Source organism: Thamnophis sirtalis, unplaced genomic scaffold, assembly GCF_051295495.1.
Source record: "Thamnophis sirtalis isolate CommonGarterSnake01/CBP01778 unplaced genomic scaffold, rThaSir2_p1.2 scaffold_7, whole genome shotgun sequence".
NCBI classification, from domain to species: domain Eukaryota; kingdom Metazoa; phylum Chordata; class Lepidosauria; order Squamata; family Natricidae; genus Thamnophis; species Thamnophis sirtalis.
The window spans coordinates 50,633,555-50,694,992 of NW_028261387.1; the positions used below are offsets into that span (position 1 = coordinate 50,633,555).

The window sequence follows — 61,438 nt, forward strand, 5'->3', positions numbered from 1 at the left end:
AAGTCAAGAGGCAAACATGAACACTGAGGACAGAAACTAGAACCAAATGGTAATCAAGTAAAAAAACACATTGGAATTCAATAAGATTTTGCTGCTCCAACAAAAAACACTGGATTAGTTAAAGTGGGAGACTATGATACTTAGAGATCGTGACCTACAGATTCCTGACTAAAATCCCAGTAATTCTGTGTTGATCTTTCATTTATCTAAGAGGCTCAATTCTCTCCATTCCATTCTAACTCTTCACCAAACGATGCCTGCTGATTTTGCATGTGCATAAGCAAAACAATTGGTTGAATCCTCTGGCTTTGCTGACCTCCTTTTTTTTTGCTAATCATTAATTTTATTAATCAATAATATTAGCCCATTAGCTGAATGGGACAGGCCTGACGTCAAGATTTTCTGTCCAATCTCTTGACTGTTTCTTGTTTCTGTCCTACATTGCAAGCTATCAATAAATGAACTAAATATTACAAAAAGAAAAGAGATTTGAATTTGAAGGAAACTGAGCCATAAGTAGCATTTTTACTTAGGGTTTATCTTTATTTTTTATATAGGCAACATATATTGGCTTCACAGTCAGGGAAGGGAAGTTGATTCACTGTTTGCTATTTTAGCTTTAATAAGTAGCAGAGAATTCAATCATCTACACAACTATCAGCTGAGCATTCTAACACAATATGCTAATAGACTACTGACACACTTGCCCAATTCTTTGGTTAAGCTGCAGAATGATGGCAATTGAAGTTGTCCAGTGATTAGAGGGCAGAGGATAGACTTTCCAGAGCCTGATAGACCTACTGTGATATCATCCATTGATGGTCACCTGACTTCACATCCAGTTTAATAGGTGACAAATGTAACAAATTATATGTATATACCTTGTAGCTTTGGTTGCATGGGATCAGCTTAAATGACTAATGCAATTAAGGGTCACTTATGGAGGGATAGGAAGTAGGCGGCAATGAAGGTAACATCATAGAGAGGTGGGAGATGTGTCAGGCACATATGTACTATGATTAGTCACAAGTGGAGAAAGTCCTGGAATTACAGTCCTCTTACCAACCTCCAAAAATCATCCATAAGGCTGGTGAAGCAGTCTCAGCTGAACAACGTGTTCTGAAGGTAGCTTAAAATGATTTTGACTAAGTTGAGCAAGAAAACAATAATGTTATTTTCTTCCCTCCCCAGTTTGCTCAGCTCATTATTGACAGAATGTCTAGTCATTTCTCAGAAAGGATATTAACAGAGCTGAAAGAAAAAAGGTGCAGAAATATGTAACACAGTTACTGGAGGACAACTTCTGTGGAAATAAAGATCTTAACAGTTTTATATTTTCCAAAAGATGAAATAAGGATGATTTGGTAATATTTTTCTTCTCCTTCCTAGCATTTTCCCACATGGGCAGGGTCTGCTTTTTTTTTTTAATCAACTGAATGTGGTTGTGACAGGAATTGACTGGCTGATTGTGTCTGATGCTATGTGGGCTATGAGAGAATGTCTGACCCAAAGTCACCCAGTTGGTTTTCATGCCTAAAGTGGGACTAGAACTCACAGTTTCTAGTTTTTAGTCTGGAGCTTAAACCACTAAACCAAACTAGCTCTTCTATTTCTGGAAACAACATCTTAGAAGCACAAGGAAAAAGCTACTATATATTATACATGTCCCTGCATACCAAACTTTTGTAACCTTGTACCTCTAAAAGGAAATCCCAGAATTCCCAGCCACCTGGTTTATTAGTCACTCAAACAGGGAATTCTAGAAGTTATAATCATTTGGACGATTCTAAGTTGGGATGATTGCCACAGAGAAAATAGATAAGGAGTTTTTACTTACCATGTTAGAATTTAAGGCCATGGAATGAAGCTGTATATGACAAGGGAATCAGAAGAGAGAAAAAGAAATTCACACAATACATCATGAAACTATGGAATTTGCTACCATAAGATGTAACAAAGCACAAAGGCTAAGTATTGGTCATCAGGCATTATATATTTCTCTGTGTTTGTAAAGGCAAAATAAAGTGTAACCAACATTCAACGTTTAAAGAGATTATAGAGAAGCTATTTCAAATATAGAATGCTACTTTGCAAGAGAAGAGTTCGTTTTCTAAACAAGTACCAGTTTTTAAGCTATCATGTTTTTGAACAGAACATCTAACCCTGTCGCTTGCTGGCAAGCTAGCGTTGCTTACATGAAACTGGTTCTTCGTCTGGGCTTCCAGCTGCCAAGTTCATAAAGCACTCTAAAAAACAGAGCTTTTGTGTTTTATTGTTGGTATTTCCCCTGGGAGGTTGTAGCTGTGATCACCGCTGGGCATTCTTTGTAGGAGGAGGTGGAAATACATGGTTAAGCGCTATTCCTTGATAAATTGCAGATTTAATATTGACCCAAAATCCACTTATTATTTGATTAAACAGGTCTGTTGGGTCCACAACAATTAAGCACTTCCTTAGCTGGAGGAATTTGGTTGTTAAGCTTTATATTTGTGAACAAATAGTTGTTTCAGGTTTTTTTTTCTTTAAAAAGAAGTATGTTGTGTTCATAGATAATGAAAACCAGATTGGTTTTCTTGAAGTTTACTCTGTTGCTGGATCACTTTTCTTCCATAAAATGCACTCTACAAAATTCTGTAATTTTCAACACAACTATGAGTGGGCAGCATTTTCTAATAACAAAAATGTTGCAAATAAATAAACATACAAAAGCAAGATTTGTTTTGGATTTGGATTTCCATTGCTTTAGTGCAATGTACATATCAACAATCCAAACATAAATTCTGCTACTAGAATATTCTCCATATGCACTCAGCAGTATTTTCCTCCCCATCAGCAGTTTCTACCTGGAAAAGATGATCCTAAAGGTAACAAGAGCTACTTACCACCCATAAAGCCCTTCATGGTAGTGGATCTGCGTACTTGAGAGACCGCCTCCTGCCAATTACCTCCCTGCGACCTATTAGATCGCACAGATTAGGCCTTCTCCGAGTCCCATCCACCAGTCAGTGTCGACTGGCAACTACACGGAGGAGAGCCTTTTCAGTAGTAGCTCTGACCCTCTGGAACGATCTCCCCATGGAGATTCGTACCCTCACCACCGTCCAGACCTTCCGCACAGCCCTCAAGACCTGGCTATCCCGTCAGGCCTGGGGATAAAGATCGTAATCCGTCCCCACCCGAATGATGAATGTTGTGTACTATTTTTACTTATGTATTGTTTTATGTCTTATTGTCTTGTATTCCCCTCCCTATATATTGTAAGCCGCCCTGAGTCCCCTCAAGGCAAAGGGCGGCCTATAAATAATAAAACTAAAAACTAAAACTAAAACTAAACCTATATGGCTAACAAACAGTGCTTTGAGAACTGGACGTTTAAACCTATTCACAATTATGCAGCTCCTGCACAATAGGGTGTTATTCTGCTGAACTGATTTATACCAATCAGCAAGTAGGCAGCTGTGTTTTTGTGCTAGCAGTAACTTTCTGGTTGATTTCAATGGCAGCCCCATGTAAGTGAATTTCATCTTGGGATATGACAAGATCATGAATCATTGTATTCAATGTTTCCTAGTCCATGAATGGCTACTGTACAACTGGTGAGCCTGCTATTGCTGGACAAAGGCTTTTCACTTCTACTAATAGAAGTCTAGAAAAACCCCTACATTGACATCAACAATTTCAAGTGCAACCCCATCTAGAGCAACACATGGTACTATGGTAGAGGATCTCAGTACTAATGCTAATTCTGGATTCTGCCTCAGTCTGTATTTCCCTACAGGCCTCTCCTGATCAGCAAGGTGTAGAGATATAAAGTCAGATGTCATCACCACATTGGTAATGACAAACCCTAAGCAAATTGCTTCAATTGCTTCATGTAAATGTTAAACAAGATGGGGGAAAGGGCCGGAGCCCTGAGCATCCCACACTGGAGTGGTCAGATTTGAACTCCTTTACCCCATAACCTCTAATTGGAACCACTGAGGAAGGAAGAACTAGGTCCATTGTAGAACAGTATCTTCAATTGCCATGGACAGTCTGAAAGGATACTGTGATGCTTCTAAGCAATTTGATACAAATTAAAGGTACATCAGCTTTTCATACCATATAATTCATAAAGATCAGCAATTAATGCAGTACCAGTTACTGTGACCAGGTCTGAAACTTGACTAAAAGGGATTCAGTGTATGGAAAAGCTGAACATTTTGTAAGAAAACAGGAAAGGGCAAAAAGCATTCCTGGAGGATTAGATAGTTGGTCTAAAGGAACTTTCAACTCATCAAAACAGGATGAATAAAAATTGCATTATTAATAATAATAATAGGTGCCAAAATAATGGGTGCCAGAAGGAAGGGTCCAGTAAAATAAAATGATTTTTCTTTTAGAAGAAGGAAATTCAAAGCTTCATTCAAATAATTACTTCCAGTCCAGGGCACCAATGCAGCCTGTTCTCTGAAACCCTATTGTGCAGAGAGAAAAGAGCTGATCATAAAGACTGGAATAGCCCTGTGCACATCAACTAACATTGTTTTAGCTTAGCACCAAAACATTGGCTTCATACATAGGCAATGAAATGGCAGTATGGACTTTTCTGTCAGCTTCAATCTGTTTGACATCTGTCCTGGCACCAGGTGGGACCCAGTAAGCATTTGGCTATTCATGGTAATCAAAGAGATTTGGATAAAATCTGTGGAAATACATCAGTTTCATAAATATACTATGCGTAATGGTTATTATATTTTAGCATGCATCCACATGACTTTGGAATATTTTTTTGAAAATTATAGAGGTTATTATGTGATTGTAAACAAAAGAAAAGTCTGCTTCTACACCCATATGTGTTGCCAAATGTTGTTTTAAAATAGTAATTTAAAACTAGATGAAACTCAGAAGATAAATTTGGTAATAGTTTTATGTTATTTGCATAGAGTTGCTTAGCTTCATATTATTAAAATATTACAATTCACTAACATATTACTGGCATAGCTTTCAGCTATTTAACTTAGGCCTAACAAATAGGGCTTGGATGACCATGCCTTAAACTCTATAGCAAGGGTGTCAAACTGGTGACCTACGAGCTGGATGCATCATGTGCAGGCCACACCCATCCCAACCCTGAAAAGGCAAAAAAAGTCATGATGCATCATGTGACATCACGTGATACCATTGAGTTTGACACCCATGCTCTATAGCAACTCTGGAAGGATCTTCAGGTTTAAATTCATGGTTGATTCACATGTGGTTAGTTGGCTTGTTAAAGATGTGAAAGGGTGGGGAGTGAAAATCCCGAGGTGCCTGGCACCTTGCCTAACCATCTGGTTATCTACAACTGCCATCGTGTATCAAATTCAATTTCCAACACACCAGAATGTCATTTATTGTTAGCTTTTGCAATTGCATGCTCACATAATGAGTATTAAGAGATTCTTAGTGCTATGGCAAGGAGAATATCTAGCTTTTTGAATATGATTGAGTTACCTCTCTCAGCATTTCAGCCAATATTTTTATTTTATTTATTAAATTTTTCTGCTGCCCTTCTTCCCTATAAGGTGATTCTGGGTGGTAAATAAAGTGAATATGGACAAGGGTGAAGCTAGAACTGTAATTCAACCTCTAATTCAACATCCAGAAAGCTATAGAGTCCCCTCACTGAGTTAGCTTATAAAATGATGTTAATAGGTTATTAATTAATCCATCTACAGTAATTTAGAATTCTCATTTAGTTTGATTTAATTAATATATAAATCATGACAAATGAAAATGCACATTCAAGTTTTTATTAAACTTAATTTTATATCCAGTTTGTACTAATTAACAAGAAAAGAGAATAATAGTAGATAGATTAAAGAAGAGAAACATCAATTTAATTTGGTGACAGTGAAAGGTAAGGGCAAACTCCGTGCTAAGAACCGAAAACAAAAAGGCCAATAATATTTTAAAATAAATCTATAGAATGTGGTATTTAGAATATGTTGTATTATTTAGATAATTCTGTTTAGGGGGGAAATGGACTTTTCCAATAGAAAAGTCTCTTCTCTCTTTGGAGAGGCTTACCAAGTGCCTTCTTTCATCATTGAGGATTGGGAATGATAAGGATTGTACACCAATTCCTTTCCTTTAGTAAATTTATTCCTAATCTTGTCTTGCTCTTCTTTCCATTCTGGGGAATCAGATTTTATTCAACAAAAGTTTGTAGAAAATGGAGATGACATTTTTATGGCCCACCAAATGTATGAAAGTCCTGTGTTCAGCCATTCACTCATCATCAATAATAGTTTTAAAACAACACTCATACTATTTATATTAATTTGTATAAATTTGTATACAAATAAAACTCCTGGAATTTTGACTTTTAACTACAAAAGGTTCCTCACTACAGTACAATGAGTAAGTGAAAGTCATAATGGAGGACAAAAATCTTTCCTATTTGGTGGGAGCACAAAAGTAGCAGTTGATATGAATCAAAGAACTTACATCTCTTCCAGCTAATATCCAACTAATATTGCCATTATTAGTTGTGAAATGATATATTTCACACATTGATTTTCTGGTGTTTAGCATTTCTACAAAACTCCTGGATGCAATGACTTCCCTGAACAGAGTGTTCATTTTAAAAATGTGATCTTTAGATTGTCAGTGAACATTCCTCTGCTGGAATCTGCAACATTTATTTTGCACAGAACTCCCTGTTCTTTTTTAATCCACTGCACAAACTACTGGCATGAATGTGAGACACATTTCCAGCAAGTGGAAAGTCAGCTATAATATCTTTTCCTTTAACGTTCTCTTCCCATAGTACTTTCTTCACTAATTTTTCTTGCCCTTCTATAACCCATTATTTGTATTTGTTTTTTTAAATCAGTGTTTTTGTTAAAATTAAGAACTTTAACAATACACTCAAAGTTTCTACTACATATCTTTAATCAACTCTTCTTGGTTGGTAAGCCCCAAATGCAAAGTAAGAGAATCCTTAGTGTTTATTTTCTTAACCCTTTGAAAAAAGAAACTTCTTGCCAATAGAACTCATTGCCTCGCATTGCAATGAACAATGACATACATTCAATTTAGCAGCTACTAAGATTGTTGGCTAAGCAGGGACAAAAATAGCTAGGGGAATTACTAAAGCCTAGAAAACAGACCGTTCATCATTCAACAGAAGTGCTGATTTAATACCATCTTATGAGGTACTTAGCAGCTGAGGACAAGGAAAAAACAACCAATAATTTAATAGCCAGCCATCAACGCCCCAATTGACAACTAAAAGCCACACACAGCCAGGCACCACATAAATAGTATACACAGAACAGCCCAATGGACACATTCTGGAGAGAAAAAAGTTTGCTGAGAATGTGCTCCAGCAAGAGTCCAAAAGCTTGGAAAACTAAATCTCTGGTTCCAGTAACCGGCACACTTTGAATCATACAACATTATCCTGGGATATGTATATTTCCCTTCATTCATGAAAAATCATGAGTTTTCTGTTTTTGTGTGCTAGGTAGAATTAATATTTCAACAAATGTCTGAATACCAGACATTTCTTCCCATCATGACTCCTCCTCCTTCTTGCTTTCCTCCTCTAATTGGTTTAATAATCTGTAGCAGGCTATTAAGATATCTCTTCAACTGACTTGATTTTATAATTAATTCTAATGCTGTCAACACTTGTATTGCCATCCATCCAATGAATATCTATATAGATAATTGTTACCATTGTTAGAGCAGAAGGTGCTGACAAGAGTCACTCATGGATGGTCTACTGTAATATGCCAATATATAATGTGTTGTAAAAACTTGCCTTTTTCAAAAAGCAAGTTGGGACTGAGGTTTGAGGAATCAAAGATACCTGTACATCTGTTGGGAATCTGATAACACACACACACACACACACACACACACACACACACACTACATTTCAGCTACATGAACATATTCAAACTCACCATTATCTTAGGAGCATATTGAGTGATTGAGGCCAGGTTACTATTTCTCAGCCCAAATTACCTCTGTCTGATTGGTTATGGGGAAAATAATGAAGGAGGATGTCCTGTTCACACCATTATGGGAAAAATGGGATCTAAATCTAAGAAATAAATTAAATTAATATTGTCAAATATGCTGTTTATCTTGGTTTATATACTCAGCACATTAGATGAACGAGATTATTCAAACAATCTTGAGTTTTGATACAATTATTTATTTCATTTAAATATGCTTGTGGAAAACAAATATTCATTTTTAACTTATTTTTTACTAAAACAATCTTACCTGGCCAAGCTAATGTCTCTATATGAAAACTCATCACAAGACATATATCACCATCTTAATTATAAGCCTACATTTCCCTACTAGTAGCAATAGAAGGATTGGACTGTCACTGAACTGCTGATGGGAATGAGTTTTCCCATCAGCAAATAATGCTAACGTCACTGTTCTCCATTTTCCACCTTTGTCCACCTATGTCCATCCTGATTATTTCTGTGCTAGCGAGAAAATCTTTTCACAATGAAATATTCAAAGCAAAGCCTGGAAATCTCTTTCTAAAGGGTATCCCAGAAGCTTCATGTATTTGATATATAGACTAAAATATCTGAACCCAACTCATCAGTAACTTAAATTATAATAACTATTTAAGAAAACATTTATTGGCTTTATTTATTGAAAAATATTTATTTTTCATCAGTTTTTCCAGCAAGAGGGGAACTAAAACCTTACTTTTTAAAAGAAGGACTTGTGTATGTTTGTAGATATTATCTTATTGCATTTATCTGCAAGTTTTAAGTGTGGTCAAATTGTTCAGAGCATCATCATTGTATTTCACTCTGAGAAGAGCTAACTGGATAACTGGAATAAAAGAAAGATCTTTTTTCTATGGCCTCTTGTCTCCTAAATAATGATCCCACTCCAAAAGACAAAGAAATACCTTCAAATGAAAAGAAGTGAGAATGAACTAAGGAAAAACATTACTTGTTTTATTTTGGCTCTTAAGCTCAGATCTGTCAGAGCTTATTTCAGTCCTAGACTCCATAAAACACTGTGCTGAGATTTTCTCTCCTTTTTCTCAGTGCACTTTATTGGAGACATCTTCCAATTTATCTTCCTCTTATACTGTCCTCCTCTCAAATAGGCTCCTTCCTGATAAGAGGGAAAAAGCTGCACCTCATCTTTGATGAGCTCTGAGTACTGACCCATCAAATTTCTGCCAGCAGCTAGTTGAAAAACACTGATCTGACTGATTAGGAGGTTATGTTTTCTGTGCAAACAGCCTACTAAGGACATGGATTGCATCAGATTTTGTTTTGATTGAAGACGTAAGCAAAATTCCACAGATTAAAAGAAGTCAATATTAACCGTATTTAGAAAAAAGTGGTGAAATATTTGATTTTGAAAGAGCCTGTAATGCTGTAATGTGATCTGTACCCATTGGGTTTTAATATTTGGGACAGATGCTTATGTCATTAAAATACATCACACTTTTGTTTTTATTAGCTTGATGCTTAGCACCTTCTGTTTGGACTCAGTTCTCCAATTCCCACCACCCTCAATAGGATCCTAGTAATAAAGCAATATCCAAGAATATTTCTTAGTCTATAAATGAATGTTGTTTATATGTGTGTTCCATATGTATTAATACACTTCCATATGTATTAATTCCTCGCAGATTGAAGGGCTGAAAAGAGTTAACAACAATTGGATAAGTGGGGAGCCAGCATGTATATGTAGAATGAAAAAGTGACTTTTTAAACTAAGGGATGTCATGATTGTGACATGGGGATGGATTTATAAGCTTAACTTTAGATGAATATCTGGATGTTCCAACCATGGAGAAATGTGAAACCTCATGAAATCCTTACTCCCCACCCCCCTGCTTAAGCTCACAACAGAAAAAGCATGTGTTTGGATGGAGGGGTTTCTTTCAGCTTCCATAATAAATGACATTATACACTTGTCCAGGCCACCCAAGTAGACTCTGCAATTCCACCAGAGGGGGAATAGCTTAAGCAGAAATTGCCTAAAGGAAGGAAAGTATAAAGGAGCTCAGTTCATGGGAGAATTTCCAAAGCATTGAAACTGAACGCCTTAGTTTAGGTCATGGATGGCAGGATGGCATTTTGTACGGTGGCCCTCCCTGCCAAAGGATCTCTCTTTTCTTTATCATCTTGTTCAAACAAAGACCTTGCCAGAATAGAATGTTACTCTACATGTGATGTAAACATCTAGCGAAAGCTTGAGAGCTGATCTTCCTTGCCAGATACATGGAAGAAGATAGCAAGCCTTCTCAGTAGAAGACCCCACTGTGTAGAGTACTCCCCCTTCCCTCCAGTTAGATGTATCTTTCTTCCATATTGAAAGCAAGTGAAATATACTCTACTGCGAAGCACCTGCTGTCTGGGAATGCCACAGTGGGTTTTTTAAAAATGTTTTTAATGAGCTATTGTTTTAATTTTAAGCATTTTGTTTACTTAATTCTACTTTAACTGCACACTGCCTAAACTCCTTTGGGAGTGAGGTGGCTTAGAAATACTGTAAGTAAATAAGTAAATAAAACAAGTCAATAAAATCTGCAAGCTTCCAAATCCACAAAAACAAAACAAAATCCAAATGTGTCTTCAAGTAATTTCCTTGGATCATATTCTCCAGCTTTTGACATGAAGTGATAAAATCCAGGGTGTAAGGTCTTCAAAGTGTAAATGTAAAAAGTGTACATATATTCACAATAAAGTTCAAATATGTAAAACTTTTGGGTGGACTCCTGTGTGAATAACATTGTAGAAATTGCAGGATTATTTATGCATCACATTTTTTTTGCCTTACCTTTTTCCTCCTCCTTTTGATTTTTCAGCTGCCAGATCTTCAAGGCAGATGACAGAAAAATTACTAAACCAAGTTGAGAAGAATGAGTTGAAGACTGTGTGCAAGCCTGGGTGTACCTAATCACATTTTCCCCCTTCGTTTAATTTCTATGCTTTTGGTTTCCTAACTCTCCTGGAAGAAATTTGTCTATGGATTTAATGAGCAAATTATTGTGTTCCTCTGTGTTCCTCTGTGTGGCTTTTGAAACCTGGCTGAAATCAAGAGGATAAGTAGAACTCTAGTGCTGTGATTTCACTTTCTCCAGTTCCTCAAGCAACACCATCCTCATCATCTTTGAAGGGAGATGAATTACTTTTAATAAATGCAAGCTGTTCTGACCAAAGTATTTTCTGATGAACAAGATATGAATGACAAATTCTACATTTGAGTGAGGTGGGCAGGATTAGGGGCAAATTCACATGTCCTTAAAACTGTTCTATCACACTCTCTACTTAGGCACCGATGCTCAAAAGGTAGAATTTCATGCCAGTGTAAATAATTTAAAAACAACACAAGCGCTTGACCACTAATTATGTGAATAAAACAATTTGCTAGCACAGTTCTTCACTTGAAACCTACACTGGGAAGGTCCTACAGTAATAACTCACCATTGTTTCATATATTCAAGACTGCCAAAATGATTTCCATGGAGCTATTGCTTAAGAGGGGAGTTGGGAGATGCATTTTTTTTAAAAAAAATTTTGCAAGTGGGATCTTCCCATCTCAATGTCCTGTATCCAAACAGGAAGATGGAATATTGTTAACATTTAGACAAGTGAGAAAATATTATACTCCCTTTCCTCCTGGGCCAATCATAATAAAAGTAGGAAACTCCTTTACTGGAAAAGAAATATATAACTGCTATTACTTTAATGCAAAATGTAGATTGTATTTAACTTCATAGAACGAACAGAGAATAAATAATAGATTAAACTAGCTTAGTCTTATCTTGGATAGTTGGATAGTTCTGAACACGCTAAGGAACATACTAACCATTATGGCCAGGATGCATAGCAATTTACTCTATTTCAATGGAGCTTCAGTTTATTTAGCTATAAAAACTGAATATTTTCCATGCATCTTATGCAAATTTGTTGCCATATCAGGAATCTGAAAAACTGGGGGAGAGTATTCCCAGAGTTCCATAAGAGCAGAATAACCTAAACTTAAATTAGTAAATTAGATTAGTAAATTAAAAAGTACTTTTGTGGATAATGCTGGAGAAAATTTACCCACATTTATATACTTGAGTCTATGTAAATTTCATCCAGCTCATCACATAGTAATTGCTGAGACCAAATGGAAGCAATATATTAAGAAAAAGAAATGCTTTGTACAATGAGTTAGTGCCCCAAATTCTTCTGCAAAAGAGTGACATTATATTGCTTATGCAATTAAGCAATTACTTCTGTGACATACATATTTATGTTTTTTTCTCTGGGCCTGACATTCTCTCTTAAAAAAACCAACAATTTTCAGCTTTTCTTGTACAAATTACGAAAGCAGAAAAGCTGGAGGGAATGACAAATACTACATTAATAGAGGGTGTTGATCGCAGAAAGCTGCAATGGGATTTATAAATTACCTAGGTACACAATATTGGGGCTGCAAAACTTTGGATGACTACTAAGCAAAGGATTTAAGTATTTGTTATCTGCTACAATCTAGGGATGCCCAAGTTTGTGAAGCTCAGATATGATAAGTCTAGTAAAGAGAGAAAGAGATTGAAAACACATTCAGATAACCAGTTTATGTGCTTAAGCTCTAAACTGTCTGGGTAACAAGACATGGGAGTAGTGCTCTCATTATAGCTTTAACGTATGAAAAGGTGAGGACAGAAAATGATGGATTTCCTACTGTCATGAGGAAGAGGTACTAACTATTGTTTCTAACATAGGCTGGGACTGAAGGCAGAGGTGGCTTTTGACAGAAGTCTTAGTCATCTATCAGAAACTTACAGCGTGTGCAGGATGCATGAAGGCTTTCTCTTGCTTCAGTTTTACTGGGAAATCCCTTGGGGTGGGTTCCGGCACTCACTACTGCCGGTTCACTCATGACTGCGCCATGCATGTATGTGCTTGATGCATGCGCAGAAGCAAAAAACAAGATGGTGGTGCATATGGCGCCACTGGGAGAACCGGTTCAGAGACGTGGCAGGCCTGGGTCAACCCAGGCCGCCAAATCACTACCAGTTCGGCTGAACTGGTCCAAACCAGTAGGAACCCACCACTAGAAACCCCACTTTCCCTGTGGATCTGACTCTTTCTTTCTCCCATATTCTATGACTGTTTTGCTTGTTTGTCTTTCTCATTATCTCTGTTTCATGCACTATTTCTTATTCACTTGCTCATTCCCCATACCTTGCTTACTGTCAGTCTAAAAACAACTGATAGGGAGGATTAGATACTGGAAGGTGAACACTACTTCATACAGCTGCATAAACTGCCTGACAGTTGGGGCCTTTCCCCCATCTTTATATAGGTCTAGCAATTGCACAAAAGACTAGTAGGCCCGACAAGAAAGCCACATTATTTATGCCTGGTACTATACAAAAAACTGATCAGACACTGCATATTAGATGCTGGTACTTGGTCTGTCCAGCTGTCCAAGCCAAAATGGCCAGGGAAGGCAGTCACTGACAAGGTAGCCTGCCACAGCAGCCCAAAGTGGCCATTAGACAATTACCTCACTGCCAAAGGCATCATAAATATTCTATTTAACAAGAATTGTAGTGGGAGAAGATAGAAAATGGCATTGTAACATCAGATCAAATGAATACAGAATTTGGGGGCTTTAGTTATGCATTGGGGATAATGAAGCCTGTATCATCAGGATATCTTAAAAAATAGTTGCCAAGGCTTCTTTGAGCTGTTTGGGAAGCACATGGAAGAACTGGGGAAAAGAATACATCTCTTCCCATATGTATCCTTCTCTATATTTTTAGATTTAGATTTTAGATTACCAGATTATGGCTAGAAAAATCTGGATGACCAGGAAAAAAAATCTATAACTTTTTCTGCCATCTGCTGGTCACCTGGATTTTTGCAATCCAGATAAAATACCACTACCAGCTTGGGGGCTCAAAGTGGTTAGTTATTATTAGAACTCAGGAAGTGAAGGGTAAATAAAATAAATAAAATGAATAGTAAATTGTTGTATACTGACAAACAGTATGGTTATTTCCACTAAGGTCCTCTGTTCCAGCGGGAACAGTATTCAAATCAGATTGGTTGAAAGGTCTGACAGCTCCCGATAAAAGGGCTACTGCCAGACAGAGTCTTTGCTGGATTGTACATAGTTGTCACTTAATAGAGAGCTGTTTTTTGCTGAAGCCTGAGTCTGCCTCATCCATTCACCCCTAACATAAATGAACTATCTAACACTGGCAATGAAGGTGGGATTGGAAGGCAACTAGGCACCAAAAAGAGTAAATACAATCCAGTGAGTCAATCCAGCCTGGAGCAAAGCGCGGCATCGAGCAGCCAGTTTAAAGTGACTAATTCAAATCTGCTTGCCGAGACAAGATGACTATGCATGCCCCACCAGCTCCCTACGACCCAGCCACTGAGCACTAGGACTCACATATGATAAGGTTCGAATACTTCCTTGAAGCCAACAACTTCCTGGGCCTGTCTGAAGGCCAGAAGAAAGCAATGATCCTGAACTACTGTGGACCAGACGTGTTTGAGATGGTTAAAGACTTGGCCGAACCAACGCCAATCCAGTCGGTCACTTGGTTGGTCCTACAACAGACTCTGCAACACACTATGTTCCCAGACCACCTTAATACATGTGGAGGCACGACTTCAACCTCCGCAACCAGAAGGACGGCGAAACGATCAATCAGTATGTTGCCGCAATTCGGAAGGCTGCAGCCTACTGAGAGTTCAGGGACTTAGATGAACTCTTGCTGGACAGAATTATTTGTGGTGTTCTAGATATTAGTTTACAGAGGAGGTTGCTCACCAAAATGAACCTCACCCTACAAATCACCCTGGATGAAGCCAGGGCTACCGAGTCTTCGACCAAGTCGATGGAGACGCTGCAGAGGCAGAGCAGCCCAAAGAGTGCACGCAAAACTGCAGAGGTGCATCACGAGACTACAGAGCCAGAAGCTTCAGACAGTGAGGATGACATCTACTGCATGCGCACTGACCACAAAGAATCGGCACGGAAATTTTAAATTCATTTCCTGCCTTGCACCGGCTGTGGAGGCAGCCACCAGAGATCAGCTTGCCGTTTCTGGGACACCATCTGCCAGCGCTGCGAATGAAAGGGGCACATTGCCAGGGTCTTCAGAAGTGAGTTCCCTGCAGCACCAAAGCAACCAAAGGGCCAACCTGCATGCCCGAAACCGCCAAGAAGAAACTCATGGCAACCACGGCCAAGATAGCATGGGGTAGAATCCGGTGCAACTTTCCAGAGCACCACCGGTCAAACACACACGCCACGGGCTAAAAAGCTGAGAGATCCCTCCTTGAGGGATCCCATCACTGACCATTATGTCCTGGACTATGCTTAAGAAGGCTGTCCCCAGCTTGAGGAGGCACAAGCTGAAGGTTCCAGACCTATGCCTGAGCAGCTACCAGGGGAACCGAATCCCAGTTCTGGACCAAGGCACTTTCTGAGTGCAATTCAAGTCCTTCAAAAGACTGCTTCCTGTGACGGTAGTTGGTGGAGCCCTGCAGAGCCTCCTAGGCTTAGACTGGTTCGAATCCCTGGGCTTCGAGGTGACTGGAATCAACGCCATTCGTGACGAGAGCACTGAAGAACTCCTTAAAGAGTTCGAGGATGTCTTTGGCACCAGTCTAGGTAAATATATGGGTACTCCACTCTCTTTTAATTTGGACCCCAACATAGCCCCTATTAGGCTCAAACCCAGGGGAGTCCCTTTCACTCTCCGCCCAAAAATTGATCTTGAATTGGACAAGTTAATTGGCCAGGGAATCCTAGAGCCTATATATCATGCATGCTGGGAGACCCCTATAGTGACCACAGTCAAGCCTGTCGGGTCAGTCTGCATCTACGTGGATTACAAGTGCACCATAAATAAAGCTTTGCAATAAAGCACTTATCCTGTACCCATTGTACAGCATTTACTACATTCACTAGGCCCTGGAAAAGTGTTCACTAAATTGGACATTGTGCAGGCATACCAACAGTTTCCTGTAGATGGTGCCACGGCGGAGGCCCAAACTATTGTGATGCATAGGGGTGCCTTTAAATGCACCCGGATGCAATTCGGTGTTAGTATTGCCCCTGGACTGTTTCAAATCATCATGGAATGGCTTTTGCAGGGGATACCAGGAGTCGTCCCCTATTTTGGTATAGGGGTAGACATATTAGTATCGGCTGCAAATAAGGAGCAACTTTTCAAATGACTGAGGGCTGTGTTGGCCAGAATTAGCGAAAAAGGTCTCCGCCTTAAAAAAGAAAAATGCCAAATTAATGTGCCAAGGGTTGAATTCCTAGGATTGACAGCTCTGGGATTCACCGCACAAACAAAAAAATTAAAGCAATCCAGGATGCCCTACACCTCACAATCAGACCAAGCTCCAGGTGTTCCTCGGACTCCTTAACTTCTACAGTGCCTTTTTTAAAAAGAAGGCCACGGTTGCTGAGCCTTTGTATTGGCTCCTTAGCAAGAAGGCGAAATGGAGTCATTCTCTGTCAGCTGGGGCAGAGCTGAAGCTGCTGCCTTTGCCATGGTGAAAAGACTGCTGTCAGCGGACATGTTCCTGGTCCAGAACAACCAGACTCTGCCACTTGTGTTGACTTGTGATGCTTCCCTGTTCGGCGTCGGGGCCATCCTCAGCCACCGCATGCCCAAAGGAACCGAGGCACCCATTGCCTACTATTCAACAACCCTGTCAGCTGCCGAGCGGAACTACAGCCAATTGGACCATGAGGCTCTGGCTGCAGTAGCTGGCATAAAACGGTTCCATGAGTATTTGTGTGGCCATGATTTTGAAATCATCATGGACCATAAACCACTTCTGGGCCTGCTGGCTGGGGACCGGCCTACCCTGTCATCGCTGTCATCGCAAATGACTCGTTGGACTATTTTCCTCGCTGCCTACAGGTGCCACTTCATCGATCGACCTGGCACCACATTGGGGCATGCTGACGCCCTCAGCCGGTGCCCTCTACCAGAACTGCTTGCTGATCTGACTCCTGAGACACCAGTCCTACTCATAGACTGCCTTGAGGCTGGTCCTGTCTCCTCCAGTGAAGTTGCCCACTACTCAGCTAAAGACCAGACTCTGAAGCAGGTTTTGAACTAGGTGTGGAGGGGCTGGCCCAAGGCGCTGGTTGGACCAGAGTTTAAAATGTTTTTTGCTAAAAGGGATGAACTGTCTGTGGTCAATGGTTGTTTCCTGTGGGGGGACTGGGTCATTGTTCCAAGCAAACTGCGAGTTGCAGTACTAGAGACCTTGCACGTAGGGCATCTGGGACTTGTTCAGATGAAAACTTTGGCCAGGAGTTACGTGTGGTGGCCTAATATGGATAGGGAGATTGAGGAATGGGTGGCTACCTGCACACTGTACTAGGAGTCCAGACCAGCTCCTCCAGAGGCACCCGCTAAAGAATGGGAGCGACCTCAGTCACCCTGGTCTAGGGTGCACATTGACTTTGCTGGCCCAGTTCACAGCCAAATATTCATGGTAGTTGTGGACAGCTACTTGAAATGGTTAATCTTCATGGCCACTACAATGGCAAAAGTGGTCATCAAAGCACTACGGAAACTTTTCTCCACTCATGGATTGCCCAATGTCTTAGTCTCTGACAATGGACCCCAATTTATGGCCATGCAATTCGAGACTTACTTAGCTTCACAAGGAATCAGGCGAGAATGGTGCGATCCGCTAAAGAAGCCCTATCTAGAATGGGGCCCGGAGATTGGCAAACATGGGTTGATCAATTCCTCCTCATTCAGCATATCACCAAAGTGCTACCACTGGGAGAAGCCCCTCTGAGCTTCTAATGGGTCACCGGCTAAGATCGCCCTTAGACCGGTTACACCCAAACTACTCTGCCACGATGCTGTCAGATTCGACTGGCAAAATTAGACACTTTAGCATAGGGGATCGAGTTTACGCCCAGAGAGAGCCCTCTGGACTCATACCAATTGGAGCTCAAGGACAGTAGAACTTGAGGCGGCACATTGACCAACTCTGTGGCTGCTTCCCCCAATCCATCCTTAGGCAACTAGAGGCAATTCCTGCATGAGTTAGCCAAAGCCCTACCCCAAAGGAGCACAAATTTACTCCTTCCACAGACTTCTCAAGCCCAAAGGTACCGGGGTACTTATCTGGTGAAGTTGCTGGGCCACAGCGAGTTCCGAGCAAACCGGCTCCAGAAACTCCAGCCATGCCCTATGGAAAGTTCCAGGAGCTTCCACCAGGCGAAGCCAGAGAGACAACAGGTCCATCCGACCTGACTGAAGATCCAGTGCCGACTGAACTGCGCAGGTCTGGGCGAGTCACCAGAAAGCCTATCTATCTACATGAATATGTTACAAGCTGGACGATCCCAATTAAGAGGAGAGGTGTGTTACATACTGGCAAACAGTATGGTAGTTTCCACCAAGGTCCTCTGTTCCAGCAGGAACAGTATTCAAATCTGATTGGTTGAAAGGTCTGACAGCTCCCTATAAAAGGGCTGCTGCCAGACAGAGTCTTTGTTGGATTGTACATAGTTGTCACTTAATAAAGAGCTGTTTGTTGCTGAAGCCTGCATCTGCCTCATCCATTCACCCTAACATAAATGAACTAATTATTTTATTTTAAATAAAGCCTTTCTGCGGTTAGATTTGTAACTATGTTAAGAAGGGAAGCAGGAAGAAAATGAACATTTAATATTTTAAATCATATGCAGCATTATAGATATCATTACAGTCAAGGAAAAAAGCTTACTAAATACAAGAGAGGATAGTATGTCCCTGTTCTTATGCCAGCTTCTCTACTCTCTGGTTTTCAAATTTAAGAGTGATAGCTAATGAATTAAAGCATCTTGAATTTTAATATGAACTGTCCATTTTAATGGGAACTTTTCCATTTGATAATAAACCTCCTTCCCATGCAGTTTCAAGTCATTACAGTACTGCCAATCCAACTGAATGGGAGTCCGCAGTTTAGTGTTGCCTGTTTTATTCCCATGCAGCTCAAAGGCTCTGTGTAATTAAAAGGACTAAGTATGTCTTGAAACAATTTGCTTTGCTTTAAAATGTGACTTGCTTTAAATGTTAAGAAGATTAGCATCAGCCTTTGCAAGGATAAACTTCCAGGTTCCAAAACCAGAGCTTTTAATCTGTTGACATGAGGAAGCAGGGGAGAGATTTTTTGATGCCTATGGTTGACATCACAGGTATTAATCCATCTATCAGTTTTGCTGACTCAGCCAAAGGATATGCAGCTGTTATAAGTGGCAGTATTCCTCCATTTCAGATTTGTTCTCCCAACAAAAAAAAGTCTTTTTGCAGAAGTTTTATTCCTCTTGGGGCCTTGAGAAAGCTAGATAAACATTTCAAGAACATAACTATTATTTAGCTCTCTCTTCTTGCCCAGGCTTTCTTGGCCATTTAGACAGACACCATATCAACAAAAGGAGCAGAGTAACTTTCAGAAAGTCTCATAGCAGTTTATGTGTATGATGACTCATTGGAAATATTGAGCACCAACAACTTGATACTTTCCATCTGTGTATCTGTTGTGTGCATGCACATGTACAAATTGGAATGTCTCTACTTCATAGATCAGATCTATGAAGGGATCCAGAGACTAACCGGTTATTTGATTAAACAAATCTTTGGCTCAGTAATATTATTTCAAGAACCAAGGGAACACAGCTGTTTAGAATCCATCAGAAATGATACAGAAGACAAAAGAAAGTCAACCAAAGTGCCAATCTCTTAACACCCACACCCGCTGACACACATTGGGTGTTCTTTGCTTGCTTAACTTCAGTCCTCCTGCCAGCTGATTCCTTTCCAGGTGGAAATTACTGGCCAATCCACCTGCCTTGAATCCAGACTTCAAGCAGGTCCACCAGCAGGATAGGGAGGAAGACTTCATGTATTCCTCCTTTGCTTCTTGCTCATAAATAATCCATCTCACTTTTTCCTAACAGGAATGCTTTGTTCCTTATTTCCCTTTTGTCATCTTAAGCTGCCTGACTCATAAGTAACCTTTCTTTCAGTTTATACCTTCACTTTCCCCCATTTCTCTTGAGTAATCTTGCTGTCTTACATGAAAACTCTGACTCCAGTATATTTCCTCAGGTTGTTTCTCTCTGCTCATCACCTACTTTTCTGTTTGGAGCCATTTTCTTTCTGAAGTTCATCTGCATCAGTCAATTTCTAGATCTATGTTTGGTCTTAGGTTGGTGTTTCTTTTGCTATGTCTGTTCTTGTATCACAAGCCCATATCTTGTATACCTTGCCCCAAACTCTTAAGTTTCATTTCTTTTTATTGGTTATGCCACGGGTGTCAAACTTGCCATGTCACATTGCTGTCATATGATGCATTGTGATGTTTTTCCCTTGCGTGAAATTGGGCTGGGCGTGGCCTGCATGTGATGCATTTGGCCCGCGGTCACCAGTTTGACACCCCTGGTTATGCCCTCTTTCCCTCTTCAAAAAGTCTCCAATTCTGTGTTTTCCTTACGGGCCTCACTCCTTCTAAGAAGGCTCTCATTCCATATTCATCCTCATCTTATTTCCCACTGTTTAACTTCATATTCAAGATCTCTTTCCTCTCTACTTTGATTTCTAAAGCTGGGTGCTTTAGGTCCAATTTATCTCTTTGCTTCCCAGGGCAAACTTGTACTGCTGTGTAGCAACTCATTTCCAAGCCAAATTACCTTTTTGCTTCCATCAGAGAAAGTCAGTTATTTACCCCATCAGTGTAATTAGTGTAATTGGAACCCTTGTAAATATTTACAAGCATATGATGACAGGAATGAAGGCAGAGCACAATTTAAGTTACATTTTTTGTCATTCTCGTCACAACAGTATTGTATCTATTGGCAGCAGCAATGTCTTCTCCACCATTTTAAAATAATGGGGAAAATCTCAATGAATATAGAAAGCTTCTTGGTGTGGCAATCTTCTTCCGTATGCAGAAGAAAACAAGAATGAACCAAGAAAGCTGACAAAAATAATACAATACTTTTAGACATGACTAGACATGGCTTTAGATTGCAATCAAACTTCTTTTATCAGTATACATTAATGAATATAATAAACCTAATGATAGATAAGAATTTTAATCCAGCTAACAACTACACACATTTTATTATGAGTAGCCAAACATTATCTGCTTTTGAATCTGTTCCCAAAGTATAAAAGCTGCCATGTGCCTCTCATACGTTGTTTTTCTTTGTCAATCAAGTCAGGTGCATTTGCAGAATTGTTTGTTTATTTAAAGAATTTATAAGGCCACCCATATCAACCTAGACAGCTAACAACACATAAAAAGTAAATTAGAACAGATTAAAACAAAAACATTAGATGTAATTGTGGGAATCTTTTTGACAATCTTTTGACAGTTTCTGCATTCCTGGTCTATCATCCAGCATCTTATTGACAGAAAGCTGTGAATTAGCTAAATGCATTTTATTCCAAGAATGAACATACCATTTTAGTCAGGCATTTATGTTGTGTAAAATGTCTTATGGATACTGGAAAAAGAACATCCTAGTCAAGGCCAGTCCAAGCAAACAAAACTATTATGTGTGTGATAAAGTTTAATAATAATTGTTAAAATTGTTTAATTCCTTATTATATACTCTATTGTGGGTTTTCTAGATATTTTTATACATAGATCCAATTTTGTTATTGCTCATTTAATATTTTTAGTCCACTGGGTATATAAATGCAGATGCACTAATTAAGTTTGCAAGGCCCAAGTCATAGAAAATTCAATGGATTTTGAATTGGGCATTGAAGCTGTTTGTTGTTATTTTGGACTGAGTGAAACATTCAGGAAAAGAGAAACAATTGAAACTAATTGCTGTGTTGATTCTCAGCTTGCAACTCCATTGAAAGTTGCTGTGCTACTGCAGAGTTATGATTTGAGAGGTAGTGGCTTGGTAAAAAAAAACAACTGGAATGGACATCTTTATCCTCAAGGAATCCTGCTTCAGCATTTTCTCAGCATTTTCTTCAGGGTGGGGAGGGAAACATGACTCAGCCCAACCCTCTCATTCCTGTCACTTCAAATTCTGAATGTTGAGAAGAGGATCTGAAAAGTGAAATACTGAACTTGAAAAAATGAACCTGCTTTTGATCTGCCAAATAGCTGGGAAGTTCTATTGAAAATACCAAGAGATGAATACACACAGAATCTCGCCCAGAATTTCCTGCCTAGGCAACAATGAAATGCAGTTGAAACCAAATTGAGACAAAATCTTTTGTCAACAGGACATCTGGATCCTTGACTGGATCCAATCAAGATTCAGACCTGAGCATGGAATTGCAACTAAATTGCTCACACTTTTGGATGATTTCTGGGATGGGTGATGTCCATTCTTGCCTTAATTTGCTTTCAATACCATCAACCATAGTATCCTTCTGTGACCATGACCAGAGCCTCCTAATGGAGCTGGCATATATCATGTCATTGTGCAAAAGCCTTCCTGGACATTGTCTTTATGTGTTATTCATGGAAAAGTCTTAGCCTTGCATTGGAATATGTCCCTTATATGTTTACAATTTGTTTAAGTTAAGAATCATGAAAGATTATATAAGCAGTGGTAATGCCTGGTTTCCTGCAGAATAAACAAACAAACAAACATGACAGCAAAACCCATGTAAAAGAACTCATATATCTTATGTCTGTGTGTGCATATATATTCTTTGTTATATATTTGTTACACACACACACACACACACACACACATATGAAAGATAAAATATCAATTTAACAAGGCATCTGTTTATTATCAAGATAAAACATTTCTTTTAATTATAAATAAGGAGGCATCTGCTTTAAGTCTAAGATAAAGACACATTTAGTTGTAATAAGCTAATAAATTCCATTCCATTGATAGTGATTGGTTAAATTTTTAAACTAAAACCTATAAAAAGGAAGATGGAGAAGCAGCCCTTTGCGGTCACTCATGCACAGTTATTTGACAACTTTGGGTTGCATAAATATATTTTATTTGACCTTCACTGAACGTCTGGTTTGTTTTATTGGAATTTCTGGCCTGGAAATAAACCAGGAAAAAAGGAGTTTGATCTTTCCAACACTACAACCGAGTTCCATTCAGGGGTACACAACCATGTCTAAATGGACTGTTTCTAGATCTTAGCAGATTACACATCCTGAAATAGGACCTCCGCTACATCTCCTATATGGAGATGTAGATATATACCAGTATATAAATATCACCCATATATTGATGAAGAGCCGAGGTGCCGCAGTGGTTAAATGCAGCACTGCAGGCTACTTCAGCTGACTGCTAGATCAGCAGTTCAGCGGTTCAAATCTCACCGGCTCAGGGTTGACTCAGCCTTCCATCCTTCCGAGGTGGGTAAAATGTGGACCCGGATTGTTGTTGGGGGCAATATGCTGACTCTGTAAACCGCTTAGAGAGGGCTGAAAGCCCTATGAAGCGGTATATAAGTCTAACTGCTATTGCTATTGCTATTGTGCTGCCAGATATCATCTGCTAGAAGTTTAATGTAGATATTAAACAACATGGAAAGTTTAAGCCCTGTAATATTCCACCTATGCTATTTAAAGGATTAATGTTCCACACACAAACTGAGCCAACCATTTAGGAAAAAGGATCCATTGCAAAACTGTGTGCCCATCGCAGACAGCCTAGAAGGATCAACCCCGGGGGTATCAAAACCCACTGCAACAACGTGTAGAGCATGGAGGGTTGATCTTCTGCTCTACCAATGCTATCAAAGATACATTTTTCGTCTGTTCCCCAATTCCAATCCTTTCTGATAAAGGTCCAGACAATCTGCTCCATATAGAATTTTTATATTTGCAGGCCTTCTCAACAACCTGCCTTTGGCGATGATATTATAGTCTAAAATAGCTTGGCTGAGCAGTAAGTTCTTGAGGAGGGACACACTACTACCTCTTTCAGAGTAGGAGACAGGCAACCCTCATTCAAGAATGTATGCACTGAAAACTGAATCCCAGCCTCCTGTCACCTCCCTGGAAGCTTTAACCAGCAAACAATACCAACAGGAATCCAAACCCCAACTGGCCAGGCTAACATAGAAAAAAATGACCACTTCCTCAGGGACCCACAAGTTAAAGTTGATTCCAGATAACCACACCGAAGGAGGTGTTTGCTATATCAACTGGTGTCCATATTTCAAGCAAATCTGAGCATTATTTTTCTAGAAACTGAGCAAATTCCTTGTAATTGGGAGCCACAGTGGTTAGAGTACAGTACTGCAGGCTACTTCAGCTGACTGCTAGCTGCAGTTTGGCAGTTCAAATCTCACCAGGCTCAAGGTTGACTCAGCCTTCCATCCTTCCAAGGTGGGTAAAATGAGAACGCATATTGTTGAGGGCAATATACTGACTCTGTAAACCACTTAGAGAGGGCTGTAAAAAGCACTATGAAGCAGTATATAAGTCTAAGTAATATTGCTAATGAACGAGCAGGGGTTTGTTTTTTTCCAAAAGGATGGAATGACTTAAACAGTTCAATAGGGGACGTGTTCATGGATGCAAGGAGCAGTGAATTAGGGCCTCTTTGCTGCTCTTGCTGCCACTGAAGAAGCTGGAGGACTGGAAAAGAGAATTGGCTTAAGATTTTGGAGGCAGAAAAATGAAATATTTATAGATAAAACTTCCATGATTTTTCAACTGTCTCTGAAAGAATACTGATAAATGTAACTGATTTCTGAGAAAAGAAATGAGTTGGATTTGCTCCGGGCAGAGAGGACACAGACCTGGCTTGTGACTTTTACTTACGAAATAATAATTGTTTGTTTGTTGCCTGATATGCTTTGTTGTTCCTAAGGAAAACATTTTGAAAAGCTACATGAGAACAAGTCATGTGCGTTTGCAACATGCTGTATTTTCTTTTCTAATGGGAGCTTGTTCCAAGACTTGGTGCATGTTCTTCTATGTCTCTAATATTAAAAGAATAAAAAAATTAGGAAAGACACATTGCTTTGAGCTGACCAGTTCTGTACTTAGAAAACCAAAGAACTTACAGGAGTATTTTGAACTGAGCCTTGTTGGACCAAGTAGTTGGTTAGCTGACAAAGAAATGTATCCTGAAGATTGTCCTGGCTGGCCTCAGCAGGGTGCTGAAAAATCAACCTCAAATGAGAAAGCAAAGGATGCCAAGGGAAAGAAATTCTGTCGGGGTGAAAAAAAAAGCATCAAAGTCAATGTACATAAAGCTGCTGGAACATTACCACAGGAATGTTGTGCAGTTTCTTCGAAACAATGTGCCAAAAAGCTCATTAGGGGGCAGGGAAAAAGAGAAGCGTCTCATTGAAACAGCTGCCACCTCACATGGAATCAGCTGCTCTGCACCACCAGCCAGGCCATGTTCTCCGAGGGCATTTAAGCACAGAAAATAACACCATAACAGATGGGGAGCAGAAGAGAAATCCTGAGATCAGTTTCTTAGCTTTCCTGCTTCATATTTCTTCTTCTTCTTCTTCTTCTTCTTCTTCTTCTTCTTCTTCTTCTTCTTCTTCTTCTTCTTCTTCTTCTTCTTCTTCTTCTTCTTCTTCTTCTTCTCCTTCTCCTTCTCCTTCTCCTTCTCCTTCTCCTTCCCCTTCCCCTTCCCCTTCCCCTTCCCCTTCTTCTTCTTCTTCCTCCTCCTCCTCCTCCTCCTCCTCCTCCTCCTCCAGTGAAATAGTGCACTTTGAACAGTGGTGGGTTTCAATTTTTTTAGAACCTATTCTGTAGGTGTGGCCTGTTTTGTGGGAGTGGCTCGGTCATGTGACTGGATGGGAGTGGCTTGACAGTCATATGACTGGGTGGGAGTGGCTTGGCAGTCATGTGACTGGATGGGAGTGGCTTGGCAGTCATGTGGGCATGACTTGGTAGGTAAGGTCATGTGATTGGGTGGGCCAACTAGATGTCACTCACATGGCGGGGCACCTGGCCTGGCTTCTCCTTGCCTCTCCCCGCCTAGCCAGTCCTTGCCTCATCTTGCATGTTATAGTGGGAGATGAAGCATTTTCAAAGTCATCTCCCCCTTGATACTAGCCAATAAGATGCGATTTTACTGTCAGAAGACTGCCTGCTGTACATTTCCAAATATTGTTTATCACCATTCTCTTGGTAAGACTGAGTGGAGAGATTTATAAAGAATAACAGAGTTGGAAGGGACCTTGGTGGTTTTCTAGTCCAACCCCTGCGGAAGCATGAGATGAGACCCTATACTATTATGGACAAATTTCTTCTTAAAAACCTCCAGTGATGGTATACCCACAATTTTTGAAGGCATCCCATTTGTCTAATTGTTCTCTCAAGAAATTTCTCATTCCTATGTTGAATCTGTTTGATAAGTTTCCATCTCACAGATCTGTCTCATAGTTACTTCCATTTTTGTGGCTTCCCAGAGCGCCAAGAACCTTCGCGCTCTTCTCCGCACTATCCTCGGCTCCTCATGACTGCAATAGACATCCAGAAGTGGTGGGGCTGTCGGGCTGGAAACCCAAGCCTCATTAGCCCCAAAAGCCGCTGCGTCCGGAAAGAGCTTACTTACCGCCTCGGCAGGCAGCAATAGAGAGCCAACGGCTCTCTATAGGACTCTTAGAGGCATGGTGCGGATAGGCGGCCAACCGAGTGGACCAGCGCTAACCAAATGGGCAGGGCCCAGGGGTGAGCGAGCAAGGGGGCATTCCACCACTGGAACCAATTCTAAATGGCACACTAGATTTGTGGAACCTCTTCTAGCGAACTGGTTAGAACCGGCAGGAACCCACCCCTGGCTTTGGAAATGACAAAAATACATTTTTCAGCTGAGTCTGAACTATTGTCCTTTTTATATAGGAGGGATCCAGAAAATTAAATACTGTACTATATAGTTAAATCTTATAGCTCGGTATGTCATAATTCATATTTTTTTTAATATAAAGAATTTTTTTAAAAAACAGACTTACACAAACAAAACATAAAACATAAAAGCATCTTGCAATTACATCCAGCATGTCGATTGGGTACAAAACTTTTGTGCATCCTCTCCATAGTCTTCACTTACAATTTATATAAAATCTCATATTATTTTATATATATATATATATATATATATATATATATATATATATATATATATATGTATGTATGTATGTATGTATGTATGTATGTATGTATGTATGTATGTATGTATGTATGTATATAGATATATAGATATATAGATATATAGATATATAGATATATATAGATATATATGTATGTATGTATGTATGTATGTGTGTATATATATATATATATATATATATATATATATATATATATATATATATACACACACACATACATATATATATATATATGAGATTTTATATAAATTGTAAGTGAATATATATATATATATATATATATATATATATATATATATATATATATATATATATATATATATATATATATATATATATATATATATATTTAAAGTCACAACCCCTGGTATGCCCAAATATGGGAGGAAGGTCACACTTCCATTCTCTGTCCTTCGGCTCATCACAAGAGACCATCCAGACAGAAACCCAATATTTTTTATTGTTGCCTTTTTGTTACATTTTGTTACATATATATAATCATTATTAATCATTTATTTGACTATAACTATTATTCCTTCATTTTATACGAGATATTCTAAGTTTTGAATTAATTTATATTATAACAATTCATTACATCCTCTTAAATCCATCCAATATTAGTACATCTTTATATTATATTCTGTCATTCCATTGTCCTTGTATTGTAAAATTTTCAGTCATATTTCATTTCCATATTTTTTTATCTAACCATTGCTAAAATAAATCCCATATCTTATAAAATTGTTTATATTCTTGTTCTTTAATTTCAAACTGTACTGTATAGTTAAATCTTATAGCTCGGTGTTTCATAATTCATCTTCTATTACTTTAAATTGTATAGATTTAGATACAACTCTTTGAAGTCTATCAGGCTGAAGCAAACATTTTCATAAATCTGACATCAACCTGAAATCTTTGCAAAACTGCAAGAGACTTTTGAGAAAGAAAGAAAAATCATTTGACCATTTGTGTTTTAGGCACATGCCCATATCCCAAGCTGCCATTTCTTTTTCAGTTGGATGAAATAAATGAATGAATGAAATATAAGTATTATAAAATAAAAATACCTTGTTGAAAATATCTTATAAGTAACAATTAAATAGTTTAAAATATAATAAATTGTTTACGGACTATGGTATGGAATATGTTAACATTTAATATAAGCTTACAATTTGTTTTTTGTTAACTTTTATCTTTACTGTACAATCCTAAATGCGTTTAGGTAGAAGTTAGGTTCTATGTCAATAGATGCATTCCCACATAAACATTACTAGGATTAAACTCAATGGAACTTACTTTCAAGAATAGGACAAAGTTATGATGAAATGATGCAAAATACTTGTGTCCATGATTGTGTTTTCTTTTTCTGGACTAATTTCCCTTTTGATCATAACAGGTATTGATTTGAATTCAAGATCTTGAAAATAAACGAGTAATTTGGTGAGAAAATTTCATTTATTCCAGTTTAGAGAGCTTTAAAGAAAAGCAATACATACATTGCATTATGCTTTCTGTCTCTTTTATCAAGAAGTATTGGCAGCCACTATACTTAGACTGTAGGGTACACATATTTATTCTTAAACTGCCCCCAAAAAATTGGGGGGAAGTTATGGGTGGCTTTAAATGACTGAGTTGGCACTAGCATCATAGCATAAAAGAAGAACAGGGTAATAAAGCAATTGCATTTAGAAAAATAAGAACCTTTCTACCTGCTACCATTCATGTCCAAATCCACAAATCTTGCCAAGTAAGTTGGGTTCATATGTCCTTCAGTCTATTTTATACCATATATTGTTTTACTGTAAAGTCAGGAGAGGTTACCCTGCTAATAAGAAATGTAAAGTGCAAAGTAAATATATAAGTGTGGGTATGTATGTACAGATGTGCATGGGCACATATGCTTTGCTTAATGCTAGTGGGGAGCCCTCTTGCCTGAGCAGAAGGAACCGTTTTTTTCCATATGATTCTCTCCACAGGCAAGCAGGAGGACACACATGTAGTTTAAACGCTGAGGAGTTTGGCTGCCAAAGAAAGACGTTATTGTTATGATTTTCTCCTCCTTCCCTCGCTCCCACCCGCCCTCCCTAAGAGAATCTCCGAGGAACAAAACGAGAGAAAACACACACAGCTTGGAAGAGGCTCACATTTGTATCAGGACCGATCAGAGTGAGGAGGAGGAAGAAGGAGGAGGAGGAGAAAAGTGGGGGGGAGGAAGAGCCTGGAAATTAAAACACGCAAAGGCAGCAGGAGGGCAGGTGTCAACAGGTAAGCCTGGACCAAGTGTCTTCTTTGGGAATAACCTCATCTTAGCAAGCACTCTTTCTTTCACCACCAGTCAAATGGGATGCTTCTCTCTCTACTTTGCAGGGTCTCATGTCTGATTCTTTGAAAGGCTGATTTTCTGACTCATAAAACTTCTGACAACCAGAAAGTCTTGCATGTGAAGTTTGTGATTAAAAAGCTGAAACTGTATCCATGGGATTTAAGGATTCCCCCCTCCCCTTGTTTTGTTTTTGTGTGTATGTCAGTCTTATGCTTATGAACCCCACGCAAAAACAAGATTTATTTGCTTGATACTGATTCATAATAATAACTTCAATAGATGGGAGAAGGAGAGCTAGACTTCAAGTCTATAAGTTTTACATTCTTAAGAAAGAAATGTCTAAGTGGTACTGATTAATTCTATTTGCATGACATTTAAAGTTGTTGTATCAATGCTATATATCTTGTTTGAAAGAAGAAAGAGTTTCAGAGTTCCTTTGAATAGCCAGTGATGAAGTTTTGTTTCTCTATAAAACAATGATATTTGGAAAAAAATCTTGTGATGTTTGCTTTCTCTCCAAGCAAAAGAATACCCAGGCTTTTCATTTCTTAAACTTTGTAGTTTCCTTTGTAACAAGAAACTGAAGTTCAGAAGGGAGGAACTAAACAAACATTTAAATACTTATAAACTAGGATCTTAGTTTCCAATACCCCCAATTTTTTCTAAACCTAAAGGTGATTTTAAAGGATTTAAGTAACTGCAATCTGTACTTTACCTGGAAGTTCTCTTAATTTAGAATTATTTACTCCTGAGTTAGTATGTGCAGACTGTTCTGCAGAGCTGTCTAGCAATATGTATTAATGTATTTCCTTGGAAGCAAGTCCTACTGTTTGTTGTATTTGTTGTCCTTAAATAAATAAAAACAAATTGGCCCCCAATGTAAGTTTGAGCACATTAGATTTTCCTATAGCATAGTCCTAAATATGTCTAACAGACATACACCCCATTCAATAAATGCCATTTTTTTCAGTGACAGATTAATCTTTATTTCTTTATTAAATTTATATGCTACTCATCTCACTGTTAACATTACTGTGCAGGTTTATTGAATGATTGATTGAATTTTAAGTATACTGTATATGCTGAATTTGTGCTTCTTTAGGGACATGCCTCTCCAAAGGACATTACTGATTTAGCATTTCTTTGGACCAAATGATCTCTCATTACTTGTTCCTGTAATGATTGGAGGGTTGGGAAAGATGACATTCTCCAGGATTACTCCACAAGTCCTCAGATTTGCTCAGACCCTGGACATTACTTTTACTGGATCTTTGTCCATTGCAGTGGAAGACAGTCGCATCAAACTACATGCATGAGATATATCTTGTAATCATTCAATTTGTGAGGGACAGCAGGTCTATTCTTGATAGATTGTGGCCAAGTGCTTTCCAAAAGAAGAACTGTTTTCCTGCAACATATGTACTTTGTGTCTTGCTTTTACAAGTGGAATTGAATCTGACTCATGTGATTTTGTGAGAAATTAAGAAATGTTGCTGAAGGGAAGGGCGGACACATTTCCCTTACAAGTAAAAAAAAATGGGGGAAGGCAAGATAGATAAATGAGACTGAAATATGAGAAGGATATAAACAATTATGTGAACTCATGTAGGCATTCACCTCCTGGGGAAGTAGCTGGACTGAATTATAGACTGCACAAACAAAGTTGAAAAAGTACACAAATTAAACTGATCATGCTTGGAAATGTTCCATCTTTTTTTACTATATCCTCTTGTAAGCCAGAAAAACTGTAACTAAGTTCCAAAGAGATCACTAGTACTAAAGTCAGTCATGAGAATAAGATAGATAGCTACATTATCAAAAGTGGCCATGATAGTTAATTGGTTAATGGAGTGGGCTGCAGGTTTCTAATCCATCTTAACCTGGTCATACAAATTGTCATAGTTACTGCAAGGCAGAAATTCTGTTGAATTCCTTTATAAGGCTCTCGGCAAATCACTAAATATCATGTACATGAACTGAGGTGTGGGCTTCAAAAATTGCAGCAACAGATTTGCTGCCCTGTTGCTGGGTAGGCGTGGTCATGGTGGGTGTGCCTAGTCAGCCTCCTGTACCACGGGGGGGGGGCATTTTTCCCCCTCCCCAGACTCCGGAGGGTTTCCTTGACTCTCCAGGAGGGCAAAAACTGCTTCCCCCAGGCTCTGGAGGTCCTCTGGAGGCTGGAAACAGGCACATTTCCAGACTAAATCTCCAATAGGCCTGTTTTCCCCCCTCCCTGAGCCCTGTTTGGGCCCGTTGTGGACCCTGCACTTACCTGGCATGATGAACGGACCACGTGGAGACTCCTGGGAGGGAAAGGGCAGGGCAGGGCGGGGCGGGGTGGGGTGGGAGGGGTGGGGTAGGTATGGCCAGTCAGGGCTAGCATTTTGGAGTTACCTGAACTGGGCAGAATCCTAGCTAGAAGATTGCCCAAATCCATGTGAACCCCCAGCAGCTCACCCCTGCATGAACTGCTTCAGTTTAGATCAATACAGGAGACTTATATATTTTGGAAGATATGTGCTATTTATGATGTGTTAATCAGCTTTCCTTTAGGAGGTCGATAGCCTTGGTCAGCACTGCTCAGGTCTGAAATACACAAGTATAAACGTCAGTCTTCAGAGGTACAAATGGAGATGGTTCATGGCTGTTGAAAGCTGTAAATTGGACTGTGGTTCCTGAACTTTGAGATGTGTTTTAAGTGGAGGCGGGGAGGTCGTTTTTTCACGATTCTTAGCCTCCCAGTTATGCATTTTATATTTGCAGCTCCAAAGAGCAGGAAATTCCATTGGAAAATTATGTTCTCAAGGGAAATAGCTAGAAGACTGGGCAGTGCCGATTCTCCTTTATAATAGGAAACTGGATGGGGAAGAGACAACTTACAACTCTTACAACTTTTCATCCTGTTTTTGTGTCCTCTGGCCAAGAACTGTAAATGAGCCCTGTAAAGGCATAATCATGCTATTGTTTTTGAAATCTGGATTTAGGCATCTGGGAAGCATAAAATTAGCTATAAAGGGGCAAGTATTAACCAAGAGGAGCATTGCAGTATTGCAGAAATTAATAGAGGTTGGTCCCAAAGGCTTTCTGAGCAGGACACAGCCTATCTGTGCAGAAAGCTTTCCCTGAAAAACAATGGATGTTGCAGTTGAGGCTTCTTTCTTAACCCAGCCCACACTTAGTTTGGACTGGTTAATAGTATAATTGCACTGACCCAAGGCAAGCACTTTCCTGCTTGGCTTCTTAAACTTTTTGATCTATGGGGAGAGGTGGTCTTTTAGCATTGTCTCTTTTTCTACATTTAAAAACAGAACTGAACATCTGCTGAGAGCCATCCATGTAGCTCTCAGTTACGGGTGAAATCCAGCAGGTTCTGGAGAACTGGTAGCGGAAATTTTGAGTAGTTTGGAAAACCAGCAAATGCCACCTCTGGCTGGCCCCAGTGTGGAGTGGGAATGGAGATTTTGCAATATCCTTCCCCCAGGAGTGGGGAGGTAATGGGGATTGTGTAGTATCCTTCCCCTGCCACGCCCACTAAGGCACTCCCACAGAACCAGTAGTAAAAAAAATTGAATTTCACTACTGCCCTCAGTGCTGTGATATCATGGTGGCACGAAATGGGAAGTACAACAGGGGACAATCCATAAATTCACTAGCTAAACTCTGCAGTGGATGTTTTTCTTCAAATAGAAATGGATTTCTAATATTGACTACCCCATGTGGATTGTAAGCCTTTACTTTGGCTTTTTTGAATGTTTGGTTCCTACTTAGCCTGTTCTTTTGATGTTTTAACTCTAAATTATTTTGTTTTAACAGCAAAAGAAAGATTATGACTCATATAAACATTGGCAAGCAGAGGAAGTATGAAAACAAATAGTCAAGGCTTAAACATTTGGGTGGAATCCAGAATATTACCGATAGAGGAAGCAAAATTATCAGTTTTTTATTACTACGAGCTCTGGCCCAATGTGGAGAACTAACCGATTTGTCCAAGGTTACTGGCCATGAAATGTATTTCATCAGCATTTGGAAAACCAGGGATTGCCCTAGCCAGCAATCTTATTGCTAAAGGCCAATGAGAGTCTTCTTCTCCAATCATACGTACAATTGGATCTTTGGTTGCAAATCAGGTAGTGGACAGATGCTGAAGCCAAAAGAGACAGATGCTCATTTGTATAGCACATTTTTGCATGCAAAAATCCTATGTTTAATGTCTGGCATTTATGAGGAGGATTGGTAAATGCTCCAAATTCATATCCAAACTCAGAGTTGTGGCCAATCAGAGCAAACAATATTGAGGATGGTAAAGAGAGTGATGTTCAATCAGAGAATAATTTGGATTTATGAGCTAGCTAGCATCATTTACAGTATAAGAGTTCATGAAAGAAATCCTTAGGAATTTTCTTCCACACTTTTCTGAGAATGAAGTGGTTGGCTTTTATATGAATTTCCTGTATAATTAGACCAGCGTGTTTATAGACATGGGTCTGATGCTACATGTTGTTGGTTTTAAATCTTTATTTTTAGGCAAAATTGTCAGAGTATTACCTTATTTATTTCTTAAATCTGTGAGGTAGCCTATGTCAAAGATATAGAGAATAAAAAGGTCTTCGTCCATATTCTATCCAGTGACTTAGTACTATTTAGTTAAAGCATATTATATGGACGTCTATGAAGATTCTCAGTCATCCAGGTCATGGTTGTCCCAAAGGTGTTTTTTCAAAAAGCAACTGGACTTCGTTTTCCTTGAAGATGATTTGCTTCTCATCCAAGAAGATTCTTCAGTTCTAAACTTTCCCAAAGTCCCAAAGTTCGGAACTGAAGAACCTTTTTGGTTCTCCCAATTTCCATGAGAAAATTGAGTTTAGAAGCAAGGTATTAGTTTACAAGAGGAACATTATATTTGGAAAACACTATAGAATTGTTCTATGAGGGAGATGAATAGTTTCTAGGTGGGGTATAAAATAAATAAATAAATAAATAAATAAATAAATAAATAAATAAATAAATAAATAAATAAATAAATAAATAAATAAATAAATAAATAAATAAATAAATAAATAAATAAATAAATAAATAAATAAATAAATAAATACATTTCTTTGAACCAATGCTTGTGCCACCCATCCCCAATGTTCCTTCCCAGGTTATTGTTTGGAGATTAAAATGAATGTTGCCCATGAATACCACCTTGGATCCCAATAATAAAGAGAGGATGTACATAGAAAAAAACCCAGTAAATAATCTGAATCTAAAAAGGTCTATCTATGTAGTTGGCATTGCTACAGTGCAAGGCGAATGAAGATACTATCTTTTATTCTTTGTCAGAAGATTATGATATGGCTATCACAAGATTAAAAGAACATTGAAATAAAAAGGAATATTCTGACACATTTGGTTGACAATTCTCATTTCCATTAGCTTTTTAGATGGATATTAGAAGTTAGTAAGAAAAGGGTGATATGAACTGTATGCACTCCAGAAAAAAATCATGCTAGGAAAGATTCTCAATTTGTATGACTTGCTTCTGCTCTGGATGGATTTGCCTACACAAACTCAGCATAGACATTTTGCTTGGCAAATTGATGGGATTATTTTAAGGAATGTCATAAATGTTTAATCTTCCTGGGGGAAGGTTTATTTCCTAATGTATTTGGCCAGACCAAGTGGCTTTTAGCTGATTTGTTCTATTTTATTAAAGAAAATAATTTGGGTAAATATATAATTTATAAAAATGCTAGCTTTGGTTTTGGTGAAACAGCTGAACTATAGCAGATATATTATTTGTTAATTCTCTAAAATACATTTTTTTTTTATGAAGCTGGCATCACTGCAAAAAGAACTTACCCTTTTAAGGATAGCCTTATATAGCAGAAGGAATTACTGGCATGATCCAAGACATTTCAGGATTTCTATGTAAGAACAAGCACTTTGAATTTGATCTGGAAAGCCATGGGAAGCCAAAGCAATTTAGCTAGAATTTAAAGACATCCCCACATACAAAATGCTAAAATAATCTAACTACTTTAAATTTTACACTAAATAATTCATTTATACTCAGAATATGAATCCTTCATTACTTGTAGTTTACATTAGCAATAAAGTGTCCTGGCAAATTTGGGTTCTACTTTGATTACATAACCCTAATCTCTATCTCATAATTTAAACAGTCTTGTGCAATACTTTATTCGTTACAAAATGATCATTTTTTCCCCTGATAACCAATATGGAACAACAGAATATAAAGTTTCTTTCATTCCTCCCCTTCTCAAAGAAATGTAGTTGTATGACCTTAATTGGTTATTGATAGATTTCTGAGTGAGAAATAGAAAACATTGGTTACTTATCAGCCAATTGGAACCCTCAAAATATTTGCCCCTCCTTACTTGTTGCCGTGAAGCTAATATATTCCAAAAGCAAGCCAGGATATCAAGGACACTATAAATATTCTAGGAAAAGCTATATTGATACACAAGTGGCTGGTTATGTTAAGCATGAGGAAATGATTTTATGGACTCGTTTTGTTCATGGAAACTGAAGAGTAGAATTTGCCAAATCATCATAGCTGGACTCTCCTAACATCAGGATGTCTCAAGCAATAACAATAAAATGTGCACTTGTTATTTGTAACTAAGGCTCATACCATATAAACAACAAATAGCATGGTTACTGTAAAGGAGTCATTCCCTGTGGTGAGCTGTTTGTAATGGCTTTCCATGTGCATATTCATTGCCACACAGTTTGTTCTTCAGAAGTGCCAACAGGATAATTTCCTGATGGAGAAAATGGCAGCTACCCAGTGAGATGAGTGTCTGAATTCGCAGAATAGTTACCCTCTTCATTCTGTTTCCACTAATCTCCACAATTATTAGTCAAGTGCTGGGAGGAAGAGCCAAACATGCCATTAAGCAAAGGGCTGGGAAGTTGGGTAAAGACCCTCTACGTTATTCTCCTCCTTTCCTGCATGCCCATTCTTTTGAGCTAGCACAGTCCTTCCTTGATACTGGCTTGGTGTTGCTGGGGGCTTCACTTAATCACCTTTCCCCGAATTATAGACCAGTTTTTGGAAAAGGACCATAACTAAATGAACAGTCAAAGGAAAATCTGTTGACCTATTTAGGTCAACAAGTATTATGTGGGATTGAGCAAAGAGCATGCCTTCCCTTTTTCTTTGATTTACATTGGTGTCATATGCCTACAGCCCCACAGGCTAAGTGCTGGAAGTCAGAACTATACATGTCTGCATCACATAAGTTAGACTGCTGATGTCAACTGTGGTTGAAGATGTATTTTCTATCCTTGTGTTCATATAGGTTTCAGCTGCTGCTCCAGTCAACTTCCACAAGGAAAACATGGATGTCTGTGTGTCATTAAGCAAAGAAAAAAGTGCTTCCAAGCCTTACAAGTAGACTTTTATAACAACAAAGTGAGGAACGCAGCTGGTGGCTGTCCCTGCCTCCTCATAAATAAGGGTGAAGGCAGCTGAAAAGTAAAAAGCCAACACATTCTATAAGGACTTGGTGCTAGTCTTACTTTGTCCCATTATTTCATTTTCGCTTTTAATTTACCTTCTTGTTGGAATAAAACAGTGACCTTTTGGTACATTAGGAAGCTAACTTAAGTGTCTCATTAAACAGGAAGGAATAGATAATCTCTTCTTTTACTTTTTCTGAATGTGTTCTCTGATGATAGTGAGGATTCAAAATGACCTAATGTCTATTAGCCTGCAATCTAGCTATAAATAGTGTCTATTGCCCTCTTGATCAGGGAAAAATGCATTTCCTTAGTTTGGAGTCATCTCTATCTTCATTTCCTCAATAATGATAGATTGTGTCAATTTCTAGAGCATCTCTGTACTGAAGTGAAAACATCTCTTTGTACACACTATGTATTGATTACTAGGAGTACCAATCCCCCCACTAGTAGTGTTTCACCTACTAGATTGCTTACGTATTGTGTAAGCCTAACCCGGTCTATGATAAAAGAAGAGGGGGCGGGGAAACGTAAAGAAAGGAAAAAATTTAAAAACTTCCCAGAACTTTGCCAGTTGTCATACCTGCCCTATTTCTAACTGAAAATCCACTTATCTTGGCTAATTCAGAGATTGAATGTCATCATAGGAGTAGCTTTTCTGAAGAATGTAAGTGCTTGCCAAAAAACGCTCATAAAACAAAGAAAAATAGGAGAGGGGCAGGGGGCGGGAAGCAAAAGTTGGTTCTTCCATTGTCCATTAACTTGTTACCTGGTGACATATGGGAATTTAAAAAATCTATACTAAAGTAAATAAAAACATACAAAATCAGTCTATTATTTTCTTGTTATTGCATTTTAAAACCAAGTAAAACAATAAATGTAGAATTCATCTTACTAAAATCATTTAAGGATCACTTGGAATAAGAGGAATTAGTTGAATATATGCTTTAAATATGACTTTGATAAGTCAGACATTTAAAACCTTAAAAATACAGATTTTAATAAAGGAAGTATCCAGCAAAGATCTGTTAGCATATGTTTAATTTGTTTGGATTACTTGTTTATATCCCATTGATTTAGACCAGTTTCACCAATATGATTTCTCCATGCTGAGTGAGAATTCTAGGGAGATGCAATCTCAACAGACCATGAAAATTTACTTGTACATTGCTCAGAAACTCTCTATGAGGGAAATTGATGGTTCTTAAATCTGATTAACTGATAAATAAATCAACAAAATACCAAAAGTTGACCTACACCCCAGATGGCCACCACTTGTCTAAATATAGGGATCAATTTTCCAGGACATAATCAAGAGGCTACAATTTCTCCCAAGCCAATGCAGGACTGTACATGAGATTAATTTTAACAATGATATCACAGGAAGTTGCACTGGCAGGTTTGACTGTTTTTCCATTTTGGCATTTTTTAAAAAAGGAATGGAAATTGGCAAGTTCTGGGAAGCAGCCTATTCCAATTTCCATGCTTAAAAACCCAAGCACCATAACATCACACAATTTCATGGTACTGTTGTGGTTTCAGACAGTCTCTTAAATATTAAATTTCAAAAGGTTGACTTTTTTTGTATTTCCTTCTTATTTGGGGGGGCAGGGGGGAATGACCATTTGGGAGCATAATTACAAGAAGTTATGCAAGTTGAGGTTTGCCCATTCCTGCAACAGGGGTTGACATTTTGTGCACAAACTAACACATTAGCTGCATAATTGAAATGCAATAATGATCTCACATCATAATTATGAAGCAAATGTATATAACTGTGCCATTGCTTACAAATGTATCATCTTACAAAAACATACTAAAATCTAGGATGTCTTGTTTTTTATAGAACTCTGTTGCTCTGAAGGTGGAACCAAATCTAATGTTTTACATTCAAAAGATGTTCATTACAATTAAGTAAATGGTTCAAAAGAAGGATGCAACTCAAGAGACAGCAGTTGGTCATTTGTAACTCAAGCACTAGGAGCTAAATATAACTGTGACCTTTTCTGGATTCTACTTTAGTATGTATACCTTGTGTTTATGTGCAATCTTCTCACTCTTAATTTTCCTTTTCACCCTTTATAATTTGCAGTTCAACTCACAATATATTATTTAAACTAGTAGACAAATGTGTATTATAATATTGAAAGCCAACTGCATAAATATAGAAGCAATGACATAATCACAGTTTTCATCATCATAAACGAAACTAAACAAATTCAAAATAGATTAGGAGCTCTCCTATAACTATTGCTTCTATGGGAAAACTCTAAATGAAAATATTTACATTTTACATGCAGTTGTTTGTTCATAACATAGTCAGTTACATTTTGCCTCAAAGATGACATGCATTAAAATAAGAACTGCATACTTTCATTTGCTTACATATATGTACACGTGTGCACATTTACAATGACAATCGGTTGTATTACAGTCCAGTCCAGACGTAGAGAGAAGATTCTGACTTGGTGATTTGTATGCTTCAAGAATGAAACATGAGTGGCAATTTCAAAGCCTTTGATTTGAAAAGTTTTCAAAATAGAGGACTGTCCTCTGGCTACCCTTCAGTTAAAAGTCTCCTGGGTAACATAAACATTTGGACCTATTATTTATTCACCCTAAGGGTGAGCTACAGTTCAAAGAATGTAAGAAGAACAAGGCTAGCTCAGCCCATGTGTCCAGGTAGTCCAGATGTCAAGCGTCAGGGAAATCAGGAGATCCAGACAGTTCAATTGTATATAAAGATTTATTGTAAGCTTAAGCTCTGTACAAGAATCTGAACCACTAACGGTTGAAGAAATTTGGAGGTAGATAAGAAATTGATTGTGGGCTGCACTTAGATCTTTTGTGGGTGTGAAGGGATTATGTGTTTGACGCCTCCCTTGGACTCAGCCTAGCCATCTCCTACACCAGCATTTTGGATGGGACATGGCTACCCAGATGCATTTGGAAAGCTCAGGTGCACATGCAGAAAGAATGAAACTATTTTAAACTGCTATGCTCTAACATCTGGTATTCAAGACACAGGATGCAGCCATCAACCCTATTAGCTATTGATAGCCCAGTCCTATCTAAATTAGTGTCCATCATCAAATCACTGCTGAGCCTGAATGTATTCTCTGGTAAAGTAATGGAGTTTTGATACTTTTCATGTATGCGAAAAACTGCAGAGAAGGGAGCCAGAATGAAAAACTCTTAGATTTTGCTGGGAAAAAATTCAATACATAAAAATAATAATGTTTTTAAAGCGTTTTGATATTTTCTCACATTTTTCCTCTGCTTGCCACAGTTCAAATATTTTATTAGGGTGCAATCTGAGACAGAGAACAGAAAGGTTTTATGGTATAACTAGTAAGTCTTCACACACAACTATTTTTGTGCTAAGATTAGTGTCCACTTCCAAATCTTCCTATTGGAAACAGCAGGAATCAAAATTCTGGGGTTAAAGTGAGATAGATGTCAGCAAACTTAGAAAGGGGACAGACAAGAGATACAGAATCTCATCATGGAAGAAGTCAGTCAGTTACTTAAGAGTCCCAGGAATGTATTGCATCAGCTTAGTCAAAATGTCTTAAAAGGAGCCAAGCTTTCTGCTAATGCAATATGACCGCAGTCCCATGGTGCTTTATTTCTCCCTTCTGCATATCCTCATTTCTTCTTAGACAAACAATTTTGAAATTTGTGGGTGTTAATTTAGACTAACAACTGGAATGGGAAATATATTGTTGTTTTAATGCTGCAACAACCAAACAGGGAGCTCCCATTCCATTGTTGGCTTCACAGCTTCCCTTTAGTAATTCTGGTAAAGCTGCAGGGATGAAATGGGCAAGACTCCATTGGTCCCTCTCTTCTTTTTTGCAGGAGACCAGAAACCTGTAGACATCACCACCATATTAATAATTTTATTTCATTCCATTTTATGTGGAAGGTTCTTGTGCTTATGGTACCTGCAACAGCTCAGAGCAAGACAATCATTTCTTTGTTCTTAGCACTGTTGTTACTACTGGTAACAATTTAGAAATATGTTCCACTTATTTTTGAAGGATTTTGAAGGATAGTAAATGGTGATAGAGTGGAGTTATTTCAGATATCACTGTATGCCATTTGAGTAGTATATATCCAGACTGGGACAAAAGTTCTAAACTTGTGTTTCTTTTGCTTGAATGAACATGTTGTATATGATCAGTCATGAACAATGTCAAGCTACATTTTATTATTTCAATTACCAATTACAAACGTACATCCAACCTTTCCAACTTAAATGAGATAGACAGTATAATTAAGCACAATTGTTTTCTAACTAGAAATAACAAAGAAAACATAGGACTTATGAAGCTTCTTGGATGAGAAGCAAAACATTGTCTTCTTTCTCAAGGAAAAACAGCCCAGTTGCCTTTAAAAAAACACATTTGAAACAACTATCTACACAAAAATGCAGGAGATAGTCAGCAACATATTATGCATAAACACACAATCTAGAAGTCAGGCAAGCCATAAGTTTGTTGGAATAAAAAAGTGGTGATCTGGCATTTAAACTGCATGGGGGAAAGAGTCAACATGTTGTCTTGGAGCAGGAAATTCCATTGCCTGAATGTCACGGATACATCTTCTTCTGCCTTTTGGCTAGGTCAAATAGATCCTCTCCAGAAGAGCTGAACTCTGGTCTCCAGAGGGCCAGGATTTTCAAAAGAAGATCATTTATAAAACTCAGAAGAAGTGACTATCATCTGAAAATGAATGTAAAAGAAATGTAGTGATTAACTGTTCTTTTAACAGTCCCTGGCTGCTGTTAGCCCCAATGTTTTCATATACCAGTAATATTTACCTTCCATGTGTTAAGATTGCACCTTGAGTAGGGATAAAGTCTAAATCCAGGGTGATTGGGGAAATTCAGGATTTTTTTTATTTGCTTGAGAGAAGCAAACAGCTCTAAACCATTTTGTCCTAATTCAAACTGTCCATAAATTTTCAGTCTTGATTCATCTATCCAAAGTTCAGATGTCTCCAAAACCACTTTAAAAAGAGGAGCAATTAAAAGTATTTGGCACTTGCTCATTCTAATAAAGCAATAGCATTTAGACTTATATACTGGTTTACAGTGCTTTACAGTCCTCTTAAGCAGTATACAGAGTCAGCATATTGTCCCCAACAATTTGGGTCATAATTTACCCACCTTGGAAGGATGGAAGCAAAGGTGGTATTCAGCAGGTTCTGACCAGTTCTGGAGAACCAGTAACGGGAATTTTGAGTAGTTCAGAGATCCAGTAAATACCACCTCTGACTGGACCCTCCCCATCTATTCTCTATTTTCTGTCACTGTTTAGAATGTAGCAGAACTCCAAAATGCAAAACAGGTTTTGACTTAGGCAGGTTGGTTTGAGCCTTTTTAAAATTACTGACATCTGCCTACAAATTTGTACTCTGTCCAAGACCAATCTATATTATCTATTATAAATTGTTCTCCATAATAAGGAATCCTGTCTGATGACTTGAACATTTTGTTCAAAAGATGTCATTAGTTGTTAAATTCCACCTACCTAGGTTTTATAGTAAATGCACCTTGTAATTGCAAATCTATTATCCTTTATATTTAGGAAGCTATAATGAGAAATTGCTGGGTTTCAACAATTGTGCCTTCCATTACCATTGGAGTTATCTGAAAACATGTCATGTGTCAGGAATATTTAGGGAAACTCATTTTATCCCTCATATAGTTTTAGACTTCAATAAACGCAAAAGGTAATTAAATCCAGATTAAGCTATTTAGCTAAATAAATTATAGTGTTGTATGCCATGCCCCCTGCTGTATTCTATTTAGCTTATATTTATAAATATTGGAATACAATCTTCTATGCATAACAGAAACACTAATTTAAAAAATCCATTAAAATATCTTTGTTTTTTCTTGGCGTCTGAGTTTGCTTAATTTCATATAGATAGGTTTTTTTTCTTTCAGGTCACATTCATCATGTGAACAACAAATATCAAGTTGAAAAAACATTTTGCTTGATATAAATCTTAAGGAAGCAAGATCATGGCTTTTCAATACTTTTAGTCCTATGTTTATATGCATTGCAGGAGCGATAGATTTTTAAATTTTAGATAAAAGGCTTCAATTTTTGGATTTTTCTGACAGTTTCTGCAAGTATTCCAGGGCAAGTAACATCCAGTGATTTCCCTCCCCACCCCAGATGCCTTCATATTTCTTAGAGAATAACTCTGCTTCTTATCATGCTCCTTTCTGATGTATATCAAAGTCAGAGGTCCAGCTAAATTTATAACTAGAGTTAGACTAGACAGATAATGCAAAAATAGAGGTTAAACTAAAGTCATATTCATAATGGCACATAATTGGAAGGCAGGAAAGCAGAACTGAGATAAACTGAAGGTCAGGAGTAACTGGGGAAGAACAGTAAATGACAGATTGTCCCCAGTTTACTTTGGGGAAAAAATACTAAGTAGGAACTTAAGTAGGTCAAATAGTAAAGGAGGAAAAAAATCTTGTTTTCAACTTTTAAATTGATGTACTTTATATTTAATTTCTCAAAAACCCTTTCAGCTCAGTTTAAATACATTTCTAGAAATTTTCAGTATTTTTGTTCTTAAAATGACTGAAACATTATTTGAAACATTGTGGTATCAGCTCTTCCATGCCTGTATTTTCTGAATAAATTAATTCTACCAAAATACAATATTGGATGGTGTATTTCAAACCTGCATGTGCTGTGAAAGTGAATTCAATTTCAGCATCAATCTGAATTTTAAAATAGTTGGGTTTCAGACTTCAGCATAGTTCCAAGGTAGCATTGATCATACATCTTGGTGAAACTGGGATGATGATTTTGCATTCATCCTGGGCCTTCTTTGGTGTCTCACATGACCGCCAAGCCACGCCCACAAAATAGGCCAAAACCTACAGAATAGGTAGTAAACATTTTTTAAACCCACCCCTGGTCTTAATCCATCAATCACATTGATTTTGATTTAGGGAGCTAAGAGTGAAGGTGTGATGCTATTCTTCCACTGAGTTTGCTTCCAGCAAGTGGTAGTTGGTGGTAGAGATCCACTTCTAACTCCCTGTTTTAGGAATTTTTTTCACTGTCTCCCTACTGCTATATAATTATTATGGTTGGTTACACCCTCAGTCACCTATTTAGATTGGGTTTCCATTTTTGCCCTCCTATTAAATCCTTCACAAGAACCTAGGATAGGTAGATGTTGTTGTTTAATAATATTAAAGAGTGAATAATATTAAAGGAACAGCAGGATGTAAACTGTTCCATGTAAACCTGCATTTTGCAATTACTGATGGTGATTTTGTTCATGCTGATGGGGTCTAAGTAGTGTCTAATGTCTTCAGTTCTGAAGAAGTTTCTTGGGTGAGAAGCAAAATGTTTTCAAAGTAAAGTTAATAAAATCCAGTTGCCCCTTGGAAAAAAGCACCTTTGGGTCAACTATGACCTGGATGATTGAGAATCCCCATTGACATTTCTCCATTGGGTCCTTCTTATCCACCAGTTTAGTTTTTTCGGTATTCAGCAAGCCTTCATGGTGTACTAGATTCAATATGTTTTTTTCACTATCCTTCAGATACTGTATTCTACCAATGCCCTTTTTTCTTCTTCAAATATCTGGTGTACTTGCAACATTCCACAGCTACCCCTCTGGTAAATAGAGTCTGTCAATATCAGTGCATGGATGAAGGGCATGATTCATTGTCATTATTTTTCTGGTCTTCCTATCTAAGGTTTTTATTAGTTCTACTTGATTCTAGCTTGATTCCAATACTCTCTATAGCTAATGACTGGAATTGCACAAGTGTAAATCCCCTAGATGGTATTCACCATTGTCTAGCAATTGTGTCTTCCATTGTATCATTGTATTGTCCAATCATGTGGCAGGAAGTCAAATGCTTTCTTTTAATAAATGCAAGCTACATTCAAGCTGGTCTTCTCATCCCTGAAATCTGGGCATTTTTCACCATTAATTATGGGTGGGGTAGCATTTTCCAGACATAAAGAACATGCAATTTAGGGTACTCCTGACTGTCAGTGACAGGGTGCTTGCTCCACTTGGAAAGATTCCAGGGTCCAATTTGTGGCATTATTCATAAGTAATGTTGCTAATATTGTGGAACATAAGATACTATATTACTAGTAGTGTGATTGTTATATAGGGATCTGTGCAGTTGATGGCTCTTATGGGTCTTGAGTCCACCATATTGGATATAGTTGAAAAAGAAGCTGTGGCACACTTATCTCCAACTATTTTGTCCCATTTCACAAGAGTCAACAGGGCAGGTAAGTTTTGGGGCCCATCTTTAACCAATGTCATATGATTGAATGATGTCCAAAGTTGGACATCATTCAATGTCCAAAGATTGAATGATGTTTACAAACCATTCAGACAATATTTCCAATGGCTGCTGAAACTTCCTAGTATAATCTGGAATTTCTAAATTAATTACTTTCATTTTACACATTTTCACCACTGATGTTTTTAAGCAATGTGGATTTCAGTACAAACACTTGACAACACTGCTATCAAAACATAGATTTGTGTGAAGAAAAATCCTAACTTCATAACCATCAGGAATTTTACGTGCACAGTAGGAGAACTCCAGGAGCACAAGAAAGTAAAACCTTACTGAACTCATTATAATCACAACCAGGCAATACACTTTCCTTTTCTTCACAATGCATGCTATCATTTGCCAAATACACATAGCGTTGGGGTATTCCAAGTATTAGGACATGAGCATTGTTTTGTCTTGCTAAGACTATAAATTGTTTGTTGTGAAAGCTTTTGGAGAAAAAACAACCCATCTGTTTTCTTCACAGATCTCTAAATGATAAATGTAATGTCTATTAGGAGTTAAATGCTTTGAGCTTTGCAGCCTGAGTAATATTCTTTCCTTTCTGTGATCAAAAATGGTGCTATGTTTTTGTATGCTTAAAGATCTCCTGCTAAATGGATTAGACATTGCAGAAAGCCTAAAAGAAGCATATTTGAGTAGCAGCATAGGCCTAGAATATGACTCAAAAGTATACGAAGCGATCATCAGCTGGAGTCATTCCATGAATAAGAGGTCTTTAAATCTTACACATGTGTCTTGTGGTCCCATAGTTGAAGGAAAGGCGAAGTATAAATATACTTACAGAAATAATAATCCATCAACATTGAATCAGGTTTTTTTGCAGCAGGAGTCATCCTCTAGTACAGAAGAAAAGAAAAACTCAAATGTTTAGCAGAGCACATTCAAAATTGGGAAATGTAACAAAATTCCATCTTGATGTCATCATATAAAACATACAGAATCAGATTAGGTCTTCCAGATCTGGGCAGCATAAAGCTGAGATCTGGCACTCTTAACCTGGCATACTCCTTAATTAGAGCATATGTAACAAGCAGAGAACAAGAGCAAATGATGGAACACAAGATACAAGAAGAATAGACACCATGGTCTTTGTAAGGAGTTGTTGTTTTTCCTGCTGCCACACTTGTTTTCTTTGGCTCTAGCTTTCCCCTGGGGACCTTTTGTACTGGATGCAAGATTAGATTAGAAATAAGACACTCTTAATTATGCAAAGTCCAGAGATAGAAACATGGGAAATTAAAGCACAAAACGAAAACACTAAAAGGATTGGTGCATATATTCAGGTTAGTTTTTAGTTCTTTTTGCAGGCTGAAGCTAACTGCTGTTCTTCTTATAGATTCTTTTCAACTTCAATGGACATTTGCTTTGCTGATTTTATTTGCTTTCATTTTCTTCATGGCTGAGATTATAAATCAGAATTATTTGTTTGAATGAAATTTAATGTTCTCATCAGAGCCTTTCCTGATCATTTGATATTTTTGAAAATGCTATGTTAAAATGAGATGTTTGCGCTAGTTTGACTTAGGCAGCCCCAATATAATGTTTGAGCCCTGGGTGATGGAAAGGACTGGAAGCTTATCACCAGAGTTGTTAGCCACATTCATCATCTGTATGCTTGAGGTGAAAAAGTGAAAAAAATACATTAATGAAAAAAATGCAATTACATTCATTCACAGGCTTGGAAGAAATCTCTAGTAAAAGGCAGGTACAATATGTTCCTTTCCCAAGGATTCAGAAAATTGCAAAACTGGTAATGGATGCTACAAGAATGCAAACATAGTTTTCCAGGTTTGAAAATAGAAATAGCATAGAATGGAGGGTGGGGAGGTGGGGGAGGATTAATTATTTCTATCCCTTTTCCCATCTAGCTGGATCAATTAGAGACACACTTTCTAAATTTTGACTTTCTAACACAAAAGATCAGGGATTACAAAAGTCTGAACCACCTGTACTTTCATGGATTATGAAGGCTGAATGCATTTACATGCTACATTTGATCCCCATATCAGGATTAAGAATAATTTTCAGTAAAAATGACACTACTTTAATTTTCATTTGATGATGGATATTTTGTTTATTCGCTTGCTTACTTATAAATGACAGCGGCTGTATTAACATTTTAGAGGTTAATGGTTCTCTAGTAACTGAGATTTAGTCAATATTTAAGAACATCTAATATGATAATGACATGCAACAGCTATCAGTATGCAACATAACTTGAAAAGAAAAGGAAAGAAAATTAACATAGTCAGAGTGGTGGGCAATCTTGGATGGATTCAGGTGGCACAGAGTTCCAACATGAGAGACTGGTGAGAAGAACTGATGGGCATCATGAGATGGCATGTAGAAACCTGACTGGGCAGGGGTGAGGAAGCTATTAAATTTAGGGTAGTAAATTGGAGGACATGAGAAGTATGTTGGATGATCACTGAACAGAGCATGATGGCCTCTGACTGGATAATATTATATAGAAAGTATGTACAAATGTATATCTGTTTATTAAATGGAGAATGCATTCATAGTGGGGAGCCTGAAAGAGAGACAAAACATACCCCTTTTGCTTTGGAAGTGGGAAAGGGAAAAATTATTTTTGGAGCAATCCTCAAAGAGGTAGAACTGTGGATTAAAAGGAATAATGTTGTTAGTTTGGAAATCAGACATCACCTTCAATCCCAGAATCTAGGGCAAATTGTTTATCTTTTACCTGTATCAATTTGGTTTTTTTAAAAAAAAACATTTGGGTATTTTTCTGCAGCAGCTAAGCTTGCTAGATGGATTTTCCAGATCATAAGAAGTGGACCTATTTAATGAAATAGAAGTGGATTCTATTTCATTAAAGTAATAAAGACCATTTTAAACACTTTTAATGTGTTAACTACAATCCAAATTACAAGTATTTTCTAAGTTTAAAAATGTAAAGCAACTGAACATAAAACCTGATATTTTTCTATTAACTAATATTGCTAACTCTGTAGGGAAAGAGCATCACGTCTTAACATGAATTATTGGAATGAAATTAGCTTTAAGAACAGAAGGATACTGTAAAAGCAAGGACATCATGAGGGGGTAGATCATTCTTTGTAGCTTCTGGAATGTATGAATAAACATAAAAACGAATGATTGTATGTCTTTCTTCTTAAGATCACATAAACAAATTATTTGATATCACTCTCAACTCTGAAAAAAATAGGGAAAATGCTATTGTCATAAAAACAATGCACTTTTGCATCTCGGACTTTGTGGAACTCAGGAAACAAAACTATAGACAAGATTTGCGGTGTTCATACCATATTGATGGAATCTGACATACATCAGCAAAATTGGTCAGATTTGCTGTCAAAAATGTTTCCGATATGTTGAAATCATGCGAGAAAGGGAGATAACCACATGAGCAAAATCAATGTCTATTTGACTTCATCTTACTCTGCATCTTTTACTGGCGTAAAAAAAAAAAATCAGCTCCAGAAATATATCTCCTGTTGATGTACTTGGAGGAAATACATATTTAAAAGAACAGCATCATTTATTTGATAGAGGAGAAGGCATCACACATTTCAATTCCCAGTAATGACACTCTAGCAGTATAAACATATCACATACAGGCACTGGCTTTATATTGCTCAGACATATAATTCACAAGAATTAATTTTAAAGTAATTAAAATTTGCACCCAAAGGGAACATATAGCAAAACAAATTGTCTCCAGAGGACAACTGGGAACTTAAACAATAGCTAATGGTTCTTTGTTCAGCATCCTTATGGTCATGTTGTTTTAATTTGTCAAACAACAATATCCCAACTGCAATATTCATGTGGCTCCAGTTGGATACCTGGATGAAGTACTTGACACAGTTAAGTCTCTGAAGGAGAGAGGGGACCATGTTAGATTTGCAGCAATAATTCCCACTCCCCCCATATCTTGCTTTAGATTGTGTCTTATCTTACCTGTATAACTTTATACCCCTCCATCACTGAGTACTGTGGATGAGATTACCTTGCAGAGGAGGCAGCCATCCCCACATGTGTCTGCTACGACACTGGCAGGATGATGAAGCCTGCCTGGAAAAGTGATTCCATGGAGGGTTAAACAGACTAAGCACCCTGGCAACTACTGTTGAGATTTCTTCTAAATGCGTGGAATATCATGTGCCATGAGTCCTTCACCTTTTGGAAGAAATCTCTGTGGGCAGTAGGCCATTTTAGTCACAGCTTTGCTTCTCAGTGACTAAATCAGTGACTACGTTGAGAATCTGAGTCCACAGATTCTTGTGAGCATGTTGGCCATATCTGGATGTCTAGAGCAGAACAAAATGAAATGACCAACATGAAATTCCATTACGATAGCCTTATATATAAATAATTGCCAAGGAATGGGGGCTGGATATGCAGTCAAAGTATGAGCTGTAATCCATCATTCAAGTGGTGCCATTCTGTCTTCAGATTTTTTTTTCCCTAGCACAAAAACGTCCTGAACACTGACATTCTCTGGCTACTTGCTATTGCTAATTTTACTTTCCCCCTGTCTCTGTTTCCTGTTCACAGACTTTTTTCCAAGAGGCAAAGGGCTCATGGCACATCATATTCCATGCATTCACAAGAAAGAACCCTGCAATCTCAACAGCAGTTGCCAGTGTGCTTCTGCTTAGTCCTCCATGGGATCACTGTACCAGGCAGGCTGCACCATCCTGCCAATGTCATAGCAGACAATGATAGGACATAGAACTGGAACCCTAAGAGGCATGGCCCTTACTGCTTTATTGATGGAGCAATTTCCACTACACGTGTATTATCCAAGCTGCAATTCCAGGGAAATGTGTAGTATTGCCATACAAGTCTTTTTCTTTCAAGATCAACTTTTCTTGACCTGCAATGTGCTTTTTCCACGTATGTCATTATGTTTTGGTTGATAATGGATGATGGATAGGTTGCTTCTGAAATTTGTTCAGAATGAAGAGAAAGCTTGGTGAATCTAGGAACTTTTACAGACTGTGTCTCAAAAAGCAAGCAAGCTGTTTGAGGCACTGAAATGAGATAGATGTTTCTGCCAGGATCCTGAGGCAGGTGGATTATAATATATAATGGGAAGAATTAAAATTAGAAAGATAAATAAAGCATAGTGAGTCCTGACAGGAAATACCCTGAAGAACTTATCTAACTGTGATCATGGGAGCTGGTCCCCTGATTGTCAAAGAGCAATGAATCAAAAAGAATGATTGGTTGGGTCATGCAGAGGTTTACTGTCCATGCAGTATTCTATGCCAAACTATGGATTAACATCTGTTCCAAGCTATGGATTAATATCTCTGCCCTCCCTTTATCAAATGTCCTTCTTTTGAGCTTGTGCTGGGGCAAATATTTCAAGAATACTGTTATGGCTTTTTTATGAACTTAGTCTAAGTTCATAAAAAAGCCATATCAGTATTCTTGAAATATTTTCTATAGAAAACATGAGATTTCTTAATTCCAGTACGGAATTCAGACAGTTTCTGAATTATTAGCAGAAGAGTTTGAGTTTTGGATTTGGAGGCATAAACTAAAAATCTGTTTCTCTTAATGTGGCTTTGCCATTTTGTAAAATTTGCCCCAAGAGCCTCAGAGATCTCCTTTGTTTGTTTGTTTGTATCTAAGGCATGATGGCTTATGTTTTTATATGTATTCTACACCTGCAAACTACCATCACTATCCCTTCCAACTTCTGCTTCTCATTTCCTGCTTTCCATTACTACATCTCTTGCTTCCCTGACTCAATTTACACTTCACAGATGATGGAGGAAGCTGAAGTCACCATCCATCTCTCTGCTTTAGTCTGTTTTGTCCTCATTAGTGTGGACTTTTCTTTAGCCTTTATCCCAGGAGGGCACTGTGTTTCACTAGGAACAGAAATTTTGGGCTCATAAGTCAAGGGCTACCTGTATTTCCCAGCCATTTGTTTGGAGTATAGGATACAAAAGGGAGGAGACCTGCAAGGAAAACATATTGCTCTCCTGGGATAAAGTTTAGAGATCTATTCAGAGAGAAAAACCCATGCTAATGAGGATAAACCAAACCTAAGCAAAGAGATGGACAGTGACTTCAGCTTCCTCCATCATCTGTGAAGTATGATTAGGGTCAGGAAAGAGATGTGATAATGGAAAGCAGGAAATGAGAAACAGAAGTTGTTAAGTTATTTTTTGCCCATTTTATCATTTTTCTTGCCATCGTAGTTAACTGAGTTACTACAGTTGTTAATTTAGTAACATGGTTGTTAAGTGAAACTGGCTTCTTCATTGACTCTGTTTGTCAGAAGGTCACAAAAGATGATCACATGATCCAGGACATTTCAACTTTCATAAAAATGAGTCATTAGCCGAGAGTCTGAATTTTGATCATCTGACTATGGGGATGCTGCAACATTTGTGATTGTGAAAAACCGTCATAAGTCACTTTTTTTCAGTGTTGTTATAACTACAAACAGTCAGTAAACAAACTATTGTAAGCCAAGGACTACCTATATGCAAGGCCTGGCAGAAGGCAATGTGATGCATGATATGGGAATGCTATTCTATCGTCGTGTTGTACGTTATATGTGCTGATCCAAGAGGACTCATTGGTAGTGTATCCCCATCATTGTTAACTCCCTGCAACTATTGGAAGTATGTGACTAGTATTCTCACTGACTCCATTCCTTATGGATGGTTTGTTTTTCTGCATTGGTTTGTATGCATTTGTATATTCCAAAATTTCTGTCCCATCCCAGTTGGATCACGCTTAAGTTGTAACAAGTGGCTGACTCCTAAGTTCAAACCTTACATTGAAAATTTCTCCAGCCTGTTGTTATCCAATGTTTTGAACTGTTGTCTTTAACCAGATTTGCAAGCTCTCAAAATTCTATTTACAAACATAAATGCAAAGCAAAAGAAGAACAGTCTATGTAGGAAAATATTGACTTAATATCGAATGAAAGAATGAATGAAGAAATATATATTTTTAATGCTTGCTTCTCTTTCTTCTTGTTCTATTTAGACATGAAGAGGATTGCCAGATTGATTTTCCCACTCATTCTTTTGCTGATTTGTGAGGTGAATGGACAGAGGCGCACCAAACCTCCAAAGAAGCGCCCACGTCCTTCAGTCCCTGAGCCAGTTGAACCAACTGACTTCCCTCCACCTCTGCCCCCAGGACCACCCTCAATTTTTCCTGATTGTCCCCGAGAATGCTTCTGCCCCCCAGATTTTCCTTCAGCCATTTATTGTGACAGCCGCAACCTGAGAAAAGTCCCACTCATCCCACCCAGGGCTGAATACGTGTACCTACAAAACAATTTCATTGACAAGATCTCTGAAGAATCTTTCAAAAATGCAACAGGGCTGCGGTGGATCAGTTTGGACAACAACCGCATTGATTCAGTGGGATCACAAGTACTACATAAGTTGGATAACCTTGTCTTTCTGTACATGGAAAAAAATTTCCTTAAGGAAGTGCCCAACAACTTGCCTCCCAATCTTGAGCAACTTAGGTTGAGCAGAAATCGTATTTCCAAAATCCCTGAAAATGTTTTCAGCAAGTTAGATCACCTCCTCCTGTTAGATCTTCATCATAATCAGCTGGATAATGGAGACTTCAAAAAGAATACTTTCAAGGGGCTCAAGAACCTCATGCAACTCAACCTGGCTCATAACCGGCTAAGTAAGATGCCTCCTGGGGTTCCCAAAGCCATTCACCAGCTCTTTCTTGATGAGAATCAAATTGATAATATCCCCAACAATTACTTCAAAGATTTCTCCAATTTGGCGTTCATCAGGCTTAACTATAATAAACTGTCTGACAAAGGATTGCCTATCGACACTTTCAACATCACCAATTTGCTGGTTTTGCATTTGGCATACAACAATCTCACCAGCATCCCCTACATCAGCCCCAAGCTGGAGCACCTCTACTTGAATGACAACTCAATTCAAAGTGAGTTGGCACAAGTTTGTAATTGGTTAGACCTACAAAAGATCCTGTTTGCGGGGGAGAAGGGGAGTGGGAAGAGGTAGATTATCTCATGACTCAACATCCAATTTAAAAACTCCAAAATGATTTACTTATGTTGATGCTTCCAAGGGAACTTCAGTAAGAAATCTTATTTTCCCTCCTTGTTCTTAAGTCATTACTCCATGGGATTCCAAGAAATTATAAATTCCATCTTGCCCAAAGCTGTAACTTTATGACTGTTAGGACAGATGACTGAAAAGAACAGGGTGTGTGGGTACAGAGGAGTCAGACTGAGAGGAAATTGTTCTTTTCCATGTAAATGGTACTATTTCCATATAAAGAAACATTTAGATCTTTCCATATAACAAAAATGGAAATTATTTTTTAATGTTTCTTTGATATAGGGAGAGAGAGAGGACGGGAGAGGAAAAACTCAGCACCCATCCATTTACTTTTCTGTGCTTCTGTCAATCTATAGCTAATAGATTTTGGCTTGTAGGACTGACTTATTTTCCTAAGACTTTTCTCTTTGCTGAGAAAGCACTGCAAAATCAAAGCAATTTTAATTTGTCTGGGTACTAGTTTTGCATTAATTTAAAATGATGAGTGACTGGGTAAAGGAGTATAGAGAGAAAATATCAGTGAGTTTTCACATTTTGTTTCTTTAAATATGATTTTTTTTTAAATGACATATTTCCCATACTATTGGGTAAAGCCGTCGTAATTTCATACATTAGTTTGTATCCTTCAGAATACACCAACATTGTTGTAGAAAAATAAAACATTTTTTCTTCCTGTTCCCAGGAATATGTTCAGCAGAAGTTCCCAACATCTGTTGCCTTAATTGAAAACATCTGTATTTAAGAAATGCAGAATTCCTTCCAGAACATTTTAACAAGGAAGTAATAAAGAAAATAATGAGTCGCTGTACTTCAAACCAACCCCAAAAGCTTGGGTTTTTCTTTCAAGTTAAATTTTTGGCAACTGTAGGCCATAAAAATGTCCTTATAAGATAGGCCTCATATAGGAAGGACTTGAATCAGACTTCAAACTCAGAATTTCAGTAGACAATCATAATACTCTTTTATATCTTAAAATTAATATATAATTAGGTTCGATTCCCAGTAAGGGTATGGCTAACTGATGAGAGCTAAATAGCTTGAAATAGATCTATACTAGTCTCCCTTTATTTATTTATCAGCACAATTGCAATCTATGTTTATATGTGTGTATGTATGTGTATATGTGTGTGTGTGTGTGTGTGTGTGTTTGTGTGTGAGTGTGTGTGTGTACATATGCATATGCATATGCATATACATATACATATGCATATACAAAGTTATGCATATGTTTCTGAGCATTAGTCTGAACAGTAAGGATAAAACATTTTTTAGCAGCAGATAGTAATTTTAATTTTTTTTTACTTTTCATATTACTGTTTTAATATACAAAAAGGGAGGAAAAATTAGAAAAATACAAAAGATAAATAACAGAAACAAAGAAAACAAGAAAAATATATAACAGAATAAGAAAAGATCTTGGAGGTCTTCTATCAATATTCAGTAGCAAAAGCTATAGCACTTAAACCTGTATACTGCTTCACAGTGCTTTACAGCCCTCTCTAAGCGGTTTTACAGAGTCAGCATATTGTCCCCAATAATCTAGATCCTCATTTTATTGACTTCAGAAGGATGGTAGGCTGAGTCAACCTTGAGCTTGGTGAGATTTGATCTGCCAAAATGCTGGCTGCCGATGATCAGCAGAAGTAGTCTGCAGTACTGTACTCTAACCACTGTGCCACCATGACTCAAGGAGGAGACCCTATACCATTCAAGACAAGTAGTTATTCAGTCTCTTCTTAAAAGCCTCTAGTGATGGAGCACCTATAATTTCTGAAGGCAAGCTATATATATTACATAAAGGAAATAATAGAATCTAATTTTTAAACACTTCATTAAACCATGACCACATATCAATCAGCTTTTCTGCTATATTGAAAATAGCAGCTCATAAACCAAAAGTAACCATGTGTGGTTGATTAAACTTTGTACATCTGGGGTTGCATTGTCTTTCCAACACTGAAAAGTAATTATTTTACTGTGTCCCCACCTCATCCTCCATACACATAGTACTTGATAAAGCCAGCAATCTTCTAATACGGCATGTTCCAGATGTATAATTCAAACGTACATTCACAACATACTGTTTGATCATGGTATTGCTATATTAGTAAACCTATGATTATTAAACAAAATTAGGAAAATACTGGGATGAATCCATATAATACAATTAACTGCGCCGCATCCTTTTTTATTTCCAATATAATGAGATTGACTGACAACTCCTTTTGAATCACTGGTGTATATGCTAGCTGTGAATAAGAATAATTTGTGGAATTTGTGGAACCTCCTTTTAAGATCATACAAAATGTACTTAATATTAGTGACGTAAACGTAATGAAGGCTACACCTTGATTGCTCCATGCCTTTAACAAAGCTGATTGAACAGGGTAGGATTATCTTTAATGTGCTAAAAAAAATTGGATGACCACTTACTGGAAACAAAGTTTTCCTATTCCTATTTGTTGTTATGTTTAATGGCCATGCAATATTTTGCAGTCCAGACAAACAAATCCAAAAGCGGAGCCCAAATAAGAGGTATACCAGAAGCAGAGCAAAGTAGAGAGAAAGAGGGAGAGGGGAGAATTACCATTACTGCTGTCATTCCCAACCCAGCCAATGTGTTGGAAACAGACCTCGGAAGTCCTGGAGGCTTCCCCAGTGCTTGCTGTAGGATGGTTTCTTCCTCTTCTTCCTCTTATTTTTTCCTCTATGTGAATAAATAAGAAAAGAAAGGATAGGTATATCCATCTGAAAAAACTATGTAAATATCTTTAGCCAATCAAATCTAAATGAACACAAACCATCTGGCATGGATTGTGTTCACACATATGAAGGGGTTGGAATCATGATACCATGATGCTGTCTTGCAGATTTTGACACCCCCAGTAAAAATCTGCAAGATGGCATTGCATCAATTCAATCAGTGCCCCACCCTCTTTGTGCATGGATATGGTCTACTATCATACTGCTATGATAATATGGAATATGTTATCAGATCAGGAAACAAATATTTTTTACCTCTTCAATTGGTTCCTTCACCATTAGTTGTACTGGCTAGGGTGCTTAGGTATACAGCTCAGCATCATCCAAAGAGCTGCAGGTTCTGTGCCCCTATCTTAGAGCCATGTTTCTACAACAGATGTGAAAACTTTTAATGCTTCAAATGTTACCAACCCAGCTAGCATGCCCATCGATCCAGCATGACTGGTGCTGAACTGTAACGAAGTCTGAAATAACATAAAACCGTATATATATATATATATATATATATATATATATATATATATATATATATATATATATGTGTGTGTGTGTGTGTGTGTGTGTGTGTGTGTGTGTGTGTGTGTGTGTGTGTGTGTGTGTGTGTGTGTGTGTGTGTGTGTGTGTATTTGTGCTGATAAATAAATAAAGGGAGACTAGTATAGATCTATTTCAAGCTATTTAGCTCTCATCAGCTAGCCATACCCTTACTGGGATTTGAACCTGGGCTATATTACATACTAGGCAGACATCTTAGCCATTAGGCCACAGGCTCTTATCCGTTATCAGCAAAGCCAGGGTGAAAGGTATCTATTAGATTTTTACAACCCCTGGTAAGCCCCAATTATGGGAGGAAGCTAACTGCTTCCATCAACTGCTTCTTATATATATATATATAAGCAGCTTTTCACATTGACTTACATTGATTTAAAAGGAATAAGGTTTTGTGAATTATAGCTCACTTTATCACAGAGCATCTAAATTCATGTAGGAGTTAAATTAGAATAAGGCAGGGGGAGGGAAAGGGCAGGATAAACAGATTGGTTATGCTTAGGCAAGTTACATATAAAACAGATTAGCAATACCTTCTCCATTAACTATTATAATGTGTTTTTAAAAAACTGTTGATTTTGTTCTGAGATAGTCTGGTGTTTTTTTTGTGAGTTCAACAATTTCTTACTCAAGTACACTGTTAAAAGTTTCTTTTTTCCAAAATAGGTTATTTAAATCTGTAATTGAATGTCTTGAGGGACTGAAATGTTTTGTGATTATTTTATGCTTGTTTTCATCCTGATGTTAAACTTGTATTGTTCATTATTTTGAGTCATGGTGGAGTGGTTAAAATGCAGTATTGCAGGTAATACTGCTGACTGCCAGCTGCTGGAAGTTTGGCAGTTTGAGTCTCACTGGCTCAAGGCTGACTCAGCCTTCCATCCTTCTGAGGTCGTAAAATGAGGACCCAGCTTGTACAAGGCAATATGCTGACTTTGTAAACCGCTTAGAGATGGCTGTGAATCAGTATATAAGTGCTGTTGCTATTGCTATTTTGTGCAGAGTTTGTCCTGTTTGTTTTATGTAGAATCCAGGGGGGCAATGCTGGCAGATGATGGTATAAATTTCATTAAAGGAAGAACATGTAATGGTGCCTCTAATCATATGTGTGAAGTTGCTGGGATCTGTATGGCACTGCTAGTGTAAAAGAGACATCTGGGCTTATTAGATAGTCTTGTTTGCTTGTTAACATAATTTTCTTGTTGTTTCTTATTGCATGTGAGAATATGCTTCAAACTGGGTAGTTATCTATATGTGGATAGGGGTTCTGCCACTCTATCCCAGAAAGTGGAATGTCATTGTCCAATATAGCCTGTAGCTTATTAATAATGTGCTTGAATGGGGCTTTTCAATTGGAATACTTGTTCATTGGTCTATATGGTCAGTATGGCATAATCTTGTATCTTGTATAAAATAATGTCCTGCACGTTTATTGCACTTCAGATCCATAACATCATACTGGTTAGAAGATTATATAATTTACCATGTTTGACAAGCATGATATGGAAGGCTCAGACGTCAGAGCGATCCATTTTTTGGCCTTCCCATTTGTCTCTTTCTCTTAGTTTTGCCCCACATTGCAGTCAGTCAATAAAAAGCATTTGACTGATTCCAAGATGATTATACTAAGGGTACAGTAATAGCCAACTTGGTTTCTATAAGGAGAACAGTGCAAATTCCTGAGTTATCAATATCATTCATAATTAATGTCTTTTATAAATTTTGAACATGTAACATTAAACCTATATACCACTTCATAGGGCTTTTACAGCCCTCTCTAAGCAGTTTACAGAATCAGCCTATTGTCCCCAACAAACTGGGTCCTCATTTTATCCACCTTGGAAGGATGGAAGGCTGAGTCAACCTTGAGATTTGAACTGCAGCTAGCAGTCAGCTGAAGTAACCTGCAGTATTGCATTCTAACCACTGTGCCACCTTGGCTCTTAGATGTAGAAATGTAAATCTCATTGTAACAGTATTCTAATAATGAAATATGAATCAAATGCACACCTGGAGACAAGTATTCAGGTAAGTATACTATGTAACAAATATACTTGTTAGAAAGGCAGTCCATAAATATTTTGTGTTTTAGGCTGTAAGGCATAGATATGAAGAAGAATAATGATACTAACTTTTCTTTCCATCTTCATTCACTCTGTGGAGTTCTGCAACAGGGAATCTTTATATTCCTGAAAGTTCAGTGCACAATTTAGAATTCTAAGATATGTAGGAATCCTTCATGGAAACAAAAGGCTCTGTAGTACAGTTTTCCATCAATGTGTCTGTAGAAGGAAGAGAAGGGATAATGAAAGTTACAGCAAAGAAAGTGCATGTACTAGCTTGTTTATCCCTGGTCTTCACTGCACATTTCCAGATCCTGAAGATGAAACTCAAATACTTTGGCCATCTAATGAGAAGGAAGAACTCACTGGAGAAGAGCCTAATGCTTGGAAAGATTGAGAGCAAAAGAAGAAAGGGACGACAGAGAATGGGGTGGCTGGATGGAGTCACCGAGGCAGTAGGCATGAGCTTAAATGGAGAGGATGGTAGAGGACAGGAAGGCCTGGAGGAACGTTGTCCATGGTGTCGCAATGGGTCAGACACGATTTTGCAACTAACAACAAAAAAAGCAGCACAAAAAACTATAGCTTGTAAAGTTACAGAGAAGATTAACATAACCATTCCAACAATGCAGGTTTTCTAAGGCGCTTTAGAACATTGGTTTTATACTTGGATTTCACACTCACTGTTATCCACTTTTGTAGACACTCAGTATTTAGGAGTGATCTATATAGACCCTTTATTAAATGAATGTGGAAAAAACCCATGTGAATTAAAAACTGAATAGGAAAGGCTTTGTCTACTGGAGGCAAGGGAAGTTTCTTCCATGATTTCATACAGAGCAGTAGAATTATAAATATCTTTAAGCTGGAAGGGACTATGGAATAATGCAATATTGTATTTGAATAACTCTGTCAATAGTTAATATTGAATGCTGAAAGAGCAAGAATGGAATATGAAACTGATGTACTGTGCAACTTCCCTATCCCTGGCTTATTACTTAACGGTGTTTTTTCCCCCCTTTTCTTTTTTGCCTTCAGATATCAATGGGACTCGGATATGCCCCACTTCTCTGGTCTCTCTTCATGCACCATCTTCAGATCTTGAAAATGTGCCACGTCTTCGCTACCTGCGCCTCGACGGCAACTTGCTGAAGCCACCCATCCCTTTGGACCTGATGCTGTGTTTCCGGCTCTTGCAGTCGGTTATATATTAAGCCTTGCAGCAATTGCCACTCCTTGGGACTTTGTGCAGTGACTTGATTCCAGTCTATGTTAGACAAGGGGAATATACCTAAGCATCTCTACCCAGACCTTTCCTGCTCCACTCTGCTTCGTTTTTCCTTGGCTGCTGGAAGCTCTGTGCTTTGTGCAGCTCTCCTTTATACAGCATTTTATGGATGCTTTATTCCAATGGTGAAATTCAGATTTTTTTTACTACCGGTTCTGTGGGCATGGCTTCGTGGGCATAGCAGGGGAAGGATACTGCAAAATCTCCATTCCCAACCCACTCTGGAGCCAGCCAAAGGTGGTATTTGCTGGTTCTCCGAACTACTCAAAATTTCCACTACTGGTTCTCCAGAACCTGGCAGAACCTGCCGAATTTCACCCCTGCTTTGTGCCCCTAAAATGTTCCATAGGGTCTTCTGAGATGGGTGCAGCCTTCACAGAAGATCGTGGCAATATTGCAATATTGATTTCTGCTATATTGCCCTTTATCTATATATTAAAGAGAGAAGGAAGCATGCCTAAATGCATCTAGCATGCAGCATTTCTTTTACTGCCTTGCTGTCTAGAGCTTTACAAAGTGTTACCGGTTTTGGCATACAAAATAAGTTAGATTTGTTATTACTGTCAAAGAGACAGGCAATATAATTTCATTTAAATGTATGCATCGTTAATGTTAATAATGCTGAATTAACAGGTGAGGGATAGTCAGACTAACAGGTAGCAATAAGTAGTTTTAGCAAGTGTGAACAAGCGCATAATGTACTGCATACTGTGCAGGCAAAGCAGTATGTAGGAGATGAAATGAAGAATGATAGAGAATTTTCTTCCCATTTGTGCTTTTTGGGAATTAAATAGCTGGTGCAGCTTTGCACATTGGAATGTAATGAGCAACTAAATACAGCATGACCTTCAGGACTGGTGATGACATGCTTAGCAACAATAAATTAGACAACCTCCTCATCTTCATAATTTAACTCCACCTAGATTGGCTGAAACTCAAATGCAGTGTTAAAGAGGAATTAAGCAAATCCAGTGCTAGACAGAAATTACCACCGAATAGGGTGACATATGTACTTGAATAGGACAGATCCATCATTATCATGATGATTTCAAGGTTATCTTCACATCTGATCCCCCCCCCCAAATTGTACCCAGGGATTATGTCATTAATCAATGGAGCAATCTGTACCTCTTGAGGACCTAGGGCTTTGCTAGCTTTCTATGCATGGTAATCAGCAGCCTTAGCAACAGTTATCCAGGCATAATGAAGGAAATTATCCTACCCCTCTTTTACACAAGAAATGTCACTTCTCTCCCGGTAAAGTCATACAAGAGGAGGATCAATAAATAAATGTTAAATTGTACTTGAAAAATACTTTAGCAGTGGCTGGAACCACAGTACCTATGGTTAATATGGTTTCCATAATAGCAAAACATAGCACACATATTTAAAAACTCACCAATATTTCTAACACA

General features: G+C 38.0%; 1 protein-coding gene across 1 annotated transcript; it reads left to right on the forward strand.

Moving 5' to 3' along the window:
* Positions 1–29,221: 29,221 nt before the first annotated feature.
* Positions 29,222–60,630, forward strand: PRELP (proline and arginine rich end leucine rich repeat protein). Its single transcript, XM_014058172.2, has 3 exons — positions 29,222–29,377; positions 52,285–53,220; positions 59,774–60,630. The coding sequence occupies exons 2-3, from the start codon at positions 52,287–52,289 to the stop codon at positions 59,947–59,949; spliced, it is 1,110 nt and encodes a 369-aa protein (XP_013913647.1). The 5' UTR covers positions 29,222–29,377; positions 52,285–52,286; the 3' UTR covers positions 59,950–60,630.
* The last annotated feature ends 808 nt before the right edge of the window (positions 60,631–61,438 follow it).

Bases quoted from the DNA above. Each gene is read 5' to 3' on its own strand.
- PRELP (XM_014058172.2), top strand. From the start codon at position 52,287: ATGAAGAGGATTGCCAGATTGATTTTCCCACTCATTCTTTTGCTGATT. The intron at 53,221-59,773 runs GTGAGTTGGCAC...TTTTGCCTTCAG, and splicing joins GAATGACAACTCAATTCAAA to ATATCAATGGGACTCGGATA.